The 66,505-nt window shown below is 35.7% G+C and overlaps 4 protein-coding genes across 8 annotated transcripts; 2 read left to right on the top strand and 2 right to left on the bottom strand.

Moving 5' to 3' along the window:
• Window positions 1-6,970: 6,970 nt before the first annotated feature.
• Window positions 6,971-12,583, bottom strand: LOC106666077 (otopetrin-2-like). 2 transcript variants are annotated; one of them, XM_014392970.2, is made up of 15 exons: window positions 12,510-12,583; window positions 12,377-12,449; window positions 12,249-12,319; window positions 12,071-12,187; window positions 11,901-12,015; window positions 11,648-11,837; window positions 11,293-11,595; window positions 11,179-11,227; window positions 8,639-8,810; window positions 8,407-8,577; window positions 8,253-8,332; window positions 7,978-8,200; window positions 7,773-7,891; window positions 7,653-7,718; window positions 6,971-7,578 (listed from the first exon to the last, which is right to left on the bottom strand). In XM_014392970.2, exons 1-15 carry the CDS (start codon window positions 12,560-12,562, stop codon window positions 7,515-7,517), a joined length of 1,866 nt encoding a protein of 621 aa, XP_014248456.1. In that variant the 5' UTR covers window positions 12,563-12,583; the 3' UTR covers window positions 6,971-7,514. The 2 variants fall into 2 exon arrangements, with proteins under 2 accessions (XP_014248456.1, XP_024085441.1); XM_024229673.1 differs by lacking the exons at window positions 6,971-7,578; window positions 7,653-7,718 and having other exon boundaries at window positions 7,800-7,891; window positions 7,978-8,025; window positions 8,142-8,200.
• Window positions 9,478-10,453, top strand: LOC112127978. Its single transcript, XM_024229674.1, has one exon. It carries the CDS (start codon window positions 9,607-9,609, stop codon window positions 10,150-10,152), a length of 546 nt encoding a protein of 181 aa, XP_024085442.1. The 5' UTR covers window positions 9,478-9,606; the 3' UTR covers window positions 10,153-10,453.
• A 1,856-nt stretch (window positions 12,584-14,439) lies between the features above and the next one.
• LOC106666257 (otopetrin-2-like) lies at window positions 14,440-26,355 on the bottom strand. Its single transcript, XM_014393326.2, has 10 exons — window positions 26,263-26,355; window positions 25,017-25,133; window positions 24,841-24,964; window positions 24,680-24,782; window positions 24,535-24,627; window positions 24,315-24,475; window positions 24,114-24,252; window positions 23,874-24,059; window positions 15,166-15,347; window positions 14,440-15,108 (listed from the first exon to the last, which is right to left on the bottom strand). Exons 1-10 carry the CDS (start codon window positions 26,328-26,330, stop codon window positions 14,578-14,580), a joined length of 1,704 nt encoding a protein of 567 aa, XP_014248812.1. The 5' UTR covers window positions 26,331-26,355; the 3' UTR covers window positions 14,440-14,577.
• Window positions 17,352-19,889, top strand: LOC106666259. Of its 4 annotated transcripts, XM_014393331.2 has the most exons (5): window positions 17,391-17,477; window positions 17,538-17,605; window positions 17,675-17,891; window positions 18,491-18,630; window positions 19,608-19,889. In XM_014393331.2, exons 3-5 carry the CDS (start codon window positions 17,690-17,692, stop codon window positions 19,611-19,613), a joined length of 348 nt encoding a protein of 115 aa, XP_014248817.1. In that variant the 5' UTR covers window positions 17,391-17,477; window positions 17,538-17,605; window positions 17,675-17,689; the 3' UTR covers window positions 19,614-19,889. The 4 variants fall into 4 exon arrangements, with proteins under 4 accessions (XP_014248814.1, XP_014248816.1, XP_014248815.1 ...); XM_014393330.2 differs by having other exon boundaries at window positions 17,367-17,605; XM_014393329.2 differs by lacking the exon at window positions 18,491-18,630 and having other exon boundaries at window positions 17,385-17,477.
• Window positions 26,356-66,505: the final 40,150 nt, after the last annotated feature.

Here is a 66,505-nt window from a genome sequence, read left to right as displayed (position 1 = left end):
TGATCCCTTTTCCATAAGTATTTTTGCTCTGAACAAGTCAAACTTTTCTTTTATGAAATTTAAAGATCTGAAAGGATTTTTTATTTCGATCTGCATTATCTCTAGGATAATGCTGGCCGGTCCTTTCCTATCACCAAACTCTTTGATTAGAAACTGCTTCAACTCATCCCAGTTTGCAAATTGTATGTTCCTAAGGGCTTCGTTCGCTCTGTCTGTTAATTTGTTTTTTATGTGTATAAAGGACATAGATTTCTGTATGTTTGTTAAAGGTGGTGTTAGAGAAGATACAATGTTTTGTGCTTCCTCCACTTTTAATATAAATTGTGTTAGTGTTTTTGGATTACCATCGAAGTTAGGGATGGCATCTAAAATGAATTTCAATTCGGCAAAATTGGCCATTTCAACAATTTATAATTATACAATTATATTAAAGTTATAATTTTTAAGTTTAATTAGGTTATTATACAATACCCAAAATGCTTACAATTAAAAACAATAAATTTGTTATAAAATACAATAATTTCCTACTCACAAACTAAATTTCATCATGCTCATCAGGTCCGATGCAGCAAATTCACCGTTGACACGATTGGTTTTCAATATTCCCTTGAAAAACCTTTGCGATGTCCTACCGACTGCGCCAGTTACGTGTGTTGACTAAACGAGAGTCTTTTTAAAAAGAACTTTATTAGTTAAACACAAGTTATAATTTGAGAAGAACCTTTCCTGTTCACGGATATGATTAATCTGAATCTGTCTTTACAAGTGTAAAAGGAATAGTGAACAGGGAAGGGTTTATTGCTTACAAACATTCTTCGAATCTGTACAGACGCAACATCATATGTCGCTGAACTAAGGGTTTTGTGCAGGCGTAACTTATATATATGTAAATGAGATCAAAAGAAAATGTCAAAATTTTTTTTATGATTAGTTTATGATTTTATTAAATAATATGGTTAAATATTAAAATAAAATATTACAACATTACTCTTGTTTATGTATCAGGGTGTTAGACCTTTAGGGTATTTTTTATGAAAGTTTTTTTTTTTAACAATAACAATAATAATTATAATTTTTTTACTGTTATTATTATTTTAATAAAAGGAAAAATTACAAATAAGAGACACTGTAAGGGATACAGAATTTATTCGATCTAATTATTTTTTTTTTTAAATTATATTTACTTTCTTTTAAATTGTTATCTTCAAACTTAAATTTTTACAAAAAAATAAAATCATTCCTTCTTGAAACAATATAAAAAAACTTAAAATATAATTAAGAAATATTTAAACTATTGTTAAAAATAAATGAATTAATATTTATGTATGCGCAATCCCCAAGGAATAAAATTAAGGAAATATGGAATAGGAAAAAACTCACACGATGAATGCTGTTTTCTGATAAGATGATTCTTCACAAGCAGAGTTGAAGCAGCCAAGTTCAAGGTGGTTTGTTCGCAGTCTCCCAATGGAATGAATCCTGTCCTTCGCCTTTCAGCCTTTCTGCACTCTTGTCTCCCACGAGTTCCAAAGTCCACCGCCTCCTTCACGTTCATTTCAATTTGTTTTTTACAAGGGCATACATGGAAGTGGAGCAATGAAGAGGCTGGCAAATTGGCCAAGAAAAGTTTGATCAGGGAGCTATCTACCCTGAACCCTTTTACAACATACCAAATTACTAAAAATCTAGATCCATGAACAATGGGTTAGGAATAAGTCCCAGAGGTATTAAAACAGTTCATAAAAGAACCATCGCAATGTGCTAGGACTAAAATGGTAGTTTGTCTACTGACTGAACAATTTAATTTCCATACGCATATTATTAGGTTTCGAGCAGTGGATACTAATTCAGATATTGCTAATACGAAGAAGAAACGGTGGAGCATGTCCTATGTGGTGGAAGGCCTATGTAGGCTGAGATTCCTACTCTTCGGTGAGGAAAATAAAGCCTGAAGATACACAGGGAGTCCTTAATAAAATTTTGAGATCTAAAGGGTTGGCTAAAAAACTTAATGACTTAAATTTAAATTTAAAGAAAAGCTTTAGACAATAATGCAGATTGCAAAATAGACCAATATTAGTGCAAGGTAGGCATAGGTCAACTTTTTTTTACCTTAACATTACTAGTGTATTTTTTTTTTTTTAATACCCAATATTTTAAAATATATTATGGGTTTTAATGACATTTTATAGAATTTACTACTCCAAAATAATAAATAATATAGAAAATGAGCAAATACAGTTAAAGAATATTCCAGCATGCTAAAATATCTAAAGAAAAAAGTAACATTTCACTTTTGCGAAGGCTTTTTTTTTTTAAAGATGTTATTGATTTCCAATAAATAAAAACAAGTATTTATAACAATTATTTTAACAAACTGCTTAAATATTACAAAATTACTAATATTTTTCATTATTTTCTTGTAAATATCCAATATTTTAAATTATTTAGAAAAATATATAATATGCCATTTATGAAACTATAGAATAACATTTTTTCTCTTTTATTAATCTAAAATAAAGGAAAGTTGTACTGACTGAAATCATTGAAACAACATTAGTGGTTGTAGTTTTTTTATTAAATAATATCATAGATGAAATGTTGACAAATTAACAATAAAAAATAAATAAAAGACACTGATTAAAAAAGAGATTGAAAACAGTTTGTAGTTATTTATTAAAGTTAGATAAGTTATTCACATTGAGTTAATATTTTTTGCCAGAAGATGTTCAACTGTAAATAGTTTAGAATGGACAGAGGTGACAAGCCCTCGAAGGAGGAAAAGCTCTTTGGTCAGTATTCTCTCTATTTTCCTCATCTCATTCATCATTCTATCTGCAACACAATCGAGCGTTCAATGTGAGACAAAAGTATTCAGTTCAAAATCACAAACCTGTACGGCACAGGGTGTCGAAAGCTGCGGAAACGGTTGCGGTCGCCGTGGCGACAAGCGATTCGGTCACGACATGGCACTTGGTCTCGACAAGCTCTTCATGCATTGCAGTTATATTGTACACCGGAAACTCTTCAGTGAAATTGTTTTTTCCAAATGTTTCGACAATCGCACAAAACAAAATAAATACAAATAATCGCATGTTATTTTATTTTCCGATTCGTTTTAAATTTAAAGATGAGTTTGGCACTTTTTTCTTTTTTTAATTGAGCTGATGTTAGCTAAGCTGTTTTTGAAATAGGCAACAACAGATCAGCTACTACCACAACACTAAATAAAAATAAACTAGAACGCGTGTCCAGTTTAAAAATGTGAAACCTATATTATAAATAGAAACTGATAGAAAACCTGGGCAAATTAAGAAATAGTTGATATAAAAATACAAATAAAATGTCCTGATTTAAGAATATGTATGAATATTTTTAGTAGGCAGAATAATTTAAAATCACACATTTACCTTTATACACTATTTAAATTAAGTAAATTTTAATAATATTGACTGTGTTATGGTTTAAATAGTATTTACATTTTTTTACTTTATATTTTTCCTTTTTATATTTTCTTATTAAACCTTATTTATATTTTTCAAAATTACATTGACAAATTGTTACTTTTTTATGAAAATTAGGCCGTTCTCTGTGCATGGGCTTTTTCCAAATTCTTTGATACGTCTCTGTCGTTCATCATACATTCTTTCTTGTCTTTTTTATTATTTCATTGTTCTTAATTTGCCTGCAGGGGGACATATCTGAAATTTCGTCATTTCTGAACATTTTAGTTCACCTGTTTGATCACAGAATGAATTTTCTGCAAGGATATTAATTATGAATGTATGAATTATTGTAAATAAACAAGGTTATGGTATTAACGATAGATGACATAGTTTTTTAAATTATATTTTAAATAGTAACTTCTTTCAAAATTCACTCCGTTGGAGAGATACCACGAACTGAAGAGTCTCAGTAAAACTGTGGTTGTCTTGGTACATGGACACATTGGTGTAGATAGTAATGAAAAGGCAGACAAGGGACGTCCCAACCTTCAGATTTAACCACCGTGACTCGGCCCTCTGATGCTAAAAATGCAATAACAAACATCATTAAAAGAAAGTGGCAGTATTGGTGGACCGGATCGGCAGGGAGGCTCTCACATATCAAGAGCGCTTTGAATAGGTGGTTTGGAGGATTTGATTTGTAGAAGAGGGGTCATACTCACCCATTTAAGTATGCTTACTTTTGGGCCAAATCCTAAGTGTATGTCTGACATGTAGAAAAAGGGGTTGCTCGATGTGTCTTACCAAGTTGAAGGATGCAATTTCTACCCCATATAGAGAGCATGTAGGAATGCCATCCAACAAGAAAATCATGCTTGAGCATGGCAGCGAGTATCTGTGTCCCCTGTACCAATTTTTGGAGGAAACAAGGTTGTTTTCTATAGTACTGATAGTTTGTGTTCCTAGTGTGTGTTGAAAGTGAATGTATTTAATGGTGTGAATAGTGTAAGAGGGCTGATTGTGGAATATTGAATATCCCATTGACCCTCAAATAGGGTAGTTATATAATGGGTGTAAAGGGTGATGGAATACTAAGTACTTCACCACCCTAACTGAGTGAATGCATAAGAAAGAATGCATTTAAGAGTGAGTGAGAGAGTGAATTGGTTTGGTTTTAGGAACTGACTGAATTTTAGGAACTGCAATGAGACTGAAATAACCTAGCTGTTGTAGCCCCTGGAGCCCAAACTCAGTGGCTGGATAGATAAGATTGACGTCTGGCTCTAGACTACGAACTCCCAGGAGTGATTCTCAAAGCCTGCAGTAATTTATTGTAAATCACGAAAGCTCGAATTGTAGGTGGATTGTGAGATGTGATATATGTATATACATATGTTTGCAGATTGGAGCTGATATAAATCAGTAATTTTTTATTGTAAATAATAATTGTTTAATTTTCATTATATAATACTTTATATAGTTTACATACTTTATACCATCATTATTGGAACCATAAGGGAAACAACATAGGTCACTCGAAAATTCTACAATTATTGTGTAAGGTCAACAGCCAACTATTAACATTAGCGATAAAAAGGTTAAAACCCCTTCAGGGAAAAAGTACTTCCAGGTAGTTACTCCTTGTGAATATAAATACAGTGCGGATGATGACCATCGTAGCGTAGACTGTTTTACCGATGGCTCACTCATTAAAGGCAAGGGAAGCGGTGCTGGAATACATATACCTAAATTAGGGATCAGCATTTCCTCCCCTCTTGGTAATAACACCTCCATTTTTCAGGCGAAAATATGGGCCATTAATGTTTGCTGCAGAGCACTTATGGATAACAAGATCAAGGGAAAAGACAGAATTTTTTTCCGACAGTCAGGCCAGTCTTAAGTCATTACAAAAAGATTTATCAACATCTTGGCTGGTGGAGGAAACTGTTGAACTTATTAATAGGATTACTACCAGGCACGAGAATAGGGTAACCATCATATGGATACCAGCTCATAAGGAACACTATGGCAATGACGAGGTGGATAGCCTGGCCAAAGAAGGCTCAAATACTGCATTTGTCGAGCAACAACCGGTATTACCTCACTCTATAAGCACAGCGAAAGAGATTATTAATTGCTGGGGCATGAAACAATTCCTTAAAGAATGGAATCTGTCCCTCGGACATAGGCAATCGAAGGAGTTCGTGAAGGAAATCAAACCAAAAGAATCGAATGGCTATTCTCTAACTCAAGAAAGGGAATTAGGAGGCTGATAGGTATTCTGATGGGCCACTGCCCACTGAGAAGACACCTCTTCATAATGGGTATTTTACCAGACCAAGGCACTATCTCAAAGAATGTGATAGGTATGCCAGGCATAGATTTGAAACTTTTGAAGGAGAAGACATTGCCAAATCGCTCCTCAAGTCTAAAATGGTCCAAAATCTTGGGGTTTGTGACAGGTCCAAGAGGTTTATGCAGGACACGTGAGCCGACCAAGTTCTGGACCTTTTAGGGATGGGGTACGAGTCTACCCAGGCATTTAACCCCTCGGGTCTTGGTCGCCCACCCTGCATAATATATATTTTATACCATCATTAAGAAGTTTTTACAAACGTGAATTTAATATTCATAAGATGTACTGAAATGTAGTAATTAATAATTATAGATGTACAATGTTTTGTTATAAATAGTAATTACTTATATTTTTATTAAATTGTATTATACAAAACCAGCATATTATAATACCCACCCACGTTATACGTCTAATGGATATAAAAAGATCAATTGCCATTGCAATAAAAAATGAACAGATAATCCACTGGAAAGAAGAAACACATAAAATTGTTTAAAATTAAAAAAGACATTGTTTCCTGGCATGCAGAGGAGGAATTACCAAGTTGTGCATAGGGCACACTAGGATCACACTTTAGAACAAATAATAAAGAATTTTAGAGAATTAAGTGTGCAAAGAAAGGACTTTGACATTCCAACGACCTATGACGACTTTGAAACACAACAGCGTGCACTAATTGCTGATCCGATACCTCAGGGCCATAAATATTTACAACAGTACATACATTTTTGTATCTATATGTTATTTATTGGAATGAATGTATTTATTAGCAAAAATAAAGTGGCCTTTTATCTCAACTAAAAACCTTAATCAATTGTAACATATTAATTGGTCAAGCAGACCACGAAAGTAGTGAATTTATTGAATTAAAATGAAGTATACTTCATTAAAGCTCTCCATGGCCATTTCATTTGTTGCCGAGAATCCAATCCGATTACACGACATTTGAAAAATAGAAAATAGCAAACAGGAGGGAAAACTCAAAAGGTGGGGTTGAGATGGGAAGTTGGTGTCCGAGTGGATCGAGGTCACGATAGCTCAAGTGGTAGAACAGCGGCGTATCTAGCCGAAGATCGTGGGTTCGAATCCCGCTCGTGCCATTGACTTTTTTATCTCAACTAAAAACCTTAATTATTGTAATATATTAATTGGTCAAGCAAACCACGAAATTAGTGAATTTAATAATTTATTAGTGTGAATGGAGGGACTCCTTCCCAAATTACATAAAGGAATCAGTATTAATGAAATCTGGAATGTGATTTCATTTATTAGCGTGAATGAAGGGACTTCTTCCTCAATCACCCCAAAGAATATTGTATACACTGGGGCAGTATGAATGCTAAACAGACTAACTTGTTTTTCAATGTATATATTTGTATTTTATGCGTAAACTTTGTGTGGTTATTTTATGTTTATTTTTCTCCTGACAAGGACCTAAGAAAAAGAAAAGCCGGCATGAAAGAGAAACAAGAGATGGTTACCTTAACACCCATATATGAATTGATGTGAATACAACGACTTTAATATCAGAAATATTAAAGATTAATTAGAAAGAATAAAATGCGAGAAGGAAAAAAAAAATAATGGCAAAGAAGAAAATGGCTGGTGATGACCAATGAAATTTGCCAACCTTAAAACTAGATAATATAAATATATACGTAATATAAAAATGTCCAGTTAATGTTTTCGAGGTAATTAACTAGAGAAGTTCATCATTGTAGACGCATCTTGTAAGTACATTTCCATATTTCACAAAGGCAGACAGTTGAGTGGAATCTGTAATATATAGTTATTTTAAGATGTTGACAACTTTTAAACAATTAGATGTGTGAGAAATTAAATTAAAGTACCTATAGAACACAGCAAGTGGCATCGATAGTTGAGTGATAATAGTCCATGCACATACTTCATAGAATCTAATAAAATAATGTTATTATTAGAAAACATTATGTTAGAATTTTGTGACTTACTTTCTTTCAGTTGGATGGAAATCGGCTCTGGAATTCTCCAAATGGTTGATTGCCCACATTGCAATGTTCGATAGGAGCAGGAATGTCACTAACTGTCTGCCTGGCTTTTCTTTAACAGACTGTTTCAAAAGTGAAAAAATTAATAGTTAAATATGATAATTGTTTCTACAAAAGCCATAAGTTCAATAAAATCAATGTAAATTACTGAGGCAGTCGCACACCGTCTCCACCAAGCATCAATAATAAAAAGCGTCTGTAAGGTTGATTGAGCGATACCAAAAATGGAGGTGATAAACAGATTCGGCGTTGAAAATATCTCTTTGGTGAAATATCCAACAATTAGAGAAAAAGAAAAGTAAACATAAAGACCTGTTTGTGCTGTCACTAGTAACATTGTGTCCAATTCTTGTAACCTTTTTCTTTCATACCTAAGAGAAAGACATTATTACGCTGGCATTAATATAATTTGAGTACACTTACTTTAACTGCCTTATCCTGTACATTGCAAGTATGGAAGCCAAAATTCCCAAAGCATAGAGAACTAGTTCACAAAGATTGACCTAGATATAAATATTAAAATTAAGATTTAACCAAGAAAAGAAAATTAATGTGAATCTTTGCTATGATTCCACACCTGAAATACAGCAGTGCTGAAAAACTCTTCATGTTGAATGAGAGTATAGAACATTATAAGACTGATGATTGTAAAAACAAGAATAATAATGCCTCCAAAAAGTCCCTTGTGTGCATTTGCAAAGTCGACTGTGAAGTGCTGAGTGGTCATCCCTACAACAGGCTTCGATATCTATAAAAAGAGTAATTTTATTATCAAATTTTGAAATAGAAAAATTAGATTTGTTTCTGACCTTGTTGGCATAGGCGCCAGTTTGAGGAACCCGTTCTCGATTATGGCAGATGCTTTTCCAAAGGGCATACAGAATTACCGAGCAAATCAGAGAATATTCAATCGTGCAGGGAAATAGAAACGGAGCAGCGTTTGTCACTAGCGAACCCATTATGTAGGATTTTGTGCAAATACTTGAAATTATTTATTATATTATAAGACAAACAATTCAAAATAATATTTTCTACTATGTTATTATTTGGAAAATTAAAGAAGTTTTAATGCTAAATAAAGTCAATAATGACAGATTGTCAGCAAATTTATGAAATATTGTGGTGAAGTTGAAATTGTTGCTGGATCACCCGAGATCACAAGGTCAGTCTATTCTCACTCATTTTGTGTGTTAGATGCATTATACTGTGAAATCTTCAGTGGTTGGTATGCCCTTTATCTTTCCCAGTTTTTATGCAACACTACTACAAAAAATAATTCAAATAAATTTTTTTTTAAAGGAAATCTTGCTTAAGCAACAGTAAATGTAGATAACAGGCCAATAAAGAGAACAAGGAGATTATTTTCAAAGAGAATACATAGTGGAAAAGACAGCTCATCAACATAAACCAAACATTTGAATGATAAACTTTTTTTTAAATAAATTATTTATTTACAGCTTAAATCTGTATCAAAATACAAATTAAAAATTTGTGCATGTATGACTAGCCCTCCGTTGAACGAAGCTAAACACCTTTTTGCCTGCCATTCTTTTACCTGGCGGCCCTCCTAGTAATTTCCTATTTAGTGGTGGTGCATAGGAATCCCTAATTCATTCTGTCATCAACCTTCATTCTGCTAGCCTAGACCCATCCTGGATTGTCGAGCCGACTGCGTCATAAATTAAAAGATAAGTCGTTTCACGATATTTTTGTTGTAATCGTTCATTTTACTTTTCAATTCAGTTTTCCTGACTTTTATTCTAGATTTCCTGCTGAAATGGACAAAAAAATGTATGATTTTTCCAACCCTAATGATGTTGCCGAAATTAGAAAACTCCTCGAGGATGATGCTTCTGATGATCCAGAGCTGGTTGAGGAAAATACCGGAGAGCAGCAAAAGCCAGAAGTGATTACGTTTTACAATACCACCAAAGGTGGAGTTGACACTGCTGATCAAATGTGTACGTTCAGTGTGAGCCGGAACACAAGACGCTGGCCAATGGTCATCTTCTTTGCCTGTCTGAACGTAGCCGGCATAAATTCTCAAGTAATTTCGATTGCTAATAAACTGGAACCTCTAAAAAGGAGAATCTTCCTCAAAACTTTGTCACATCAACTTACGATTGGACAACTAGCACGACGAAGTCTAAATACAAGTGGAATGCCGACTCACCTACAATCCCGCTTGAAAAGGTTTTTACCACAAGAAAAACCTGAAAATACGCCCACCTTACCCCCAAAAAGACGCAAATGTGGCATGTGCATGGCTGAAACAGGATTTAGAAGGATGACAAATTACGAATGTAAAAATTGTCTGCCTTAGCCACGTAAATCCACTGTGCCAAGCCTGTTATTCAGCTGCAGATTTCGAAGATTCAGCATAGGTTTCTGCCCGCTACAGCGGCAATGAATGGTTGCGCCACATCAGACTGTATACTACATTTTTTCCAGTATTTTTTAATATTATGATACTTGGTTTGATTAATTTTTGAAAACTTGTACAAAATTCGCAATTTTGGTTGTTTTAGTTTAAGCTTTATTAGATTCAATAAACTCGTTTGTTTCCATCCGATTTGGTGTATTTGATTTCTGTAAATCCAAGCAAAGGCTGCCTTAATGGTGTTTTGGATTAAATTGATTAGAGGGGAAGGGGGAGGGTAAAACAGGTAGGTGGCCTCTCAGGCCGGGTGCGCCTGGTTTTGTTTCATTCAGAGGTGCGTCTGACGGAGGGCTAGTCATAACATTGACATATTACACTCCTGACCAGGAGGACACAGGTTAAAAAGAACCAGCCAATGCTGGTACTAAATGTGAGACTAGGGCGAGGAGGTTTACAATTTACAGTTTACAACATTTTTCATACCATTTTTATTTAAAAAACCAGGGGCTTTGCTGTGATTCGAACCCAGAACCGCTAACATGGCAAATATGAATCAGATGGCCTGACCTTTCAGCAATGTAGTCCCTGGACGTCAAGACTATTTTTTCAACAAGACATTTTTCCTCATTCTGCTTTTCCCTTGACTTTTTGCACAGGTCTTTGTGATACCCAAGGTGTTCTTGGATATTTAAGATTGCTTGTGTTGAATCTGGGTTAGAAGACTTAAAAAGAAAACTTATAACTAAACTAATGAAATATGACATCACAAAACCTGACAAAAATAATTCAACTAGAATAATGACAAAAACAAGCTACACAAAAAACCCGAATTTGATAGAAATAAATTAGTTGAAAGAAAAGAAGAATGACTAAAATTTATTTAATAGGTAAAACCAGTTAGAATAGCCTGACCAAGATGATCAGAGATGATCATACTTCAAATTTTTCATTATTATGAAGATTTCTTACTTGTTAAATGAAGAGTTATCTGAATCATCTATATAACTTTCCAGAATGTCTAAAATAAATAAAAAAATCATTAATAAATTTTATATTTTAAAACATAGTTTATTGTTTTGGTACTTGTTGAATTTTTTTCATAATGAGTTACAATTTCTCGTTTTGTCTCTTGCACAACCACACTTGACCATACGGACAGATTTGTTGCAATCATGTGCATTAGGCCAAACTTGGAAATGTTTTTGTAGCTGCTGAGCGCCTTGTGCTTGTTGCTCATGAATATAAACTGAAGTTGGATTATTATAAAAGTCATTTTGATCGAAGGCGTCAAGACCATCAGCACACTTCTGCAATCGGGGTGATCCTCCAGTTCAAAATACCTTCCGAACTCCAAGCCACAGTGAATCATACTTCCAATGCCGAATGCTGGAAATTGAAATGGTTCAAAATTGTTCGGCGTTTGCGGTTGCCATCTTACCAATGGCACCCATCCTCAAATAGAAACTGCCATAGCGCCCAGCCGGTGAATTCTGAGTCTGCGAAGCCACTGGAATTGTGTCATCTTTGGAATTATGCAAAACTGTATCCACAGCTCTTTGCTTTAACAGTGTCGCATAAACAAAAACAAGATAAAGTAGACTCACAGAATAAAGGTACAAGTAAAACACCTGGAAAAATGTATCAAGAATTTACAAAAGAAATATGATTTTTATTTTTGGTTCAAAAATTGCCTCATAATTAGACTGCGGTATTTGATCTGAAAGTACTTCTGCAACGGGAAAGCAGATTCCAAGAACGACAAGCAGCTTGCAATACAGGCCAGATACAGCAATTGACATTGTCTCCCTAAAATAATGCCAAATAGAGTACAATAATTTTCTTTGTTATTTTTAAGTCTAACAGGAATATTTTAGTAGTTTGACTGTTGAGATCAGGAAGAGCTTTTTGTATAAACGGCATTGAGGCTGACCTCCCTCTACGAGCATTTTTACACATCATAGACAAGGAGTTGTTTGATCTGGAATAATTATGCTTGAAATAGCTGAATCTTTAAAATAGGGAAAGTTCATTATCCGTACGGAAATCTTGATCCCTTTATGCGAGTTATGGCAGGCGACTCAATTGTTTCAATTTCTCCTACAAGTGAGACCTAAAAATCGAGAATAAATTTACTTTTAAATTTCAATGTTAAAAATTGAAAATTAACCTGGTTGTCTGACTTTTGTTCCTTTTCATTTATGGTTGCTAGTTCGGAATTTCCAAATGAGACAATAGATCCTCTAGAAAAAATACGTTAGGAAGTTTGGAAATGATGCAAACAATTTTGTTTTATTGCTTACCTGCTTGATGGAGGCTGGGAATCGTCATTTTTCCACATTTCACCATGAGACATTGGGCAAAACTGACATCTGCGTTTTCACCGAGGTTCTAATTAGCTTTGTGTTGTTTGTTTTGTTTAACAGAATTAGTGAGTTTCAAGTTCAATATAAATTGTCCTGATTTGGATCCATTATGAAATTAATTGAAATGCTCTCTAATTTTATTTATCTTAAACAATTTTTATAAAATCTGGAAAAAAATCTTTTCTGACATCATCAGTTTTTTTTTTGTAAGTATGTCAGGTTCGAATGCAGGGCCACTGGATTCGAACCCGGGACCTTTACCTTACAGTGATGAGCGTTACTAAACCGTTGCGGCCACCGACATCATCAGTTTAAACCTAGTAAATTGAGACATGCAAGCAGATGAATCTGTGATTTAATTTCTGATCATCACAGACATTCTCACTGGTTATTAAAATTACTAATGGTCTAACTAAAAAAAATTATAATAGAGATTTAACTTCTTACAGGCTTTGGTTTGGTGTTTTTTTATAATTTTGAAACCTTTAATTTTTTTTGTATTGACAAAATTGTCTTGAGAAATAATTTTTATTGCTGGTGTTTACTTTATTTTACCACATTTTGAGGCTGGTAATTTCAGGTTGATATTCTAATGTAGTGAATAAAAGCTAGATTCAGAAAGCTAATAATTGTTGAAGAAAAGCTCTTGGCTCAATCTTACAAGAATTTTTAGTGTTTATTATCATATAATAGCTTAGGAATTTCCCGTTCTTCACTAGTATTGAAGTGTTGATAGATTACAATCTGGTGTAAATTACGATTAGTGGATTCTTGAAAACCTCTTGAATTCAAAGAGTTACGGATTACCATCAATAGTGTTGGGCATGGATATAAATCGGTCCTCTGGGCCGGATCCATTCTCGATGCACATATGGAATCTATATGATCATAGCAGCCTACCTGTCAGATAGTCTAAAATGTCGATTATGCTTGTTGATGAAAGTTGAACTGCACCCCGGGGCAAAACTGGATATCCAACTTTTCAGGATTACAATTTTAAGGTGTTGACCTTTAGTACAAATTTTTATGCATGGTCCTGTTTTTATTGTGCTTACATTTAATCAAATTCAATGCAATTGTCATAGTAATTAGGTTTTTTAGTGTTTTTAATTATATATTAACTTTCTGGTACATATCCCATTTATGAATAAGTACAAACAGTTATCTTTTTTTATGCTTTAAACTTTTTTTTAAATTTATTTATTTTTCTTTACAAGGGCATTTCAACTATGACGTTATATGAACCCTTGGAGTGCCGGTGTTTAAAAAAAAAAAAGCTTATTTGTATGCTGGGTTTGAATGCAGGGCTGCTGGATTCGAACCCAGGACCTTTACCTTTTGTGCTGAGCGCCATGTCAACACCTAAACCATTGCAGCCAAAGGTACCCCAGACTTATCTTTAAACACAAATTTAGAACACTTGACTATTAGCATACCACCACTTATGCTATTTTTTATTTTATTTTTTAATAGAGTGTACCAACAATGGAGTCATATCTGCTCTCTATACACTTTGAGTGCTGATGGGGTACTTGATTTTCAAGAACAAAATTCACATGATTGTCGTTTTTTGATGGTTAATTGTCTTTAGCATGACAGTCAAATCATAAATAGATTTAAAAGAAAAAATCACACTTGTAATATTAGACAACCAAACTGTGGAACTTCCGATAAGGAAGGAGGTGAACAATAATAAATCCAAATTGACGGTAAAAAAGTGTAATTTCTTAAAATACAATACATATTTTGAATATAATTTCTATGTATATATATATACATAATTCTATTTCTCATTTTTTCTACTGTAATTAACTAAATATCACAATATAACAATCTATTTTTTACATACAGTTTGTTCTTTTTCTTTTTTCTTGTGCATTATTGCATTGCCAACATTAAAAAAAGATGCATTGAAGTATATAAAATCTGTCAAAAATGGCGAAAGAGAATCAAGAAAAATATAATAAAATCAAAATGAATATGCTCTTATTTACGTTTAAAATAATTATAACTGATAATGGCGAACAAGGAAAGGCTTAGTCGGTTTGTAGGTGTTCTTCCATATTTCAAAAAAGCAGATTGTCGAATGGAATCTGTAGAAAATCACCAATGGCATGACGAGTTTGCCAATAGTTGTCCAAATGGCAGGGACGAGCAGTTGGAAAATTTGATCATCTGTGCTAATCCTGTTCCTCACAAAGGTGTTGACCAACCATAAGGCCATGTTGGTCATAAGCAGGAACGTGATTAGCTGTCTGGCTGGCCTCTGGACACTCTTGGACCGTAGTCGCCAAGCGTGAACAACAAACAGCGTCTGGCTCGATGACTGGACAAGGCGTGCGATTTCGTTCCAGATCCAAGCATCGCTCATTAAAAGCTTGACCACCCTGAACATCCCGTACAGGCTGACACCGATCTGTCCTACGAGGAGGAGCCATGTGTCCAGACACATGGCAGGGCGCTTGTGAACGATCATAGCACTCCTGAGACGCAGAGCAGCAAAAAACACCGCCAGGAACGACACTACAAATAAAATCTAAACAACAGCTTTAAAAGAAAAGACTGAAATTTTATTGTACACTTTTTTATTTACCATTTCGCAAGTGTTGATTACACCCACTGCAGCACTTTTATATTCATTGTGTTCAGAAAACACATAATGAATGATCAGGCAGATTATCGTTATGACCAAAAATACCACACCGCAGAACAAACCTTTGTGGGCATTTGAACAATCAACTGTGAATAGTTGAGCTTGCTTCATTTCCACTTTCACTTTAAGCAGAAAAACAAAACAGCTTGTTAAGAATATAACAAATCTTACTAGTTACAGAATGTCAGATTTTGAGTACATTACTGTTGTGGCATCGTTCCTATAAAAGGTCTGTGAAAAAGTCCATTTAATTAATTTGAATTATATTGTTGTTATAAATAGAATGTATTGTTTATGCTCTAGCAGTATGTTTAACTCTGCTTTTACTTTTTATTTTGTTTAGTATCTAATGTTTAAATTGTTTAAGTGAACCAATGATCCAGTTTAAAGATGATCTAGGGCTTTTATTAGGGGGTCACAATAAAAACCTATTTGCAAGCCTTTCACATTTCGTGAAAAATCTCAGTATTTTAGTAAGGTATGAGGATTTTATTGAAGTAGAAAGGAGGCTAAGTAATTCAGGTTTAAATTTACTTTTAGACTTATTATTTCCATTTCTTGTATTGAATTTCTAACATGGAAATATATTTTTTGAAGGTTCCTGCGAGATATGTCAGGATTAAGATGAGGAGGACAGGATCACTCTATATCACCTACGACATTTTAAAGGAACAGTAAGAATGTTGTCCCACCACATGACAAAAACTTAACATATTTTCTTGGTGGACAACGGCTTTAATTAGGAAAATAAACGAGAGTGCCTCACAAGTCTGTAAATGTCTGTCGGATAGGTGTGATTGCATGGTAGGTGGTAAGTGGAAGGTAGTGTCACACCACACCCAAGGTCTAGCCAGATAGATCCGGGTCTACACCATCTATCAAGGCTTCATAAACAGTTGTTTCATTCAAGGCTCTAGAGGCGAGGTCATACAGCTTGCAAGAACAAGGAACCATGCCGTCCGAGGTTTCACCATCCAAGGTTTGTAACCCGAGGCCGCTTCTGGCTGAGCCAGGGTATAAGATCCTGTATTGGAAACAGTCAGAGCATGAGAGTGAGTCAGTTGAGATGAAGATCATGCATCAGTGACAGTCAAAGTTGGGATGGAGAGTTGGAATCAGTCGGATAACATGACATAGTCTGTAGTAGTTTTAAAGGAAAAGTAAGACCGTCATCCCATCACGTGGCAAAGGCTTAAGATATTTTCTTGGAGGACAATGGCATTAACTGGGAAAATAGATGAGAGTGCCTCACAAGCCTGGAAATGTCTGTCGGATAGGTGTGAAGGTGGCAGTTAGTAAAAGTCTCCATCTCAACTCTGCCTCTGACTGTCACTGTTTCAGGGTCTTCACCTCAACTGACTGACTCTCACTGTTTGACTGTGTCTTTGGTGTGAAATGTTCGGAGGTTGTCTCCTCTGAAGAGTTCATCTTCAGAAGAGGGATTCCAGGTTTTCACAGCCTTCAAGACCCATGACCCAGCCTGACAACGTGACAACACATGAAAATCGACTAAGCAAGGGGTGCAACTCCTTAAACTAGAGCAATTATTCAATTAAGACCTTTCCAAGTATAAAATTGCTCAACTTTTTAAGGAAGATATCCCGGGCCAAAGTAGAAGATTTGTGCCACAGTAGGATTCTCTTGAGCATAAATGACAAATGAAAAGCCTGCACTACACCCAAGAACAAGTTTTAATTTAAGAGAGGTCATGATGACATCCAACCCCTTGTCACTGGTGTATCGCGTAGTATCGTGTCCGAAGACCAAACTGATAAACTAGTATTGGATGAAGGCATTTAAAGAAATTCTCCAGGATATTGCCAGATAATAACGACGATATCGATAGATAAGGGCAGGAAAGTAAGTCGTTCAGCGGAGATGAAGATGAAAGTAAGAGTAGAGATCATTTGGAAAGATATTCCAGGACAGTTTTTAGAAATATTTTTCTAAAATTCTATTGCACTGCGTTACTTAATACCAACAATCCAAAATTTTTGCTTTTTACTCTTATTATTACAGCTTTTCCAGAATATCTGTCTTTCTTGATCTAAAAGTGAAAAAAAACTCGCATTTTTATTTCAAACCTTTATTTCTTGAGGATTATTTTTCAAAATTATAAAAACACGTGCTTGATCCCACCATGTGTGTTAATGATCAGCATTCAAAAAATCGGTAGTCAAGGCGACCAAGACGTGCTCAAAATTCAACTATGAGTGATGGACATTGTTTTTCATTTTTATAAATAATCAGGCGTAAGGGCTTTTGTTTTAGAGATGACTAAATTTTCTGTTCATTTTTGTTAAACTGTTTAGCTGGTTTTTCGTAGAAAACCCCGTTTTTCGTGTTTGTCTGAGTCTTTGGTGGTTTTCACACATCCCTGGTAATCCGAGTTTAACCATTCCCTCTCCTCACTGTATTCTCATAAATAATATCGTTGTTGTTATAAAAGATCAAGAAACCAAAAATGAACAGTACAGAATCGACGACGTGCGGCTACAGAACGAACCGGGCCGCCCAGGTTCGCATGGAGGAGATCCGGAGGAAGCTTTCCGAGCAGCCGAAACAGTCCACCGCCAAACCGAAACATTCACATGTCCAACACTCTTCAGAACCACTAAACAGATACTTACACATGAAGAAACCCACTCGGGAAAAGAAGCTCGAAGGTAAGAATAAAAAAAGCTTCGATCAATGCTTAAGATTTATCAAACAAACGTCTCAATTCAGTAACTGCTCAATTTAATTTTTTATCAGCTGTTATTTTTTTTAAATAACTCGTCAATCTGATTCAGAGTTGGTCTTTGAGCAGATTCAGTTGCTGGATTGATAATGAATCCTCCCCTCAAATTGAGGGTGATATCCTTTCGTTGCTTCGTCCTGTACAACAGGATCTACAATTTTAGTATATTATGTTCAATTTGAACAAATGGATTTCATTATCTTTTAATTCATTATGTAAATAGTACTATTTGATGCTTCAAATTCGAATGTTAAAGGATGTTATTTTTATTTGAGGGTTCTTCGAGGATTCACACACAGCAGATAAGATTATGCTTTCCTTATTTCATGATCGTAGATTATTATATCCAAACCAACAAAATGCGAACATGACATAGGCTCTAGTACGACAGAAAATTTTCATATTTCCCGAACCGTTTCAAACAAATTTCTAAAACAATGAGCCGTTTGTGAATCCTCGTGGAAAAAATGCCCCTCGGATCGTGGGATGGGGATGTTTTAACTCATTCTTGTTGTTGACCTCTAGAAACGTCTGTGCCCTCCAAGGAAAATTCCAAAACGACCAAGTCGAGCCTGAAACAAAAGCTCCGCGCCAACACACTAGCGTACATTAAGAACAGGAGGAATAATGCCTCGACACGAGATCATGAAATCAGGAAAAAAACGGTAAAAATAATAACTCTTAGAACAAACTCAACAAAACAATTAGGAATTTTTATAACGATCCTTGCTTTATTGAAGTTTGGCCGTTTATGTGTTTATATCTGTTTCCGTCCGTCAGACGCGTTTCGACATCTAGCCATCTTCAGTTTTGTGTCTGTGCGTTATTTAATCACACGTGACCTTTTTATTCACATAGTGCAGAGTTAAAAGCAAGACAATACTGTTAAAAAAACGCAGACCCATGTTAATAATGCGAGAAATACTTCTCCTTACGTTCATCATGCTTGTACATGTTTCGGTCAAAATATTATGTATAACTGTGAAGCGTTTTCAAAATTAGGTTGGAAATGTTGGAAAATCAGAATGTCTGCTTTCAAAAATATGTACAATGCAAAGTAGTCTGTAATAAATCAATAATATGGATTATAACAAAACTGTACATTGGTAAGCACGTGCGTGTTTTGGTCAGTTGACAGGCTTTTTCTAAAATGTGTTATATCTTGGATGTAAATCAAAATGGATATATCTTGGGAAAGAAGGTTGTTTGCTATTTGAAATACGTATAAGGCAAAGTAGTCAACAATAAAACTATAATTTGGGCTATAATATAACTGAAAAAAAAGAAAAAAAGGTAAGCTTGTATATTTTTGCGTCAGATGACAGGATTTTTTAAAATTTGGTTGAAAAGTTTAGATATATCTAGGGAAAGAAGGTTGTTTCCTTTTTAAAATACGTACAAGGCAAAGTAGTCAACAATAAAACTATAATTTGGGCTATAATAAAACTGAAAAATGGTAAAGTTGTATAGTTTTGGCTCAGATGACAGGATTTTTCTAAATTTGGTTAAAATGCAGTAGATTTATCTTAGGAAAGAAGGTTGTTTGCTTTTCAAAATATGCACAAAGCAAAGTAGTCAACAATAAAACTATAATTTGGGCTATTGTTAAGGGTGGATTAATAATTGTTGTCTTTTGTTCCAGGCCTAGATTCAACTGATGATTTCAAATGGATGGTGAGGGCGCAGGAGGTGCTTAAAAACCGCGGAAGTCCCACCGGTTCTGAAAAGCGGGCTTACGATCAAGCTGAAGAACTTGCGAGATTGCAAAGGGCTGTACAATCTAAGAAAATTTTGAAAGAAAAGCTGGATAGGATTTCGAGCGAGATAGCCGCCCTGACAGGCGTCTTGAAAGATCGAGGCGATTCATCGAGCGAAGCCTCCATCGAGGAAGATAAATAACATTAAAAAACTTCTTATTCAACAATTTTTCTTTTGTTTGTGAATGTGTAAAAAGGAGGAGACGAGAAGATACGAGAGGCAACGGGTAATGTTTTTAAGCTTTTAAAAGAGTTAAAAATCTGAGAAGATTCGATTTGCTCAAAGGACTCGCTAATTCGGACAAATTAACGAATTTTCTCAAGGCACAGGGAAACCGGCCAATTATAAAAACGAAGGACTTAAGCATAAAATGTTTTAAATGAACTTTTGTCTTCACATTTTCCGATAGAAAAAACGTCCCAAAGCTATTATTTGTACATAGGTATAACAAAAAGAGAGGAATCCACGTTTAAACTGCTGATTCTCCCCCGCTTCATGCCTCCCGTCTATACATTATTTATTTCACGCTATCAAATTTTTTTGAAAAATATGTGTTTAAATTTTGTGCAGCAGAGAAGATGTAGCGCGACGAACCTTCGCTGGAAAACCCTTCTCAACATCCTTCATTCTTCAAACTTCAGCTAGATCCCCTATCTTCTAACTTTTGGACATCCTTGATACCTTCATCTCCTCACAGATGGCACATCTCCATTATGAAATCTTTAAACTTACATTTCATCAGATCATAATCTTACTGATACTAGATACACTTCCATTCTCCAAAAGTTACCCTAATCAAATGCCCTGTTTCAGATTTGAAAAAAAAAATTGACATACCACTAAAAACTCCAAACGACATAACGATGTACGGTATGCACGAGTTGACGATACCAACTAGATGTACATAATAAACATGTTACACCACTGTACCATCATAAAACAAGAAAACTAAAAAAAAGGGGGAAACGGTGCGCAAGAGCCAAGTGGCAGCGCACTTTTCCATCAATGACTTGACCGACTAACTCACTAAGAAATAAACTACAGATCCCGAAACAACCACGATTTCAAGAGTACACACGCTCACTGACTACGAAGGACAATCCTCTTCGGACCGCAACGCATAGAATCCTGTAAATCTGTTCCTTCTCCTTTTCGCCGGAGTGATGACCCTTAGGCTGCGTCTAACGACGAAGAAATCTACTTATTTGCCTCCTATTTCTCCAGCGTTTTCACTTCTCATCCCGACTTCAATGAAAACCGTAAAACAAGACCAAAAATGTTGGTTAACATCTAAAGACCAAAAATTAACATCCCATATCACAAGACATCTACCCCTAAAGCAAGCTTCTGGTTTTGACCTGATTACATCAAAACGTTTCGGCCTACCTAAGTCAGATAAGATTAAAAAAAAGGCGGCCTATTTAGGACCTGCGCACCACGACGAGCATTAGTCTATTGCCTAGCTCCATTGTAGTCTAGAGCTTCTCATTAAGCTACCAAATCCCAAAACCTTTTCAAGGATTTCCGCGTGTATTTTTCAGGCGGGGCTTTCCTTTTCCCAGAAGTAGGAATCTCAGCCTACATGAGCTTTTGCACCAACAGAAGACATGTTCTGCTGTCTCTTCTTCTACCTGACACTATCAATATACGTACTCTTCCGGAGTCTGCAGTGCCTACGCAGCAGTCAAACTATTGTTCTAGTCCTTGATTTAGTTCTGGCGTTAGTTCTTTCATGCACTTTTTCCCATACCTGTCCTTGAGTTCATTCCCATTGAACGTAGAACTTATTAATCCATTTGGAAGTTTGGTATGTCACAGAAGGGTTCAGGGCCAATAGGTATTTTCATTGAACTTTACTTGGCCGATTTGTCACCGTATATGTTGCTATGAGAATGGCACATGAGAAAGTCCTAATGCAATCCAAACGGCTTTACCACCGATGTTGTTGTCAGTACCACCTGGCTGTCCAAGTATATAGCTATTCCTCTGTAAACAATATCTAGCCTTTTAACCTTCATGGCACAGTGTTCCATAGCCGATAGTCTCCGCTTGAAAGAAGGCTTATACTAATTCTAGTCCTTGTTTATTTCTATAAATACCGGCTAACCTGGTTTTCAGTTTTGGAGCCATCTGTATTCTAGATATGGTTGACATTAACTGGGATTCCTTTCTCCGGGTGAAAAACCCTACAGAGTATTTTAATTGGATTTTTCTAAAACTGAATTTTGGGATTGTGGCATGAACAGCATCCCCAGAAAACTGTCTTCCTAAAGCTCCTCTGAACCATTAATCGATACTTGTTATGTTGAGAAGGCTATCGGAGCCTAGCCTAGCCAGTGAATTGTGACTCTGGCCTTTCTTTCGATAAAATATGTCATGGTGGTAGGAAACCTACATAAAAAGCACAAAATAGTATCCAATTCCCACCAGCTACGATGCGCACAATATTAATCCTATTTTAATGTATTTAAATATCAAAAATGTAAATACTTATCGTTAATAGTTAGATAGAAATACTTTATTTTACAATTTTGTGCACATCGTGAAACAATATTTATAAAAGTATATACAACATGGAATTAAATCCGTCTGTCGTCGGAGATCGTTGTAAATTGAAAATGTAACAAACTTTGGGTATACATGCATTAGTTGTAGAACATAAAAATAATAGAAATAAATACACGGAAAAGTAATGAGATTTTCGCCCAGATCATTAAATTTTTTTTGTGATTATGGTATTTAATGAAGGGAAGGTATATACGAAAATAAAAATTAAATTCCTGGACTAAATGGTTTCTATAGTTCCAGACGTGGCGAACATACCGTAGGAGAGCCCTGGGATCAGAACCATTCAACAGCTCAAAGATTTATTTGGGCTCTTGAGAGAGTGAATGAGTGACCCGAGGTGTAATAGACGAATCTCTCCTAAAATCGAACACTCAGATAGGAAGTGAAGAACTAACTCAATTGACGGCGAGTTGCACAGGGAACAGATTTCATCCCTCCCACTTATCCAAAGAGCAATTTCCTCACAACGAAGTTTTAGAAGCCAAGACAACTCAGATTAAGAACGGCGAAATGTCGTTCTTTTAAATTAAATAAACTACGTGAATGAGATACAGCAAGAAATTTTCTGAGGATTAAGCATGGAGCATTTTTCTTTTCTTGGATACCAGAGTTCCCTCCTGAGCACTGCAGCTGAGCTGTACAGCGTATTGTACTTTATCCATGGCTCCATATTTTGGGGGAGAGCTCGCAACACAAATGTGAACTTGATCCCCCGTTGTACCGGTGTTCTTCCATCGAACAAACTCATTTTTAAAGGGGGTTGGGACCAAATTCAGGGTCGCTGAGATCCGATTCCGCCCCTTCCATTGATGAGTGCCGTGTCAATTTCTTTCAATTGCGGCCACCGGTCCCCTTAGGCGTCAGAAAAAGTCCAGAGGCGACGGTGGGGATCGAACCCACGACCGCGGGATCTACTAGCCGAGAGTCTGACGCCCTAACCATCCCTAAGCATGGCGCAAGCTTTCAGTTCTTTTATTGCCGATAGCAAAGCTGAAAACAGATTTGGCCATTTCTCAAGTTTATCGGGGGTTGGAGTGGTTAGGGAGAACTTATGGAATAGATATAGCTAATGTGCATACTAGCTTCGACCGTATGATTTCTAACGGTTATCTTTACAAGCCTGGAATCTGAAAGATGTAAGGTTTTAAGAATGAATGAAAAGTGAAGCTTGTGTATGTATCATGGGCCTGGCGATATTTCTAAATAAATCATGTAATTAGGGGGTAATGCAAATAATTTACGGACAAAATATCTTAGAACTTTTTCTATTGAATCAAATTGTTGATAGCTCCTATCATCGTTAATTGTAAAGAAATGATCGTTGATCATAAGAGCTGTTAGATGATGGCTCTGGTTAGGGAGGTTCTTCTCTTTATTTAATAAGAAAATGGAATTTATAGCATGTTGCTTTTAGTAGAGACAGAAAAAAACTGACAATTTCGGAAAGATAATCCATCCTCGTCACGTCAATAAAAACGAAGAATCTTCTTTGAGCAAACTTAAACAAGGCCGATGTGATTAGGTCGCGTGACTACTTACTGAAAAATTATAACTTCCATCAGTTTACAACACAAAATCCTACCGGTATTTGATTTATGGGGTACGAGCTGATTCTTGGCGGCTGTTTTCACGTCTTTCCACATCTCGAGCATGATGACAGCGCAAATCAGCGAATATTCGATCGTGCAAGGAAAAAGAAAAGGTGACGCGTTTTGTACCAAGGAGCTCATGATGTCTGTTTTCCTGCATTCCGACTCGTTTTTCAAACCTAGAAAAAAGACTTGAGCAATTTCTAGTAAATGTAATTTACCAGGTTGGTTACCGTGTTTGCCATGACCGGAGAGTTCCAGTTCATCCTTCGTTTCTTGTATTATCACCTTGAGCCACTCGCACAAATTGGTCGCGATCATGTGCATCAGGCCAAACCTGGAAACGATCGGTTTCTGGCAAAGATCCATGTTCTAAAAGAAAACAAAGATTTAATAAATTTATCATTTTTTCCCCCAATGAAGTTCAACATTACTCGGCTGTTTAAAAAAATAAACTGCATCTGAGCTATGGTCAAAATCATCTTGCATGCCGGCACCAGAGCCTGTGCTATATTCTTGCACTCCGGGTGATTTTTAACGTCTAAGATTTTACCAAATTCAAGGCCGGAGTAAACCATAGATCCAATTCCAAATGCTGTTTGTAGATCGTATTAGTTTTATTACTATTTCATTAATTTTAAACTAATAACTCACCAACAGCTCCAAGTCTTAAGTAATAGCTGCCGTATCTATTTATGGGCCCTCTGAATCTTCTCTTGACAGCGTTGTATGCAGCTTCGTCCCCTTCTAAAATTGAATCGTTTTCATCTACCAGGTTAAATCGATCTGAGTAACTTACTGTAGCTGTTTATTATATTGACGACAGTCCTGTCCTTTACCAAACTTGCATACATCCAGCATAAATAGATTAAGCTCAGGGAACATAGATAAATGTAAAACCCCTGAAAATGAGAATTGTTTTAATTACACGTAAATAATTGAGTGGAAATGTGTCAATACTTGATAGATTTTTGGAGAAATGCTATCGACTATGGCTTCGGCAAGCGGCAAAACGAATCCGAGCAAGACGAGAGTCTGGCAGTAAGTCGCGGATAAAAGTTTACTGAGGACATCGTCTGTAACTCTATCGTAATAAATAAATTTATGACAAGTATAAAAAGTCCTAATTTTATTACTGGTCTTCTTTCTTCGACTCTTTGTCTTCTGGTTGCTGGAGCAATTTTGAAAAAACTGCCGATGCACGACGAAACGCGTTGCGGTGGAGTTTCTGTGAATCCGATTGCGCTACAATGCTGAAAATTGATTGATGTTCATAATTAATATGGAAAATGTAATACCATTTTATCACTCACGATAAAGCACGGTATTCGTAGGAATGACAAAATTATTTGACACCCCGAGGTTAAAATTCGTTTAGAAAGCACACGCGAGAAGGGATAACTTGAGTTGTCAAGGAAAAGTGGGTGCGAGGTCTGATTTATAGCTGAAGGCAATTTCTCTCAACACATTCCTAACGTAATTGGAGATATAAACGCCTCCTTTAATATTAAGGGTCAGAAATATTTTTAAGATTTCCAAGCACCTTCCCCTTACTCGAACCCCTTTCAAAGGAGAGCAACTTGTAAATTGTTCGAATAAAAAAATCGTCGTTACTATCATATAAATTATATCATCTGAGAGTGGAATTCTGGTAATATCGCGGCATTAATGGAAAAGAAAATTGACAGCCATCAAAACCCGATCTACAATATTCTGGAAGAGCTTTGGTCATATGAAGAAAGTCTTGTTTCAACAAGACTGCGACAAAAACAGGGCAAAAAATAGATTAACAAGAAGATACGTGTCCGATATTTAGGATAGTAGAATCACCCAAAAAAGGTTTGGTCCAAATCCGTGACCCAAAAACCTGGTCGTCCCATTGTTAGTTTGGTCGTCATATTTTGAGAGCTGTCATTTTTGCCTTTCAGACGTTTGAGCCATCTCTCATGTGACCGTTGGCTCTCTTTATATGTTGAATTGGAGTATGTTGGAAGTTTATGTTCTTAAGCGTAAATATTCTAGCGTATAAACACTACAGCCATGGATGAAGTGCGGATATTCTTGGTCTCTCTCTTTTGGTGGGTTCCATTAAAAATAAAGTAACTTGTGGTCTTTTTTTAGGTATATCCATCCTTTTCTTTATTGGAATTAACGTACATTGTTTTTTTTTCATGTCAAATGAGTGTAGTTTTTTTTTGAAATTCATTATTGTATTGTTTGATTTGAGGAGTGTTGTGGAAGCCTGAGCTGGATTTGGCTGATAACTGGTCAGATTTGTTGTTATATTTGTGTATTTTTTTAAGTTGTGCGAGGTTACGTGGTTTTTGGTTCATGTTTGTGCCTTTATGGTGTATTATCATTGTTTTGTAGAACTAAGTTTACCTAATATTTGAATGATAAGCTCTTGGATCAGCAGAGTTTCTTTTCATAGGAGCATGGAAGCCGTCCATCCTTCGGTCTGAGACAAACCGCGAGTGGAGATGAAAAATACTCTGAACACTTCCAAACCTGTTAGCACTGGCTCTCTAACACGTTCTAAACAGTAAAGGCCAGTTTTGGATATTAATACACCAGAGAATAGCTTATCCGCGTCGTAAAATTCTGCCCGCTTTAAGTATAAATAATGAAGTATCGTTTATAAGTTTTGGGATTAAGGCCGGCTCATTATATGAGGTGGAAAGTGAATGAGATTTTGCCGGAGCGCCGAGGAGGATAGAGAGAAAAGAAGAGACCGGCTAAATTAAACCCTCCACCCGCCCTTCGCCGGCCCAGAAAATCCTTCTTGGATCATTTTTGAAGAAAAGAACAAACATTATGTTCGCTACATTAAGTTCAAATTTATCGTTGTGAGAAAAAACTAAATATGTGATAAAACAGTGGTTTCACGAGGTACAAAAGAACAATACTCACGGTTCGTTAGCATCAGTAATATTTAAAAACAAATTGATCTGATAACAACCGGACAAAATAGTAAAAAAATTCAGCTAAAAATGATACCTTTTTCAAACCGTCCGGGAAACATTGGCAAGTGAAATGGAATCGGAAATAATTTTTTTTCGCTCGGACAATTTGGTTCCTGCAAGTCTCGCCCGGTGTCATATATGCCTTTTTAAAGGACCAATAAGGTTGGTAGGCCAACTGAAATCGGATTATGAGCATGAAAAGAAGGATAATAAATCTGCGTTAATGATCCTTTGCTTTTAATATCACCCTGAAATCTATGTGGAAGGAAATTAATATGTTTCTCTCTTCTGTTTGCTTTCGATTCGTTTATTTGATGGTCAAATTAAGTTGGACCGTCCGGGTTCACTCGTTTTTCTCAGGGCTGAGTAATTCCATCTTCATCTGGAAAGAAAGTGGAAAAAATATCGATTTCTGCTTTAGTGGCTTTGTTTATAATTGTGTTTCATTGTACGTTTTTCTTTAAAGGAAATGAATCAGTGGTCCATACAGGTAGTCTGAAGGTGCAAAGTTGGTGGAGTACTGAATAATCTACATTAGTTCTCTTACATAACCATAAATTGCAATGTCAAACTATATTATACTGATGTAAGAATTATGATGAAAAATGGCTATCAAATGTGTGTTTTACGTACGAAGCAAAAAATGGAAAAGAAGCATAGAAACACCAAGTGAACAATGATCTACATAAAGAAAAAAAACTGACCAAAGAAGCAACCTTAAGTTCTGGTTTTAAAAGGCTTCGAAATCAGTTTTTACGTCTTGCAATGTACGAAACTATTTTTTTCAGAATGAGGCCATTATTCGAAAGCAGTAGTACTACCTAAGGTGCAAAAACAAGACACTTGGGTGGAAAAAAATTCGATCCGTAATATCATCTACAACACGAAATTGGCAACAAGTAAGAACACCTTGTGTAAAAAAACACTACTTAAATAAGTGTAAAAAAACTACTTATAACTACAAAGCAAACTTGAAAGAAAGTTAAAACAGTCAATTTTAAAAACGTTTGACGGACCACCAAGGTTCATCAATCCGAAAACTACACGGAGAAATATCACAATATGATTGTAGTTTAGTAGTTTCTTATCGTTTTTACCTGTGTATTTCGTTGATTTAATCTGTCAGACAAGTTTCTTCTTTTACTAATCTACAGTGTTGGGTATTTCACGATGAGCATGTATAAGAAGTAGACAAGAGACACAGACAAGTAAGACTATACTAAGCTACAAAGAATCGCCGATAAAGATGATGAGAAGCCGAACCCTTCTAACAGACTAAAGCAGCGAGGTAAGACGGACCATCATGATCGGAAACTAGTAGTTCATCAACCCAAAAACTACACGGAGAAATATCACAATATCATCGTAGTTTAGTAGTTTATTATCATTTTTACCTAGCTATCTTCGTTGTTTTAATTTGTCCGACAAGTTTATTCTTCTCCTAATCCATAGTGTTGGGTCTATCACGACGAACATTTATAACAAATAGACAAGAGACACAGACAAGTAAAACAAGTTTTTTTAAATTTATTTGTTACCTACCTGAATGAATTAACAGTATGGTTCACAAAGTGGAGAATAAAGGTAAACCTGACAAAAAGCACAGAGATCAATATTACCTTACGTAAAAATGTCTGTCCTGCGGTGAGTATAAATGGAATTCCATTGCCTACCACTGACCTTGTGCGTTATCTTGGACTTTTCATGGATAAACGACTGACTTGGAATCCCCATACAAGACTGAAAAGACAGCAAACAAACCGACGTTATAAATTGTTAAAAAAACTACTCGACTCACATCAAAATTAGACCTTGAAAATAAACTTGTAATTTACAAGACAATGATTAGACCTCTGGGCGTACGGTTGTGAAGTGTGGGGCTCAACCAAGGATTCCAATTCCCAGCGACTCCAATCAATCCAATCTAAAATTCTCCGTCAAATTATAAATGCTCCTTTTTACGTTTCAAATTACACTATCCAAGTAGATCCCGTTTGCACATGAACTCATCAAAACCCGATATAAAAAATTTCACCAATCACTGAACACACACAGTAATCTATTCGTACGAAATTTATCACTTCCAACCCTACCTGAAAATCCTCCAAGACGATTGAAGCGAAAGTGGCCCCGAGACCTTCTCATTGTGTGAAGAGTGAACAAGATATCAGTGTGAAGGAGTGTTACCACTGGGCAACTTCTCCTACAAGAGCATCAAAGGATAATTCAACATATACGAAAATATTTACTTAATACATCACTTGTAGTTGTAAATACCAAATAAATGTAATAAAAAAAATTGTTACCTATACACGATAGTATACTATAAACATGATTAATGTATCACAAGCACAACACTAGCACTAATGGCCCCAACACTGCACCGGTAGAACACATGCTTTGAGGAGCCAGCCATTGCTGGCACTTAGTGTGTATGATAAGGGATCAAGGGGGTCCCGAGGCCACCGTCGGTTGAGGCGATGTGGTGGATTGTCAGGATGGGACTGAGTGGAGCGGTGCTCAAGCTGTTTGGTTAGGATGGTTCGAAAGGTTAATGTGGAAGGTTTGGAATCTGGACCGGATTAATTCGTTGACAAAAGGAAAGTCGAGTTCTTTGTGGATAGTGAGGTTAATGACACAATAAGGTGCTTTGACAATTTGTCTAAGGACTTTCAGTTGGAAGGACTGGATGCGCTGTATTTTGGAAGACTTGGCAGTACCCCACACACTCCCTATGCCTGTATTGGTCTTAGTAAAGTTTTATACAATGTTAGCTTTTTCTTAATTGTCAATGTCGATTTCAGTAACACAAGTAAGACTATACTAAGCTACAAAGAACCACCGATAAAGAGGACGAGAAGCCGAACACTTCTGACAGACTAAAGCAGCGAGGTAAGGCGAACCATAATGATCGGAAACTACTAAGCTACAGGTTCATCTCCGCAGACCACATAGAGAAATCTAATATCATACCTTTCACATTATTTATTTTGATCATTGTCCCATTTTTTGTCAAGGGAAAAAGTTAAATTGGAGGGTGCATGAGTATTTCCATAGCTTACTCAGTTATTGATACTCAGTGTTGGTTCGAGCCTGGAGTCGAGTTTAATGACAGCACATCAAGATTGAATGTTTCTGGTAATTTACATTAATGTGGACAATAAACGGTCAACGGGTTTAAATAAGTTGTAGCGAAGAAGAAAAGTATGCGACGTCAGTACTATGAGGTAAAGCGGTAGCAGCTAGCATCAGATCAAAAGATCTTGCTTCGTATGACACTTATTCACCAAAGGCGGGGAAGCTACTCCAAAGCTAGTATGTTTGAGATTGGATCTGTCGTCAATCAGAGTTATCGCAATATCAAAAGAAATTCAAACCCAAACTTGAAAAATAGAGGCATTTTGGTTTCTAACATTTTATAACTTAAAACGCAACATGTAATAATGAAACAAAGAAACCCCGAAGATGATAAAATACCGAAACACATGCCAGTCCAAAACAGCGAGGGAAGGCGGGCCAAAATGGAGTGTTAGCACATATATTTGTTTGCTATTTTTGTCTCAACGATTCACATCTGCTGGCCTGTAATGTTTCCTATGCTGTTTACATTTGTCAAGAAATTGCTTCTTTAAAATTTCATCTTAGTTTATACCATTTGTGAGGAATATTTTTGTGTTATGGTATTACTATTATTGTACATTTTAATAAGTAAGAATTTAAACTAGATTGTTGTTTCTTTTCATTTAAAGGAGAAAATGTTTATAATGTCTTAATATCATTTATTTAATAGATTCATGATTATTATGTGAGTGTATCTGCTAGCATTATTGGTTGAATAAAATGACACGACCTCGCTTATTATCTAAAATCCGTCTCCTTGGCGGTAATTGCAATCACTGCGAGATCGTCACGTCACTAAGATCTTATATGACAAGGTGAAGCAGTTTAACAGATTTCCGTGCTTGAACCAAACTAAATCTTAAAAAAAAAAACTCAATATTTGAAACTATCCAAAGAATTTTCTTTTGTCTTGCATTAAACCGTTAAAATAAGGACGTTTCCGAACAGCTGGGTCGACAAAAGCATGAAAGCCCCTCATTTTTTTTTCGGAAAAATTATATTCACAGAGTTTAGTGTCAGGTGTGATGGTTCGGAGGGGGGTGCGTGCGAGTTAGGGATGAACTTTGTGCAACGATCAGTGAACACGGTTCACTCGTGCATGCTTCGATGACTGCCTCCGGACGTCACAGGCCTCCTCTCTTGCCAAGCCCTCCGCACCTTCAGATCCCCTTTGTCTTCCCATCCAAATCGGTATAATCCTCCAGATGCCTCGACAGATCCGGGCGAGTCGTCCTTTAAGAACACGGATGAAACGGTTTGATCTTCGATCTCGCGTGTGTACACAACGCGCTCACGGTTTATTTTATGTCAATTTATTTAAAACACAATTTTTTCCTAATCTATCCTAACTAAAACAGCACTATGATTTATGGACGTACCTTCCAAATAATTTAAAAAAAAAGAAGAAGAATTATTAACAGATATACTGGAGAATCTAGTGAATTTATGAGCTAATATTTTCGTTAATTATCGTAATAATTAATAAATAAAAGGTATTACTTATTGTAGTATATAATTTTATTTATCACGTAGAACAATTTTTAAGCTCATACAAGTCTGCATTATTTTAAAGATCTAGCTTGGATTAATCATGATGACAAGTAGGTTGTACAATCTCAGAAGTAATGTTTAAGTAAATTAAAGAGTGATGTGCTTTTTTTCTTTAATTCTTGTTATATAAAACATTGCTGTTTTATTGACTCCCGATATTTTCATTATTCTTGACTTTTTATTTGATTTTTGTCCTTCTCATTCCATTTTTAACTTGCCTGATCACCAGGAGCAAGTCTTACAAATAAATTTTATAATTTGTTGAAGTCGTGAGGAGCGGTCATGAATGAGGTAATTTAGAAAAACACCATTTTCATTTTTTTGTCAACGTTTCGACCATTATGTGAGTCATCTTCAGGGCATAAAGTTTTGGGCTATTCTTGTGGTGCCATATTGGTTTTATGTGAAAAGTTGTGTGACAAAAAAAATGAAAAAGGTGTTTTTTAAACTACCTCATTCTTAACCGCTTCTAACGACTTCAACAAATTATGAAAAAACAGGTCACTAAGAAACACATAAATCTTATAACGGGCCTCGTGTAGATATTTTAAGCCATCATCAACTTGTAAAGTCCTTTAAGTCCAAGTATGGAATAATTCATATTCTAGTAAAAAAAGACCATTTACCATTTTTTCTTTTTTACCATGTTTCTTCCTTTCATTTTCCACTCTTTCTTTCAGTATCAATGTTATTTTTTGTATTGTAATATTTAAGTCATCACTTAGGTACTTACTACTTACTTAGTTTGACCAAACAATTTAAGAAGATGAACATTCATGTAGTTTAGTCTAATTACTGTTTCATCCCTGGAACAGAGCTCGTAAATGATTTAACAAAAATATAATGCTTAGCAAAGAATTAAAACTTCTTATTAGTAAATAATAAGCTCATAAACAGTATAAAATTTCAAAATTATTGTAATAAATAAATAATAAATTGTAAGGAACTTTCCAAAAAGTGTTATACGGAATACATTCACTCTGTTGAATCATTTGTTCCAACAAACCACTAAAGTTTTTAGATTTATGTAAAAACATTAAAATCTAATACTGATATTCCCTAATGGACTGATGAAATCTTTTGAATTCCGATTCCAGCATTGCCGACTTATTTGCAAATTTTTTCTAACGTCTATAATAAAATTTCATCTATTACATCTCAGTCTTCCTCTTCCTCAAATTCCATATCTGTTATCTTTATTCCCTATGATGCATTTGTTTCAAAAATAATTTCTCAAAAAACTCTACATATTATTTAATCAATTCGCGGTTTATTTACAGGTCAGTTTCCAAACGTAGGGGAACCTATATTATTTCCATTTATAAATTTGGTGAATGTGGAAAAGTGAAAAATTATCGCCCTGTAAGTATTCTTTCTGTTAACCCTAAATTATTTAAAAAGTCTGATTTACGATCTATTATCTCCATCATTACGCTGTGTTATAATTCAAGAAGAACATGGTTTATGCCTAAACGCTAATTCACCACTTATTAACTTACTTATTTTACAACACTCAATCTCATCTGAAATTCAACCAAAACATCTCATCTTGATGTCATTTAGCTAGATGTCTCAAAAGCTTTCGATTCTGTAAACATTGATCTTCTTTTACATAAATTCACCAGCACGGGATATCTGGTGTTCTTCTTGCAGTGTTTTAAAATTATCTTAGAGATTGGCTTCAAATTGTTTAAATTCGTTATACGTTTTCTTGTTCTGGAGTTCTACAGAGCTCTCATTTAGGACCGCTATTGTTTCTTTTATTTATTCACGAAATTGATTCTACTAAATTGCTTTTGTTAATTTTCCTCTTTTTACAGATGATCTCAAAATTGATCGCGAAATTTCCAGTGCTCGGGACATAATTATTTTACAAAAGTCTCTCTCAGGAATAATTCGTTGGTTTCCTATGGTTTAACTATAAACGCTTCAAAAACCTATGTAATGTCTTTCTTCGGAGGCTATAAAAAATTCTGTTCTTCTTATATTATTAATAATATTGTTTTAAATGTCAATTATATTAAAAAATTAGGAGTCTCGGTTCAGCCCAATACGTCCTTTCCACAACACACATTTCATCGATGGAAAATATATGTTTTAAATTGCTAGGCTTCATATCTCGCAATACTCACAATTTCAATAATATTATAGCCTTTAAACAACTCTACTGCTGTCTTGTCCGTTCTAATCTTGAATTCCCTTCTCCTGACTCGTCTCCTCAGCTTTTCTGTCAAAGACAACAAGTTCAAAATAAATTCTTTATATTCTCCTTCAAATTAAATATTCTTTATAATTCACATATCCTTAAAAAATCTATATCCTTAAACAAAAACATAAACATATCCTTAAATCTTTATCATCGATCTACTTTGTGTTTATTTATAAATTAATAAATATTGGGTTGTCCGGAAAATAATGCAGGATTTTGGTATTAAACAAAAAAAAAGAAACTAGTTACTTTAAAGCAATGTTCTTTAATCAAAATAATTTCCCATACTCTCAATACATTTCTCCCAACGTGTTGGTAACTTATTAATTCCGTCTGAGTAGAATTCAGAATTTTTAGAATTGATAAAGTCAATAAATGCATTTTCCAGTTCCGTTTGATTTTTGAATATTATGTGTTGTAAGTAGTGGTCCAGGTGTCTAAAAAAATGGTAGTCAGTAGGCGAGAGGTCCGGAGAGTAGGGTGGGTGAGGCAAAGTTTCATAGCCAAGCTCCAATAATTTTTGTGACGTTACACGTGACACATGTGGTCGAGCGTTGTCATGCAACAAAATGGGCCCTTTCCGATTGACCAAAGAGGGCTTCATTACTGCCAATTTCTGATGCATGGTATTAATTTGGTTACAGTATGATTCAGCATTGATGGTTTCGCCAGGATTTAAGAAGCTGTAGTGTATTAAACCAAATGAAGCCCACCATACCGTAACCATTACCTTTTTTTGATGAGTTGGGGGCTTTGGAAAATGTATTGGAGCTTCTCCTTTGTCGAGCCACTGTCCAGAACGTCTAGTGTTATCGTAGAGAATCCACTTTTCGTCACATGTAACAATTCTGGCCAGAAATGGGTCATTTTTGTTTCGACAAAGAAGTGATGCACAAACATCAAAGCGCTGATTTTTTTGGCGATCGTTTAATGAGTGTGGAACCCAATTTTCGAGTTTTTTCACTTTTCCAATCGCCTTGAGGTGGTCAGCGACGGTCGTTTTACTGACTTTGAGTTGCTCTGCAAGTTCTCGAACAGTTGTTTTGGGGTTTTCTTCCACCACTGATCGCAGAACATCATCATTAAGAGAGGAAGGCCTTCCACGACCTTCTTCATCTTCAAGGCTGAAATCTCCCTCCCGAAATTTTTTAAACCACCTTTGCACAGTGCACTCATTAACACAACCCTCGCCCCAGACTTGGTTAATGTTTCTAGCCGTTTGGGCTCCGCTTCGGCCGAGTTTAAACTCGTAAAAGAAAATCGTACGAAATTCTCGCTTTGACATTATAAGGATGACTGAATTATTTCCAAGTAGCGGAATGCTACAGAGGTAAACAAACAATATCATTTGGAAGAGGATTAATAAGTGTTGACATTCATACAAATGAGTAATCCTGTAAACGTAAACAGAATATTTTATATAGATTTTTTTTAATGAAAACTTAAAATCCTGCATTATTTTCCGGACAACCCAATAATAGAATCGACTGTCCTTTACCCTTTACCCTTTATTACGTTTTCACTTAAATTTCTGAATTCCAATCTATAACTTTCTTTCATATTCTTCATTCTACATATTTCTCATGATCATCTTTTTCATTCTGGTATCAACCGACTCCAGAAAATATTTACTAAACTGATTCAAAAGTTTCCACAAATATATATTTTTTCTAGTTTTTTAGAAACCATTTGATCATACCTCCTAGTTATCCGAAATAATTAGATAGTTACTTTTGGCTTTTTTTTTATTATAATTGGAAATTTTTATTCTATCACTGGTTACAAGATTTGTTCCGATTGCTTATTATATGGTTATAATAAATTAATGTTATATTTATTTTCTTTAAATAAGTTTTTAATAATTCTTTTTCGTTTAATCTTTTACAAATGTATAATTTACATCTTAAATCGTTCTAATGGACAATTTGTATTTTTATTTTATTTGCAAAATGTATTGTATTTTAGACACCTGCTCGTTCGAATAATAAATTAATTTCATTTGATAGCTATACTTCATCTTAATACGCACATCAATTATAATATCAGTTGAAATATAGCTTGGCATTGTAATTTATAGTTATTTAAACATGGCAATTAATTAAGGTTTTTAGTTGAGATGAAAAAAAGTCAATGGCACGAGAGGGATTCGAACCCACGACCTTCGGCTAGATACGCCGCTGCTCTACCACCTGAGCTATCGTGACCTCGATCCACTCGGACATCAACTTCCTATCTCAACCCCACCTTATGAGTTTTCCCTCCTTTTGCCATTTTTCAAATGAGATGGGGAGTTGATGTCCGAATGGATCGAGGTCACGATAGCTCAAGTGGTAGAGCAGCGGCGTATCTAGCCGAAGGTCGTGGTTTCGAATCCCTCTCGTGCCATTGACTTTTTTTCATCTCAACTAAAAACCTTAATTAATTGTCATGTATTAATTGGTCAAGCGGACCACGAAAGTGGTGAATTAGTTATTTAAACAGTAGCCCTTTTTTTTCCATAGAAATCTTAAAATTACACTCTTGATCAGAAATAATAGCGACCTTTTTGATTGAAATTGTTGTGTTTCCTACATCGATTTTTATCTTTATTGTCCAATTTATTGAATTATAGATGATGTTATGTATGGAATTTCGTTTATGAAGTACACACCCAAAAGTTCCGACCTTGCACCTTCGTCATACAACCTCTTTCGATTAATAATTTAATAGACCTGGAAACATCGTCCATATGATAACCTAACACAAAAAAAACCAACATACCGAGTTGCTCCCCATTGACCCATTAGTTACGTGCCAAAATTGGGTAAAACCTACAGCGAGACCTTGAAAACCATTCATACCTACACAAAAATATCCATCTGGATCATCTGTATGGATCGAGTGGTAGACGTCCTTCCTCCGTCGAGCTGTGGGTATTCCTAGATGAGATTCAGGCCTTTGATCGAGTATGCCATAATGGCGTGATTACTCTAGGGCATTTTTCCACCGTCCTATTAGCTGGTCTTATGTAGCTACTTTGATGGACTATTCGATCCTATCGAAGCTAGGGTCTTACATGGTATTGTCCTAGCCCCAAATCTTTATCGGATAATGTCCTTAATACATCTGACATCTGTACGCATCCTGAAACTTCTAACCTTACCTTTGCCGATAACAGAGCAATTCTCTCCTGTTACGTTGATCTTCACTTTTTCCCGTAAAATACACATCTTCATTTAATAAAGCAATGTTGCAGAGGGTTTAACTAAACAATAAAAAATCAATAAACATTACTTTTACTCCCCGTCAACGAACCTATTTACTTCAATAATATCCACCGTTTACTGCAAAATCATGTGCAATTCCTTCGAAAGTATCTCGACACGTGACTAACGTGTGCAGTTATGTGCTTAAAAGTGATGAGACGTTACAATACCCTTTCAAGACTACTTGAAATAGCATTCGAAAACATATTTGGATTTTGGGGTTACCAGTGTTTCAACTTACAACAATCGAAACCTCCAATCCAATGTCCTCAAAAATCCTAAATGTTCCCTTGTATTCATCCGATGGAACTTTCCGCAATGACCTTAATTCACCCTTCACATACTACACCATTCTATCTAGACATAGTAAGCACCAAATTTCTCTCCCAGTCAATATTAAGGTGGGGGGGGTTGTTTTTGTTTGTCATTGCCATTGGTGTATTAATTTTGTTTTTGTTCCTGTCGTGTGTCGTGATCGTTGGTCACTATAGTAATTGCAATAAAAAATTTCAACACACGCATTCCACCTCTCACGACCGAATAAAAAAGACTTAACAGCATAGAAATCACACAGACAAAAGATGGCAATACGTGGAAACCCAGCGAGTATAAGCAGATCAAAATGATCATTAATTATCATTATCATTACAATGGTATTAATAATATGTGCGATCATAATCTGGCTGAAATAAATCCGGCCACCATGTGCCAGTTGATATATCGATGTGTTTTTCTGTTTAGCACAGGGAGGATTTCACTTTTACACCGGTTCAGGCAACATCACCATCCACCACGACTTTATCGGGCGGGAGGAGGGCGAGAATTAGATTACAGTTCTAATTCCGAGAGTTGAGCGTTTCCAACCCCTCCCCAAAGTCGGCGATCTCCAGAGGCCCGCATTTTGCTCCAAAGGGATGCCAGCCTCCCAACCCCCGTTTTTTTATTTATCCCGAAAGGAGGAAGAACGGCTCCATCGCCCTTGGCACGGGCCTCTGATGGATGGAACGGGGTAGAGGGTAATTTGCAGAGATTTAGAAAATAATCAACCTTGTATTGGATTAAGGAGCATCCCCTACCCTAAATTGACGTTGTTCGAATTAAAATAACTACACAAACCAATTTCTCAAGTACTAATACAAAAGTTGTATTTCTAATGGTCTGGATAGTGGACAATCAAATGAAGAATCGGATTCATTTATCACAATAAGCCAAATAACTTGTTTTCCACACTAAATCATACAAAGAAAAACTTTCTTTTATTTATATACATAACGATAATTTATATTTATATACATATTTGTGGTGATTAGTGATCGTTAGCCGATGATTATTCGGAAATCGTGAGATGGGGTCTGGTGTGACGTGGCTTTAGAAAACATTTTCTTAATCGTGCCAATGTTTCGATCTTATTGAGATCATCTTCAGGGTCTGGGAATTACAAACATTATTTAAATTATACGGAGTCATTAATATTATTATTATAATTTAAACACTTCTTGTAAATCCCAGGCCCTGAAGATGATCTCAGTAAAGATCGAAACGTTGGCACGATAAAGAAAATGTTTTTTGAAACCTACGTCACATCAGACCGCATCTCACGATTTCCAAATAATCATTTTTGTACATAAACAGACTCATTCAATAATTCTACTATTGCAAACAATTCATCGTTGATCAGTAAGCATCGGTACTTCTTTTAAAAGTTAACTAACGTTAATTCCCTTTTCTTGCCTAAATTCAATAACTAATTCATCTGTGTAACTAATAAAATCCAATTTTTATATTAATGTGTGTTTCTTAGTGGCCTGTTGTTTCATAATTTGTTCAACACGTTTCAGAACACTTTCACACAAACACAATATGGCGCCACAAAAATAGCACCACACTTTATGCCCTAAAGAGGACCCGAATAAAGGTCGAAACGTCGGCAACAAAATGCAAATGATGTTTTTCTAAACCACCTCATTCTTGACCGCTCCTCACGACTTCAACAAATTATTTTACATTAATGTGTAGTCCATTTATGTTTAGTAGCCTAATTGACCATTTTTATTGTTTCAATTAATTATCTTAATTATTATTTTTATGTAAGGTCTTGGTTGAAATGAAAACGTTAGTGTACGAACGGGATTCGAACCAAAGACCTTCGGCAGCCGATGGTCGTGGGTTCGAAACCCGCTCGTGACACTAACTTTTAGTTTTCTAGGTGGACTCAAGAAAAATATTGCACTGTATGACAACAAAAAGTATATTTGGTGTAAAATTAAGTTTTAAAGAATTTACAAGACAGGGTGTTACTAGTATTAAATTGCGTTGGACCATAATCTAATCACCTTCATGCTAAAGTGCCATCATTAGGCTTTAGTTAATTATCGTTTTTATGTAAGGTCTAGGCTGAGATAAAAAAGTTAGTGTCACAAGCGGGATTCGAACCAATGACCAAGAGTTGATGCCCGAGTGGATCGAAGTCACGATAACTCAATTGGTTAGAGCAGCGGCGTTCGAATCCCGCGCGTGACACTAACATTTTCATCTCAACCAAGACCTTACATACATAGAATAATTAACTGAAATAATTAAAATGGTCAATTAGACCATTAAACATGAATAGATTAATATATATTAGGCTTTTGTTTTCAGTACGTCTCATTTTGCCGAAGAATAAAATCATAGTTTTTCTGAACTCCAAATATGTGGAATTTTGCGGGAAGCTTTACTTTTTCCTCCAATTTGAAAAAAAAAAAAAAAAAAAAAACAGCTGAAGGTTGGGTCAAGTTAAGATTACTGGTTTAGACGGTTCAATAGTGATGATTTTGACTCGGAGTTGAAACCTGAAGGGAGGACAGAAACGTTTCAAGATGCAGAATTGGTGACATTATTGAACCAAGACTCGTGTAAAACGCAAGAAGAACATGTACAATCTTTTAGAATAATTCAACAAACAATTTCATTTTGCCTGAAGGCAGTGGGAATTGGCCAAAAGCAAGGAAAATTGATGCCATACGAACGAAAGTAAAGAGATGTGGAAAGAAAATTTTTCACTTGCAAACAGCTGCAGCTCCAAAGGACAAAATGGAAGGGTTTTTGCATTGAATCGTAAGTGGTGATGAAAACTAGATTCGTTTCGAATATAAGAAATTATGGGATGAGCCCGGACATGCCCTACGGCAAAGCCAAATACTCCTGGATGAAAGCTCATGCTCTTTTGGTGGGATCGGCCGGGTGTAGTACATTATGAGCTACTAAAATTGAATGAAACCATCACGGAGGATCGCTACCGACTGCAATTGATGCATTTGAGCCGAGCATTAAAGGAAAAATGCCCGGAACATGAGTAGAATCGCGACAAACTGATATAGCAACACGACTACGCACAGCATGTTGCAGTCAAAAATTACTTGGAAACACTGCAATGGATATTCTACCCAACCTATGAATTCTCCAGACATTGCTCATTCCGTCTACCACTTGTTTCAATCAATCACTCAGGCCTATCAGATCCTCAATTCCGTTCTGTCAGAAAGATAGAAAAAAGTAGTGACCAATGATGGACAATTTTGCACCATAAAACACCAATTTTTACAAAAAATCCTTTAAAACTTAACTGTAAAAATTGACTTTTAACATTCTCAAATAATATGAAAGATAGACAAGACGAATATTATTAAATGATGAGGTAAAACAAGGACAATTATAAAGGTAAATATAGTTTTCCTTGTTTAAAAAAGGCCTATTGGAAATGATTATTGCAAAAATGATTATGCAACAATTTTTTTGTCGTGACAATTTCTAATTAGTTCTAATTAGTGTGACTAACTGAATATGCCTCTACACGAGATTATATTTGTTCACTATTAATACCGAAGTTTTGAACAGTGTTGTGAAGTTTTGCTGCCTGAAGGACTCACCTGAAAACCAGGTGAGCTCAACTAGATAAGCTCAACTTTGAAAGACAAGGACGGGATTGCACGGCTAATTGAAAACTTTAAGAGGAACAGGAAGAAAATAAAACATAAAAGAAAATAGTTTTGAGGCCACGTTTGGCCACACTCGGTCGACGAATGATCGGTAAAATTTCCCAGTACAATAATATAAGCTGGTATTTTCCATATCACACGATATTCTATATTTATCGCAAGACACACACACTTACTTAAGTATAATTAGAGGAAAAAATAAAAAATCAGAGAGAAAGAGACACTGAGATTGAGATTGAGAGAGGGAGAGAGAAAGAATGTTAGGAGGGAGCGTGAGGCTGAATGAGAAGAATAGAGAAGAAAGATTTTGTTTTAAAAGGAAGAGACAAAGTGAGAGAGAGCAGGTAGCGATAGTGAGAATAAAAGTATGTGTGAAAGGTGGATAGACAAAAGGATAGATAGAAATATATCGAAAAAATATATTATTATTAGAGATAGATAGATAGATAGAGATAGAGATAGATAGATAGATAGATAGATAGATAGAGAGAGAGAGAGAGAGAGAGAGAGAGAGAGAGAGAGAGAGAGAGTGAGTGAGAGAGATATTTAGAGGGAGAGGAAAAGTGAGATTTTGAGTGAAGAAAGATTTCGTTTTAAAAGGAAGAGAAAGTGAGGGAGGATGTAGCAATAGCGAGATGAAGAATATGTGTGAAAGGTGTATAGACAAAAGGATAGATAGAAATATATCGAAAAAATATAATATTATTATTAGTGAGGTGGGAGTGAGAGGGGGGGAGAGAGAGATATATTGAGAGGGAGAGGAAAAGTGAGATTTTGAGTGAAGAAAGATTTTGTTTCAAAAGGAAGAGAGAAAGTAAGAGAGGATGTAGCAATAGTGAGAAGAAGAGTATGTGTGAAAGGTGTATAGACAAAAATATATAAATATATTAAAAGTGTGCTTGAAAGAGAAAGAGAGAGATTGGAAAAAAAGAGATAGTGAGATAAAGTGTAAAAGTGAGAGAGAGTCAGTTTATCTATGGGAAATAGATAGAAAACGAATGAATGAGAAAGTGCGTGTGAAAGTGTATGTATGTACGTATGTGAGTGTGTGTGTTTGGGAGAAAGAATGGTGTAATAATATAATATATGCAATAATAATTTTTCCACGCCAGTGAAGTTTCTGTATGTAAAGTGTTTTTTAAAAATTTAATTCAATATTTTAAGCCGATTAAACTCAGTATTTTGTTATCTTCCAGCGCAAATTTGACTAGTTACTTAATGTTTTATATGGATGGCCTCTAGCTTTTGAAATATAAACAGGGAAGTTGGAAAGCGATTAAGAATAAACAATAAATTCTATTCACCCATGGACATCAAGAGGCGCGGGTTGAGAATGGAAATTGGCCAGTGACCTGTGACCGGTTTGATACGGGTAGCGGCGTTGTTTCCAGGGATGATTGAAAACCTCTTTTTTTGTGTGTGCTTGTATGCTTCTTTTTTCGGAGGCAGATTGTGTAAACAGGAGCTGGCCCATCTCCCACTCTTTGAAATGTATCAGTGTTGCAACAGACTTTAATTACCGCGGCCATTGTGTGCCGGACCTTTTGTGGGAGACGTCATTTTAATGAAATGTAAAGCGGAATGAATCGAGCAGGCCTGTTTATTCACAATGGTGTACCCTCCAAATCCAAATGGATCAGTGGCAACACGCGCCCAGTCATTATATTTCCAAACGTCCTCCCTGTTGTTGTGCAAGCTTCGAACGAACGATGAGATTCAACTTGTTTTTGTTGTCGTCCCGAAAAGTTGAGCTTTACGCATAATTGAGTTGGAAGACTAGAAAAACGGTTTGGATAATATTTTCTATTGTGCACAGATAAAAAAAAAAAATAAAGCGTGCTTCAAGTATGACTTGTATAAAATGTAGACTTCAAAATACAAAAACAAACATTTAGTAAATTAAATTAAGAATTAGGCAAAAACAAACTATCTCAGAATTCCACCTAACCTGCCAATTTAAGTTAATTCAAGTGAGAATATAAAATAGAAAACTCAAACTATAACAAAGAAGTTGGTTTATCTGGCTTCATCGATATAGAGGAAGCATTTAACTGCATTTCATACTCATCAATTAATGCCGCCTCTGCCTATAAATGAACAGTACCTCCGAGTATACAATGAATTAATTTTAAGTGCATTTTAATTAGCCAAAAATAAAATGAAAACTTGGGGCGAAAAACTTACAATTCAACCACTTAGAGGATGCTCTACAATAGTCAGTGGTAGATGACCTCCTTCACAAGCCTACCATAAGAGGCTTTCACGTACAACAATACGCAAATGACATCATCATAATCATAGGTGACCAGGAGTTGGTCAAAATTAACCAAATTGCCTTAAACGTGATATTAAAATGATGCCAGGAGGACGTTCTAAACAAATAACCACCAAAAAGAACGATTGTTCCATTCAGAAGGAAAAAGAAACACTATCATCATTGAAAAAGCAAGAAATAAGGCATTCCAAAGACGTTATACCTAGGAATAGTCAGTCCTCAACCAAAGGTTAACCTTAAGAAAACCTGCAAAAAATCACTAAAGACTTACTGAGTATGCCAAAGGCTCTAGGGCAGAAAATGACCTTATAGACATGACTTAGGATTTTAGTCAAAAATAAAAGAAAGGAAGAGAAAATTAAACAAAGAATGAAAAGATTCCTATGCCTTTTTAGTAGTATTAAAACCACACCTGCAGACGCTATGGAACGTATATTCAAGCTGCCACTTTTACCTACATAAGGAGGAAAAAGATGGTGGCTACAAATAAGCTAATACACAATTTTTCACGTTTTAATTCATTAAAAACCATGGATATTGTCGAGATTCAAACCAGAACCGATAGCAAAGAAATAGGAAGTATAACTTTCACAAATTAATTATAACTTTACTAACTAGAATGCAGTATACAGGGTGTCCTTTTTAGATGGCCAAGCTGAATTTTTATTGAACCAATGACTATTAAAAAAAATCGTGTTTGATATTTTTTAGTGTAGTGTTACAGTTTTACCTTATTTTAAAGAAAAATTATACAGGGTGCCTCATGTTCAGTTTAACTTCAAAACTTCAAATCCTACTCTATACATCCTGACATATCATTTTAAAGGATTTTTTACGTTGAAAACGTTCTTGCAATCGTATTTCAAATTGGACATAAATGACAAAGTTATGGCAAAAAGTTTGAAAAATTCCTTTTGTTTCGTTGTTAATTTCAATAATTTGCTTCTTCACTAAAGTAAACGTTAAATGCCTTTATTGTTCACATTCTGTCATTTTTTGTGAAATACATTATTAGAGCTATTCTTAATTCCTGGAAGTAAATAAATTTTACAATAGTACCAATTCGTTACATTCAATATTTCATTCAAATTGAACGATGAGCACGTTTTTCCGATCAACAGCGAGTTGTACGCCCAAAAATTTCCCGATTGCCCCAGAGTAAACCACAAAACGTTTATTCCTGTTCCTCGCAATATGGGCAGATACGGATCAGTTGCTGTTCCATCACCAAGAAACCGGCAGCGTAATTTCAACGAGGAGCTGAATATTTGACTGTATGTTTCGCGAAAATCCGAATTCCTCTCTCCGAATTGTAAGAAAGGTAAGAAAGGTTTTAGGTAAAACAAAAAAAAACTTACAATTTCAAGCCTTACCGGACACACCATTCCCAGGGACTTCGGGATTCTGTTTATGACAGGCGTCTAACGTTCCTTGCACGAATGTCTGAAGAAAACATTCTTACATGCATCCTATGGACTGATTAATTCGCGTTAAAGTTCACCTCTAAAGACGTACTAAACCGTTGGAATTTTCAAACGTGGGCTTAGGAAAATCCGAGAATTTCGTACGCTTTTCATCATCAAGGGTCTCGGAAATAAATTAATTGGGAATTATTTCTACGAAAATAATTTTAATGGTGCTCAGTTTCTCAATTTTTTGACGAAAGTTTTACTAAAACTATTAGATGATGTTCCTCTTCAACAACGACAAAGAATGATTTTCCGTCTTGATGGATGCGCCGCACACATTTCTTATTGGATAGGTGGATATGGCCTCATGGCCACCATCTGTTGGCCTCCTCCGTCACCCGATTTAACTCCACTTGACTATTTTCTGTGGGGACATTTAAAAAACAGTGTCTACACCAATCATAACCCAGCAACCTTAGCTGAAAAAGTGCGGCAAAGGATAGAAAATGTTTGTCAATCCATCTCACCTGACTCTTTCGCTCTGAGCACCGGTGAAGATTGATTAAAAAGAGCAAATCTTTGCGCCTTAACGCAATGCAGGCAGTTCGGACATGAAATTAAAAAATAACAAACCAAATGACTGTGCAAACATTTTGCCATAACTTTGTCAGTTTTTGACCAATTTAAAATCCGATTGCACCATCGTTTTCAGCGTAAAAAATCCTTTGCAATTTTGCAGTTGAACTGGGCCTGAGGAACCCTGTATATTTTTTCTCAAAAAAGGTAAAAATTTAAAATTAAAAAATATTAAACACGCATTGTTTGTTTTTTTGATGGCGTCTTTGTTTCAAGAGTAATTCAGCGGGGACATCTAAAAAGGACACCCTGTATCGTGGGCATGCTCAGTAAACTTCTCTATATTCTATGTATAGACAAAAGAAAAAAATTGTCGAGAAAAATCGATTTAAATATGAACCACCTTTAAGACCGTGTTTAGGTACAATTGGAACATCGGAAATGCAATATGTAGGATTCGCACGGGAAACGCCATGCCTCTTTTCTTTTTCCCCAGAGTCAGGAAACAGGTTGACGATTTTACAACGGGGGGAACACTATGTTAAACTTCCGGTAGAACTGTTCCCCTCATCAGTTAGGAGAGCGACGGTGATTGGAGGCGTGGGCCGGAAGCCTTCGACATCGCTCGGATATAGACTTCACCCCCCTGCCATCACTCCTAACCGCACCCCCAAGCCCATCACCACGACTCGCCGGAGCTTAATCAAACTGGAAGACGAATGTTCAGAGCACGATGTGAAGAACACCAGGAACTCAAAGGGTTCTTTACACTCGCCTTCTCCCTCATGGAAAACCGATCACATTTGCCAACGCGAATCAAAAGGTTTTTTTTTTCACGTGTCATCGGATAAAGATTGCAACGTTCAATAGTGTTCTATATACATTTCAGAAATCAACGTGTAAAAAATTAGTTTCTCAATTTCGCAGAGGGTGAATTTTTGAAAGTAAATGTTAATACATATTGAACAATTGGTAAACATTGTACTAGAAATAAACAAATAAAAACTGAAATTTTAACAGGATATCATGAAGGAAGGTCTCAATCAAAGCACCTTTACAGAAACATAATTACCACATCTAATACTGAAATAATATTTGAACTGCTGGCTGGACACAGGAAACATCCTCTCGACCAGCTAGGCGCACTGGGAGCAAATACCATCGGTGTAAAATCCAGAGTCGTTTGGGATTCAGTACGTCACTAGGGAAAATAGCAGATACCATGGCATACAGGGCAGTTGACAACTAAGAAGCCGATAAATTGACCAGGGAAAGTTCTATGAGGATACATATTCGCCTGAACACTTTTGTGGCATGCCAATCGGTCAAAAACGAAGATCAATTAGACAATGGATTAAAAATAAGTCCTCTGTTCGATCGAAATGTAGCCCTAGACACAGACATACCCAAAAGTTCAAGCCCCATCACAGAAACCAACGACAGTAAATTCAAGATCTAATAATATTATCGAAAACAACTTTGGCGTAGAAGTGAGCACGACTGGTTTGTCACTCTCTAGTATTGAAAGAAGGCTGTATTCTCTATCTTCATCTCTTTTGACAGGTCCTGACAACATTCCCGATGTGTTTCTTTAAAATTGTTCTACTTCGCTTAGGGTCTTTTATTAAGATTATTCCAGCTCTCCTTGTTATCCGGGACCTTTTCCGATATCTGAAAGTCCTCCTTCGGCACTGCAAACTTCAAGAAAGTAACAACAGCATTCTGTAATTATCGCCCTATAAAGCTCAATCATTGCCTTGATTAGTTGTGGTTAAGCTTTCTTTCTTGTTTAAGAGGCTCGTTTCCATATCCCAGCATGTAGAAATTATGAATAATGGAGTGGGTGTGGAGTTCAATCCTTTTTAAAAAGATAGTTCCTACTCAGAGTAAGTTGTCTCGCAACAATCTGGATTTCGAGCCCTTTAGCTCATCATCAGGTTGAAGGGTTTCTACAAACACGTCTCTCGACATGAATTGCGAAAGTGAACCCGCTGATACCTCCACCAAAGCGACGTCCCAATGAGGAGCTGATTTTTTTAATGGCGCTCAATTTAAACGTGCGAAAAGCGGGAATTATTATAATTAATAATAATTATAATTATTATAATAATATAATTAATTATAAATTAGTGAAAGATTAAAAAAATAGAATAATACCTTAATATTATTAAATTATTATAAAAAATAATAACAATTAAAATAATTAATTTAATTATTTTAAACGTTTAATATTATTTATGTACATATTTCAAATGGGAGATAGATCAAAATCTGCTATATTATTAATGCATTTATCACCATGTTCAATTTTTTAATTTAAAATTTCTCAAACTAATCTAGTTCTCTCCCTTTGTTGAAACTATGTAACACTGTTGTATTTAAATTTGAATTGAAATTATGTTTTATGTCTTTTAGATGGTCCTTAAATTCAAAAAATTTGCTCCATTTATGCAAATGTTCTTTTACTCTCGTTTTTATTTCTCAACCGCTTTGTCCTATATATTTAATATTACAATCATTACAATTAAGTTGGTAAATCCCGCTTTTTGCCAAGTTGTCTACCTTGTCTTTAGGTTTTGAGAGGATGTTTTTTAGTGACCCCTGTTTTATCTTTAATTTATTTTATTAATTTCTTACAGTATTTACTATTATAATAGTTATTTGTGTTATAAATCCCGCTTTTCGCACGTTCAAATTGAGCTCCATTAAAAAACCAGCTCCTCATTGGAACGTCGCGTTGGCGGAGGTATCAGCGGGTTCACTTTTGCAATTCATGTGGAGAGACGTGTTTGTAGAAACCCTTCAACCTGATGATGAGCTAAATGGCTCGAAATCCGGATTGTTGCGAAACAACTTACTCTGAGTAGGAACCATCTTTTGAAAAAGGATTTATCCTAGCATGATTTCCTAAAAGGCCGATCAACAACTACAAACTTAATTGTTTATTTATCATTTTATCCTAAATGCTCTGGAGAATAATAAAAGTAGGTACATTCTATGTATACCGGTCTATTCAAAGCGTTTGACTGAGTTGATATATCCTATTCTTGTGTTGGCCATATCTTGGTCCTATCTTATAAGGATGCTCTGTCTAATCCGGGAGATTCATGAGTCCTTCAGGGTTCCCATGAAGGCCTCGTACTATTTTTTATTATTCTTTAGTGTTGTAAAGGGGATGATTCCTTTATCCTTAAAGTTAACATCTTAAGAATATTTATATCTCTCGTAAATATAAATAAATAAGTTAGCAATCCAAACCACTCAGCACAGAACCAGAACAGTTAAGTAAACAGTAAACAGACTCAACGCCGGAGCAAAAACCTCACTGGTCAAAACCTCTACATTTTAAATCCATTGTAAAGCCTGAAAATCCAGGGTGGACGAAGCAGCTGCCGTCCGTGCGCCATGTGTAATTCCCGAGAGTACGTGATCTGAATCATGAACGTACACGCCGCTTTTCCACCGTTACGGAAGGCGTTTGGAAAATAGGTTTATTATTTCGTTAAGACTACAACGAGATACGGGATATCGCAATATAGGTTTGCCAAGAAAAAGCTTTATAACAAAGAAATTTCTTTCACCCTAAAACAACGTGCAAAACGAAATTTTCAAGATGACTAGAAATGTTTTAACGATAAGGGAAAAGCGTCGAATAGATTTATGTATTTACGAATGCAAATAGTGGTAATAAAAAGATTTGTTCACATAAAAAAAATTAAAATGGAAAAATCAGTAAATGATGCAAAGGAGATAGTCATCGTAAGGTCGGATCGTTAGACAAGTCTGGAGTATCAAGGGTACGATCAAGAGCCCTCAGAGGATCTGATTGATTGATTTAGAGTTCAGTATTATATTATACTACGCCCTTTAAGAGTTATGTATCCCTACAACCCCTATTTTGTACTTGTAGTACTCCTTCGAGTCCTAAATCATCGGGGAATTTGTTTACCTGACTCGGATGCAATGGTTGCACGTCGGTCCCAATTTTTTCTCCAAAAATGTAGTACACTCAGTCAGGGCAATATATTTTTTTTCCGTTTTACCAGAAACTACATATGACGATGTCCATTGAGTCCTCAGTGGAAATGGTTAAGTTATAAGTCTTGCACGAAGTCCGCTAGTCAGAAAAGTTTGAATATTAAGCCTTCCCTATCATTCGGGTTCGGGTCCAGTTAGTTACTTTCCTTGCAAGGCTAAATAAATTTTTCTAACACAAAAATAAACTATGTAATTCATATTGTGACATTGTTCTGAACCTTATAGAATCCTAGATCCATCTGTGTATCAATAGGAATTTTCTCTTACAAAAAAGGTCTACCGCAAAAAGGCCGAAAATAAGAGAAATATTGAAAGTTTATACAAAAAATAAGATTCCTTGACGAACATGTCGGCCAATAAAATTTGTCTTAGAATTCTGTAGAATAAATAATTGTTTTTATACTAGAGGTACTTAAAAGTATTTAAGATAAGCTCAAGGCGAGAATTTTGGATATTGAAAATCAACGGAACGGTAGTCTAAATTAGGGTATAATAGAGTCTGTGTAAGAGATTTTCCTTTCTGAAGTACATAAAACTTATCGGATTAAGGAGAGGGCTGGATTTTGGAAAAGGGAATTAAGTATAACCTTATTCAATAAAATTCAATGAACCGAGCTAGTTGGAGTGTCCCGAAACTGGTAAAAAAGGGCAGGTTGAAGAGAGGAAAAAGGCAAAGTACACGGCTTTTACACCAAAGAGGCAAGCGACACGGTGGAAAGAGAAGGAAAACATGTCTCTTCCGGTGTATCGGTTGGTTAATTTCGTAACTAAAGACAAAATTGCTTTCTCACCAATGAGACGGACAACAGACAGCCAGGAGACATACAACTTGTGTCGTTTGATACAGGGTTCGGCTGTTTTATTTTCACATGTCTCCTCGCTTTGCGGTATTGTATAACAAAATATCAGTCCTAATTGGTCAACCTGATTAACAGAGCAAGGATCTAAACTGCTCCAATGAATAGGGATATTGCCGATTTTATAGTATTTAATTTCCCTAGCATTCTTATTTTATTTATTATTTTATAAATTGCATTAAACTTTATTAAAAATAATTATGTTTTTTACTGAAGGAAAATTTATTTAAGGGATTTTGAAAAATAACAAAATAAAAGTTTTAATTCCATAATATTGTTTATTGGACAGATAATTTTTTTAAACGATTAATACCGTGTATAATCTAATCCTCTGTTAGCTAAAACTTCTGTGCAACTGTTAGCCATAATGGTAATAAGGTTGTCAGTAATTTCATAAGGAACTACACTCCATACATGTTGCAACGCTGCACTCATTTGTTGCAGGTCAACTGGCTGCGGATGGTGATCGACGAACGTTCTCTGAACGCAACCCGTATGTGCTTAATGGATTGAGTTCTGGAGACAATGGTGGAAGAAGCAGATGGGAAATTCCCCGGTTTTCTAAACATTGATGAACAACTCTGCTCCTATTAGGTCTGGCGACCCAGAAATCGAAAATCCCTGCCAATGAGATCCCTGGTTTGAGAGATGTATTCCTCGATAATTTCATGGACATAACGGACTTCAGTGAGGTTGCCTTAAACAAAACGGAGTCCAGTTCGTCCTCCAGTGTAAATCCCAGGCCAGATAATGAAACCGCCTCATCCAAACTGCACTGAAGGAGCACGAAATGGGTATGGTGCGCATCCCCTGTTCTCGGAAGACACTTCGACGCCTGCTATCACTATACAGGCAGAAACGCGACTCATCAGTAAACGTAACATCATTCCATGGTGCTGTCTTCTAGGCGCTCGCTGCACCATATTCTCCTGAGTAGCTGGTGGCGGGCTGTTTTGCAGGTCGTCTCAAAGGGACATACGATGTGAGGCCAAATTCCCACAAACGATTACGAATCTTTTGTGTTGATAAAGTCCTTGCCAAAACATCTTGTACTTCATTTAGGATCTGGCGGAGACTATGGAAAGTGTTCGGTTTTGCAGCAATGACTATATTTCTGGCCTCCCTTTGGGTCGTCATGCGCTGAGGTCCTCTACCAGGCTTCCTATTGGTACTTCTAGTTTCTCAGAATCGGGCTACAGCCACGCTCTGAGAAACGCAAACTGCCTCTGCGATATCCACTTGCTGGCAACCTCGATGACGCGTTCTCACAGTAATATTGCGAACTTCTGGTTCAAGATGATGTCTTTCCATGGTGAAAGAGAATGTAACTGAATTAAAATTGAGAAAAGACTAGAAAAGGTGTTTGTTTACAAAATGAGTAATCTTCACGTTTACTATTCTTAAGTAAATCCGTTAATAAAAATCAGGATTAACATTTGTTTGTTTTTTAGTTTGAATTTTCTATTTCGTTTTGTCCAACCAACGAGAATATATCGGTTCTTGTTAATTTAATTAAAATAATAGAACAATAACTAATTACAAATATCCCTATTCATTTTTGAGCAGTTTAGTTTAAATTTGCCTTCAGAAAAAAATTCAGCTGTACGATTTTATTATCCATCCAGCTATGGATATGAGGTGGGCAGGAACATCTGGTCAATTCAATTCAACGAATGTTTTATTTTATAGTACACAAAATATACAAGTCAATACTGAGAACGATTGATTACGATTGATGATTGGCCGTTTATATGTAATCAAAGTATATTTATTTTGGGCTAAATCTGATTTGCATAGTACAAAACACTCCTTCTTCTTGTAATGTCATAATTTCAAATATATGAACGACTTTTTTTTCTATAACTCTTAATTGATTATATCAATAAAGAGAGATTCGTATGGAAATTTATATTAATTGCCAAACAGCCCATTTAATCTTCATATGCATGTTTCTAATAGAATCGAACCTACAATGGGCTTTTCGTTTAAAACCGAACTGTGAAACTCTGCTCCTCCGTTAATGACGACTTGTGTGAGCGATGAACAGGAAATGGAATATTAATTGGAATATCAGGCGTCGGAGTGCCGCGGGGGGTCAGCTTTTCCCTAATCTCCCAATTGACGCGGGTCGATAATAGATTATCCATTTACTACTGTAAATTTCCTCTGATCGGCATTGATGATGTCCTGTATTTCTATTGAGATAGCTTCTATTCCGTGTGTTTCAACGGACCCTTTGACTTTGGCTTAACAATGGGCCATATAACTGATTTTGACAGGGTCTCAGGGGAAGGTCCTATCTCTACCGGGTCCAGCCTTTTACCATGTGTTTAAATGATATTTATTGTCTAAATGATAATTGTATTTTTCTTGATATTAAAGGCTTACATAACAAAAAAATTACTATTGTTTTGATGAATTAAACACATAACTTTACTAAGATTTTAAAGCTCTGGTAAAAACATCCAACATTAGAATATAATTTTCTTAGCATTCTCAGGTCAAAAATCTTTTAAACTATTACACTACTACATTTTATGCTCAGAATGCAATGAGATTTAGAGCTTTAAAAGTGTTTTAAATATTTTTTTGAAAGTAGTGAATAAAGTATTTTGTTGAGTCTTTCATGAAATTGCCACTCTCACTTCCTCATGCCTGTTAGAATATTCCTCGTCTTTTAAGTATGTTTAGGGTCAAAACGTAACTTATAAACTGAAACATCGTCCCTACTCCAAGAGGAATCGGTGTGTAAAGTTATTATCGTGTAAATTCGTGAGCAACAGGAAAAATTGTAGTACAACTTTTGATATACTTTCCTCCAAAAATATTCGTGATATTGAAACGATTATTTTATTATTTTATAGAAGAATAATAGGTAAATAATCGTAGCGAGGATTGTTTAAAAAATCATACCGGAGCGGAGAAATACATCTTTCTGTATAGATAAAAAGGTGAAAAATCTAGTCAAAAAATTGCGAAAACGGAACGATTTACTATTCCAAATTCTCAGGCTACAAAATCTAATATTCTAATAAGCATAAAACCCCAAAAGATTGGTTATGTAACACAAATTGATTTTGAGAAAATTTTTACCAACAACTACAGCAACGTTTTGAACAACTAAATGACCTTGAAAAATGCTTTCTTAAATGTGGTAAGTTTTCAAAGTTTGAGGCTTGAACATAAGGTATAGCTTCTTTTGAGACGGAAAAGCATATCAAAATTTAAAAAAAGAGATTTCGTACATTTACACATTTCACACATTTTTTGGAAGTCATGAACTAATTTTAAGCTTGCCCATATTTTTGTATGTTCTTGGTGTATGTATTGTGTGATTTCTCTAGTTTGATTTTTCGTCAATGTCCATAAATTACTTTTGCTATTCTTTGTACTGTATGTTATTTTTCTCTCTACTTTCGCAAGTTAAAGTTTCTATCGAGATTTGTCCCATTAGTTATTATCAGCGGGTGTTCGCAAACCTGAGGTCATGTAAAACCCCAGGTTTACTGTGTTTTTGGTGGTTTGAATACAGAGTAGGCGAGATTCGAACCCGGGACCCTTAAAATAATCAGTCGCCCAACGTTTGTTAACTTTACGGCAGTCGGGAATTGTCAATCGAGTGGTTTTAGTTAGTCGCTACTATAGCCCCTACATTACCCTGAACCGAGATCTCCCGACGATGAAACTTGGTCACCCGCAAGAGACCACCTCCGACAACGCGCACATCTTATCTATTGAGGTCTAGAAATATCAGTCCTAATGAATACACCGTTTCCTTAAGTTTCTTGCTTACCCATCTTCCTATTGATATAATCAAGCTAGACTCAGCGACGCTCATGCTCTTCTATAAACGATCAATTTGTTGTCTCCTAGATCTTCCAACAAACGGATACCGCCCGCCAAACAGGATCTGTGTTTAGAGATGGGTCTTGAACAAGCTACATACCACGGACGGCATATCAATGTTATCACTACGAACCTACGGTGATCATGTTAGACGTAACCTAGTTGACGTTGACGAAAACAAAGGGCATGACCACCAATTCAATCCAGCAGATTATCCGACGTTCCTAGCCAAACGAGGCCCTCGTTTTCCAGTCCACGCTTACAATGGGCTCCGGAGACAAGCGTTGATTCTCTGTACCCTTGTCACAGCAGTGCAGCGCTGGTTATTAATGAGCCCAAGCAGTTATAGTGCACTTCTAAAAGCTTTATACCCTGAAACCAAGAATCCAACCTCTTTGGAACGAAAGTAAGGGAGACGAGCAGCGACCGCCGAACAGCCAAAGTGTAATGTAGGTATTAAATATTCAATTAAAAAATAAGGTGGCCAAGATGTGAACTAAGTGAATTACTGTAAATATAATAAAAATTATATGATTGTTAACAGTAGTAGAATAAGGGGAAGCGGGTAGATTGCCCTGTCAGAAACCAGGACAACTGGGTAAAAAGGGAAGTTTTTGCTAGCCACCAGATACGGTGCACCATCTTCTCCTAGCTTTTATTCTTTTGTACTTTAGTATTTCATTTTAATATATTTAATTCGATCGATTTCTCGCTAGCTAATCCTTGACTCATCCTTGTCCAAAAATCCACAATGGCGATGGTATTGATCTACTTAGAGTTTTATGATCTATCATCGACTCCGAGAAGGTTAACATAATTGCATTACATGTGATCTGTGAATCTACACGTTTATAAATTAAATATATATTTTCCTAATGCAAAAAATCTTTAAAAAATGGAGCCAAATGGGTAATAAGTATATCCGTTACCTAAAGTTTATTTTACAAGTTGCTTTAAATAAAACGTCCGTTAGGTGTACCTTAGCTTACGGTTTAAATTCGGCCAGGTTTCCCGTGCACCGCAAAATTTTTAGATAGGGGAAGTCGCTACAGGGGTTCATCAAAGGACGGCATAGCGGACCGGCACTAACGCGATCTCCCTCCTGATCGAGCAGTCGCCTATTCTGGGTCAACCCGATTCTCTTCTCAAGGAATTTAATACTCAATAATAGCCATCTTTTTTGCATATCACTTTAATTTTCCTCTTTAACTGAACATTGAGATTGCTGTTGGATTTATACATTGATAGGCAAAAATTCCACCCAATTGATTTTCTTTTTTTAATTTTCTCGATGAAAGAAAATTCTGCCCTTAATTTGTCTCATTGTATTTTTTGGTAAATATTTGTTTATGCTCTGTTTTAAATTGGAAATATCAATTGGAGGTAAACACACTTAATCCTTAATCCAAAACAAGCATAAATGATTTTTCAATGTTTACGGAATTTAAAATGTTTATTTAGTCTCATTTGAATTCTGACGCAATAAACTCTTTTCTTTTCATCTTTGTTTTCTTAATTTCGATTTTTAAACTTAAAAATGCCACGTTACAATGGTGAGTGGCATTCCCAACGCTCTAACCGTTCCGTCCACTGACGCCCCTGTTCGAAGGTTGTTTTTAAACAAATTATTGCTTTGACTTGTGAGATTTCTTCTTTAAATTTGCGAAGAATTTACAAGAATGGTTGTTTTCGAATTTTTCGTCTTTTCGCCATATTCATTTATTGAATCACAATATAGTGGCAAGCTCTCTTTATTATTGCTTAGTATGGTGGTTTTAAAGCAATTAAAAATAAGTCGTGGTTACAAAATTTTTTTTGGGATTGCTGCCAATTTTAAAATAATAGCAGAAGAAAAAATAAAAGTTTATTTACGATACAAGTTTGAAATGAGAAGAGTTTTATTTTCAAAATATAATCCTTTTGAAGCTTTCCAGGTTAGTGAATCAATAAAATAGCAAAAACTATTTAAAAATTAATTTGCAACCAGCATCTTGCCATAGTTTCTATTAATTTTAGTGCCATTTTTCAACAGAAAACTGATTGATAGTGTATATTGTTTGATGATTTTGAAATTAAGGTAAAATAACATTTTTTAAAAACTTCGTTATATTATAGTGCTCGAAGCTGTTTACCTTTCAATTTTTTCCTTCAACAAGGATTGATCGGCTAATCGGACTTTTACATGTGCAATCGAATGAAGGTATGAGTCGATTGCAGGACTTCATATGCATGCATATTTTATTTAAAGATTGTCTGAGACAAACCATTAAATTTAAAATTACTCTTTAAAACATGTGACGGCTCCTGAACATAAAAAAACTAAGTTCACTAATTCCGTGGTCCGCTTGACCAATTAATATATTACAATTAATTAAGGTTTTTAGTTGAGATAAAAAAAGTTAATGGCACGAGCGGGATTCGAACCCACGATCTTCGGCTTGATACGCCGCTGCTCTACCACTTGAGCTATCGTGACCTCGATCCACTCGGACACCAACCTCCCATCTCAACCCCACCTTTTGAATTTTCTCTCCTTTTTGCCATTTTTCAAATGTCATGTAATCGGATTGGATTCTCGGCGACAAATGAAATGGCCACGGAGAACTTTAGTACTTAATTATACTTAATTAAAATTAAAATTATACTTAATTTTAAATCATTAAATTCACTAATTCGTGGTCCGCTTGACCAATTAATATATTACAATTAATTAAAGTTTTTGGTTATTAAGGTAGGTTGAGATAAAAAGGAGGGAAAATTCAAAAGGTGCGGTTGAGATGGGAAGTTGGTGTCCGAGTGGATCGAGGTCACGATAGCTCAAGTGGTAGAGCAGCGGCGTATCAAGCCGAAGATCGTGAGTTCGAATCCCGCTCGTGCCATTGACTTTTTTATCTCAACTTAAAACCTTAATTAATAGTAAAACAACTAAGGTTTAAGGCGTGTAAAACGTTCCAATCGTACTTACCAAATGATTTAGTTTTTAAAAAAAATTATTGTCATAATGTACGGTTATGCTAAGTTGAAAAAGTTTTTAAATAAACAACTAATAGAAAAATAGAAAAGCCTCTCCTGAAATTGAAACCTTGCACCGCCAACGTGATCACGTACCATTATTGACTTTCTGGATTGAAAATTAAACACAGAAATTTTTCACTGTTATCAGAAAGGACATACAAATAAATAAAAAAGACCTTTAGTTGTTTACTAATTTAGTACATGTCCAAAAATTGTATCAATGTAATGGCGTGATTAAAATTTGTCTTGTAATAAAACATAATCAGTTATAACGAAAGTAATCGCACTAGAATTACGTCTGAACTATAAATGTAGCCCTAACGCAATTTTTCCTGCAATAAACAGCCTCTCGAGATGACACTCTAAACCAGATTTCGCCCTAATATGTTTAAATTGCATGAGAAGAGAAATTATGGCGATAAAATTGGTAATAGCGAGTAAAAATTCAATCCAAATTATTATCTTTATTTTATATCTTTATATTCTTATTATACCTTTATATAAATAATAAATAGATAAAGTTTGTAAAATTTTAAATAATTAAAAACATCTCGTAATGCAGTAAAATAAGTTCTAATACAGGCTGGATTAAATTGTGACGTGCTGCACTAAAAGCGACAAATCTCCGAAACCACTGTCAAAACCGATTAGTCTCATCTCATTGAAAAATATAATATACGGACGGCGGGCCGGATTGGCAAAGAAAAGCTCACAAATATCAAGTGTGACATCAATACAAGCAGCGTTGAGATTGAGTGTATTTACCAGCATGAATGTAGAGTGTTAGATGTTGATGATGAAATATTGAGTACTGTACCATGTATGTACATAGGAAGGAATGCATTTAAGAATGAGTGTTTGCTTTTAAAAACTGCGTACTTTTGGACCTGAAACGACCAGATTGCTGATGGAGTCTGCAGACTAAATCATAAAATACAGGCTTGCTTGTACATATACATACTTACTATACATATGTGTATGTTTTTTGAGATGGCACTGGGTCACTTATTGGGTCTAGGTTTGGTTGTTTTGACGTTACTCAAATGCGTTTCGCCTTTGTGCATTCTTCAGTGAAGAACTGTGGATAGGCTAGTAAATTAGTGCTGGTTCAACAACTCGTACACAATACCCACCAACGTTACTACTTATACAACGAGAAACAGTGCATGACTTCTTTATTATCATAAAAGATGATCAGACTATAGCCCTGCTTACACACGATTGTGGTGTCTGAAGCGGAATTGCGCGTTGCGTGATGTAGGGTTAAACTTCTCTAATAAATAGGGTTATATAAACATTCGAATTTCTTAGCAGAAAATGGGTTCCACCTAGACTCACGACTAACGTGGAATCAACATACACGACTGACACGACAAAACCTAAACAGACGGTATGGTCTACTGCATAGACTTATAGGACGACAGTCTAAACTATCGACAAAAAACAAACAATTTACGATTTGGACGTACGGAATAGAACTGTGGGGAACCGCTAAACCTTCCAATATCCAACGTCTCCAATCCTTTCAATCTAAAGTCCTCAGATCCATTGTAAATGCTCCTTATTATGTCTCAAATGCTACCCTCCACAACGACCTTCAAATTCCTTATATCCAAAAATTTATTCCCCAAAAATTTACCATGTTTCACANATCTAGCCGAAGGTCGTGGTTTCGAATCCCTCTCGTGCCATTAACTTTTTTTCATCTCAACTAAAAACCTTAATTAATTGTAATGATTTAATTGGTCAAGCGGACCACGAAATTAGTGAATTTAAAATATATAATAATTACAGATTGTAATTTAAAAAAAGGGATGAAACGGTTGTACCGAATGTTGTCCAGCGTCCAGCAGGGATCCGATGTACAGCATTGTATATCTCTTCTGATGGCTGTTATATCAAATATAAAATGTTAAAAACTTACAAATATGCATACGCAACACTGGAAAACTAATCTATAAATCATACAGATGTAATAACTGGCCGGAACAGACTCACTTATTAGCCTTATTTCAGGTTGAAAATTTCTTTCAACCCTACACATTGTTCAAACTGACCGAGAAAATAACTTGCAAACTAACCGACGAGGATTGGGAAGGCCAATATACATTTGGCTGAAAAAACAGCGAGACTAAACCAGTACACCATGGCTGGAGACTTCCACATTGAAAAAATATATAAAAAATATGTCAAACTTTGCAATCATTCAGAAACTAATGATGGTAGAAAAGATATAGACGATAATTTTAAAATTCTACATGTTACCTAATGCACACAATGTATCAGCGTTTATGAAGACGAAAATGATATGTAATTAAGATAAGCCAATTCGAATAGAGGTAATCCTGTTGAGTGAAAACGGTTGTCTCACGTTATGAATAATTCATCAGGAAGTGAGTTATCAGTTTTGGGGATGGTGGTAAACCAACTGGTTTGCTGGGAAATGAAATCTCTTTAAATTCCAATTTATACATTCAGATCCTTTCCAAAATGACTGCCGGTTACATAACGGCAGATGTAAATAAACGCATCGAGCCTATTTATAAAATATAGCATATTATGAGATATTTTTTCTTTCTTTTTAGTTTTTGTCTTTGGAATAAAAAATATATTATTTCATTTATGATTTTGAAAACGTGAAAATCGTTGGATAAGGATTCAAACGAGAACGGAGCCACTTGTTTTTAAAGATTTCGGCTTTACTGGGCACCTACCACCCTCGTGAACTTCCCTGTTCTCCAGGCTGTTTATCTAAAATCAATACTCATCCTGTCTTAGAAAGAAGGGAACGTTGGAATCGTTAATGGCATGGAGGTATAGGTAAACAAGGAAAACTTGTGACGGCATGAAATTGATGTGGAATTAAGCATTTCTTTAAATAATCTATTGCCTTTGTTTAAGCTAGAAATCTAATAAATACAAGATTTAAAAAATTGGAATAGATTACATATATTACAGGGAGAAAAATATCTCAAAAGAGATATTTCCAAACATAGGGAAATACACTACTGAGATCATTCCATAAGATTTAATCTTAACTAAGACCTTACATAAAAAGAATAATTAATTGAAAGAAGAAACTTGGTCAATTGACTACTAAAACATAAATGGATAAGATTTAAATTTTATTTATCCATCCGTATGGTAGAACATTGCAATTTAATGTAAAAATATTTAATGAAAACATAATTAACGACTTATTTCTACTTGTACTTACAAAATAATTATTAACTACACTCTTTTTCATGCAATCAGAAGATCATTGAGCATTATAAAGGAATCGCCAGGAATAATGCCATTATTTGCTCTGATTCGAAAAGTAGTCTCGAAGCAATCAAAAATAATTTCTCGGTTGACCCTTACATCTTAGGAATTCACAAATATCTCTATGAAATCAGAACACTCAACAAACATGTGATATTTGTTTGGGTTCCTAGTCATGTCGGCATTTCTGGAAATGAAAAAGCTGATCAACAGGTAAGAAACGCTGCAAACCATCCACAAAAAACAGATCAATTTCCTCTTCGTCCAGATGATATAGTCGTTTATGTTAAAAACATTATCAAACGAAAATGGGCGGCAAGATGGAATGTCTGTAGAGATAGTGTGAAAGAAATTAAGCCAGTTGTACATAAATGGCCAACTGAGGAACTTGTGATTCTCTCTAGATAGCGAATAGGTCATATCAGGCTAATCCATAATAGGCTTTTAATAGGCAACAACCTTCCAACTTGTCCTCGATGTACGCGAAGTGGAGAACGCACCATTTTGACAGTAAAACATATTTTGGTCGACTGTCCCACTTTACAACCCTTTAGGCAAAGGCTCAACCTTTCGACTGATTTACAGGAGTTACTGGGTCCCCAGTGTTCCTTTCGAAGGGCACTTTTCAGCTTTCTCAAATTTATTGGAAATTATAATGAGATTTAGGCCTTTTCCCAAATTGTTATACCATTGAATGCCTGCTAATGTTTGAATAAAAGTTGTGCGTGCAAGATTTCTTTTTTCAGAAGTTTTTGAGGCTGCCGGAGCGGAAAAATGAAATGGAAGAAAATACAAATTGCGGGGGAATAAACTGCAATGCCCAAAATCGCAGTTTAAATGAGAAAAATAGCTCCCTCAAAAAAAAAAAAAAAAAAAAAAAAAAAAAAAAAAAAAAAAAAAAAAAAAAAAAAAAAAAAAAAAAAAAAATGTTATTGTGTTTTGATTCTTATTATTGTTATGTAGTATTAGTTATCATATTTGAATGGAAGAATAAAAGGATAAGGATGAGCCTATACTCATGCTGAAACTGTTGCTAGTCTGACTCCATTATTATTATTATTATTATTATTATTAGCCATACAAGCCTATGGGGAATTTTTAAATTATGGAACAAAAATTCACTATTCTAATTAAAAAAGAAATAGGAATAAATTTTGTAATTTTATTAAATTTTATACAATTAAAATTGGAATTTTTGTATACATTTGACCTTCCAAATTAAGAATTCCAAAGAAAAATTAAAGCTTGGATGGCAATAGGATAAATTAGATTACGAGTGAATGTTTGGAGTCAGAGCTTTATAGCACTCAGAAGAGATATAGCTAACCTAAGATAGAAGGTTTGGATGTTAGGGCGTGAAATGTCCTTAGACGTTAAAACGCCCTTAAAAATTAATAATAATAATAATAACTACACTCTTTAATAGTTGGAGTATTACCCTGTAAATGTAAATTTGAACAGCATTATTTTTGATGACGATAAAATTGTCTTCGGTGGGGTAAATAATCCACCATTGTCCCTCTCTCTATACATTCACGCTAATAAATATATACAATATTATTAAATTATCGGATTAGTGACAGAAAGCCATATTACTTATTCAAAAGATCAGAAGAGGAAATGTTGCTGTGCTCAAGGTTTTCATTTGGCTTCCTACACGCTCTCAGTATAGAGCCAAGCATAATGTCTTTTGATTACAGGACATATCAACGAACTTTCCGTAGGTCTGCTTTGAGTGGCTAATTCTGAGCCTTGCATGACCAGGCAAAATCCTCTAATTCTACACTCTATTACTACACCGATGGATTCAAGAATGTACAAAAGCAAAACATATTCATAGTCCATGACCTTGTACTATAAAATAGTTAAGCTAAAGTCGATGCAGTTGAGATATTCGCTAATACGAATTAAAATCCATGCTATTTCTTACAACGAATTCATCAGACCTCAACATCAGCTGGTTTGAGCCATATATTGTATAAACAACTGCACAGAACACCCGTTCAAAAGATCAGAACAAGGAATGCTGAACTACACTATACCGATGGATCTGGGATTCAAAAAGGTTCAAAAGCGAAAATATTTTGTGTCGAAATGAACTACTGATCACTTGTACTACTAAATCTAAAAGACGACTCCATGCAGTTGAAGGAAATGAAAAAGAACTTGCAAGAATAGCAGCTGAAAGCACCCGAACCCTTCAGACAGATAGGAGTTTACATTTACTTCTCTGAATACAGAAGTATGTAAGAGTTAAGAAACACGGATTATAATAATAGGACACAAATAATCAAAAATCCTGGCTCCAAAGCTGCTTTATGAGAGGGTATTGGAGCCTGTCACTGTATTAGCTTATGAATTGCTGCTTTAGTCCCTCCTTGATTGAAGATATGCAGTGGTGATTGTTATCAGATGACTTCTATGGCAGCAGGGAAGGTCACTTACTACCTCAGTAATGCCCAGTCCTCTGGACGTTCTATCTCCGTTCCAAAGATGATGATAATGGGTCTAACAACCGTTATTTATGGTAGGTAGGTAATTGGCACATCTATGGATTTAGTCTTTACCTTTTCTCAATAAGCCAATATCTACCAATGGCAATTTGGAACACGGTTGCCCAATAGTGCAATCGTGGAGGAAAATTTGTGATGATCATCTTCGCATACTTTGTAAGATTTTACATTTCTCTCAGTAACTTATTCCTGAGAAAGAGACATTTATTGACCAGGTGATCTCTTGACCTATGTCGATTCATTCCTTGGGGGGGGGGGTTGCAGGAAGGATTAGACGGGATGTTTAGGCCGTTGTGAATGGTCAGAGATGGAACATGTTTCCTTACGTATAAGATGCCAACAATTATTGTACGAACGATACCGGGATTTAACGCCTAGATACGATAGATGTCTTTTTTTGCTGCTCTAGTCCATAGAACCATATGGTGACAGTAGAGCTGTATGCACGTTTTAGTTAAGTGGGTAAGTATCAGTTCAAACTTCTGCCTGGTAAAGTTAAAGTTCTAACATCCGGTGTAAAGTTATATAGCAGTGTTTTGTGGAATGCAATTATTTCTGAGGTCATCTGCAGGAAGGATTTTTCTGTTTAACATTAGCTCTCCTAACATTACGCTATGGTTTCAAGCAATGTTAGTGTTTTTGGAGTAAGTTGGGAGCTACAGGATCTGTTTTGGGAAAGATATTAATGCCGGATGTGAAGGTTAGGAATGTAAAGGATTTAGAAGTGTAGGGGATATTTCTTAGATGATTAGAAGATTAAGAGAAATGTTGGACTATTAAACATAATGTTATGACTTATGACCAACATAAGAAATAACTTTTCTAAAAAAACAAAAGAATCGACAGGTTAAATAAATTTTGTGTAATTAGGATTCACAACACTTATTTCGGGACAGTTTGATGAGGATTTGGCGTATTCACGTCACGTTCAGCAGGAAATTACACAAGGAGTTGTCTGTTGCTGGCCCCGCGTTTAACGATTTCTTCCTAAAAATTGCGCCGGGGCCCACACGGATGATTTCCCACTACACATGCTAATGTCTCCAATTTGCACCAATGCCCGGATCGGCAACCCTCCTCCCTTGTCTGAAATTACCATCGCTCCAATTTGGTCCAATTACCACCGGAATTCAAGCCCGTTCTCCCTCCTGTTTCACTTCGGGGCTATTATCCTTGAAAACATAACTGCACCCACCGGTGTTTGTTTATCCGTTTGAATAACGAATTAAGCAAACGAGTGCAGGCGTCTGCACAAAATCGACTTTTCCCTCGTTTAATACCGGCTTTATATTCTGAAAATTAAACCTGATACTTATGCAAATGAAAATTTTTTCTGGGTTGAATGGCCGTTATTCTCAGTTTTTAAGTAAAGCAGCACAATTTTTTTTAGTACAAATATTTCTTACAAAAACTTAATAACTTAAAATTTATAATCATTTCATACTTATTTTTCTATCAATTGTCCAAATAACTACACTGAAAAGAGAGACTGGTACACGGGCGAGAAACGCCAAAAAAACAAATTTTTAACTAGTCACCTTGTCGAAATTTTCAAACCAAATGAGAAAAAAGAGAGAAAGACACTTGAAGTATCGAAATTATAAAGCCAAAGCGTCAACAATGAAAATATAAGGCGCTAAAAAGACCTCAGGAGGCCAGGAATTCATCATTATAGAAATATTCAAAATTACATTTCGTTGTATTATAAAATTACCGATAAATGGATTAGAAAAAGCCAAAATTCCCATTTAATGCTGCCATTGGGCTAAAATTTGTTCTCAGTGTCTGACAATTTGTTGAAGTCATCATGGTACACTACCCGTATCGCTCCTATTGGCAGACTCACGGCTTTTCAAAAAATCATTATTAAGAAGAATAAAACCCATAATAAAAAACAAGTGACCCTCTCAGACTACCAATTTGGATTCGAATCAAAACATTCAACGTTTGACCAAATTCAACAAGTATATAATAGGATGTAATCGGAAAATTGTTCCAAAAACAAACTAATTCGTTCAATCATATTTGATGTTTTTTCAGGTTTTGCGGCAAGGTTTGGCTTGTCGGACTTATTAGTAAAAAGTCGATATTACTTTCTACTTAACTGTCAAACATTTTAGGGCCCAACGAGAAGATCAATATTCTCGACTAAGAAAAATAAATTGGGATTGCCACAAGGGAACATACCAGGTCTCTTTCCACTTGTTATACAAGTGATTTTCCGAAATGGGTGACGTAAAAATTGTACCGTATGTAAATGATGTCAGTAGTATTGAAAATCCTTTAAAGGCATACAACTAAGAAGAAGAAAAAACTTTATTCTGAGGCTTGAAGCCCTCTTGAATAACAAATAAAACTACATACTAGAGCTCTATCTAGCCTCGTGCTCACAAATATAAAAGAACAATCACAAGTACAAAGTTAAAAACAAAAAGTACAAAATATATACATTTTAAACTTATACTTCCATCAGATTCCCAAAGACCTCCAATCCATACTAAGCAACAACTCAACATCAATAAACAAAATTTTTAAGTTCTTAACAGACATCCAGCTAATTGATAAAATCTAATATCCCATCCCCTCAACTCTTGTTTCCTTTGCTGGTTCCCCATATTGGCGGTGTGGTGCGGCGGACTTCTGGCGACGCCCGTGCGGGGCCTCGGGTGCTGCTCGGTCTTGGGCTGGATTGAGGGGGCCTCCCCGGACTCTGAGGTCAAGGAAACTCCAGCGAGCTTAGAGGAGGTGTCGATGGTGACCAGACACCGACCCCTCCTCGATAAAGTCCTGCGCGCAATATTAAGACTAAAAGCATCAGTTGCGAGAGATCCATGGCGTTCCGTTTTTTCCAGGCCTGGGGCTGTCACTGCGCCGGGGTCTACGGGGGCCTCGCTCTGAGGGGGCCGGGCTGCGCCGTTGACTTGCAAAGACTCCAGGCTTAATGACCAATAAGGTTGCAGCGTTTAATTTATTTAAAAAAAAAACACTCAAAATCTAGCGAATAAAATTAAGAGACAATTATGTTCAACAGTACAGATGATTTAATAATAATTTTATTTAATGATTTTATATATATATATGATAATATTGCAAGTACTAATAGGAAGAAGGTGACTGGCACGACGGAACTGGTGGAGAGCGGAAAATATGAGAAATCTGGGAAATTTGACGTTTTCGAAATAAGGTCTGGTACAATCCCAAGGTTCTTGACTGCGGTACTGAAAGAAATAGGTTGAATTTCAATGGTAAACGGAGGGATAAATGGTAAGGACTAGAGGAGAGAAGAGACCCAAACACAATGGCCTGAGACGTTTCTACATTGAGTAAAAGTAAAATACATAAATAAAACGCCAAACATTTAAGACAAAAGATCAATCAGCTTAAATCAGTACATATATTATGAATTTTACAACTAAAACATTATACCATATATCGTCTATCAGCATAGATGGAGCCATCAAACCACTGGATATCTGAAAATGACTAAGATGAGAAGATCATTTGAAAAAGAAGGAAAAAAGGTGCTCCAAACTTACTATGCCAAATACAATACTAACAAACAAACATGTTTTAAAGCATATGTGGGGGGTTATGGTATTCAACTATGGTCTCATACCAAACGCAATGATATAAAAATTAAACAAGCAGTTCAAAATAAAATGTTACTTTACCTGGTCAATGCATCTTGGTACATAAGGAATAAGGACTTTGGATTTTAAAAACCCTTAGGTCACTATGGAAACGCAGATTTCCACCCAACCACCAGT

Source organism: Cimex lectularius, unplaced genomic scaffold, assembly GCF_000648675.2.
Source record: "Cimex lectularius strain Harlan isolate CLEC.00 unplaced genomic scaffold, Clec_2.1 scaffold5, whole genome shotgun sequence".
In the NCBI taxonomy this organism is placed as follows: domain Eukaryota; kingdom Metazoa; phylum Arthropoda; class Insecta; order Hemiptera; family Cimicidae; genus Cimex; species Cimex lectularius.
This window is presented reverse-complemented; position numbering and strand designations above follow the sequence as displayed.

What these genes read in the sequence shown, in the direction of transcription:
- LOC106666257 (XM_014393326.2), bottom strand. Translation starts at nt 26,330, where the DNA reads ATGGACGGCTTCCATGCTCCTATGAAAAGAAACTCTGCTGATCCAAGA. An exon ending in GCTTATCATTCAAATATTAG is followed by an intron (nt 25,134 to 26,262) that starts GTAAACTTAGTT and finishes ATCAATTTTCAG; the next exon opens with CATTGTAGCGCAATCGGATT. An exon ending in CAATATAATAAACAGCTACA is followed by an intron (nt 24,628 to 24,679) that starts GTAAGTTACTCA and finishes ATTCAATTTTAG; the next exon opens with AAGGGGACGAAGCTGCATAC.
- LOC112127978 (XM_024229674.1), top strand. Translation starts at nt 9,607, where the DNA reads ATGGACAAAAAAATGTATGATTTTTCCAACCCTAATGATGTTGCCGAA.
- LOC106666259 (XM_014393328.2), top strand. Translation starts at nt 17,690, where the DNA reads ATGAACAGTACAGAATCGACGACGTGCGGCTACAGAACGAACCGGGCC. An exon ending in TCGGGAAAAGAAGCTCGAAG is followed by an intron (nt 17,892 to 19,607) that starts GTAAGAATAAAA and finishes CTTTTGTTCCAG; the next exon opens with GCCTAGATTCAACTGATGAT.
- LOC106666077 (XM_014392970.2), bottom strand. Translation starts at nt 12,562, where the DNA reads ATGTCTCATGGTGAAATGTGGAAAAATGACGATTCCCAGCCTCCATCA. An exon ending in AACAAAAGTCAGACAACCAG is followed by an intron (nt 12,320 to 12,376) that starts GTTAATTTTCAA and finishes CTCGATTTTTAG; the next exon opens with GTCTCACTTGTAGGAGAAAT. An exon ending in TTCCATCCAACTGAAAGAAA is followed by an intron (nt 7,719 to 7,772) that starts GTAAGTCACAAA and finishes TTATTTTATTAG; the next exon opens with ATTCTATGAAGTATGTGCAT.